The 71,375-nt window shown below is 30.8% G+C and overlaps 11 protein-coding genes across 16 annotated transcripts in view; 4 read left to right on the plus strand and 7 right to left on the minus strand.

Annotated features, from left to right (window-relative positions):
* Nucleotides 1-9,862: 9,862 nt before the first annotated feature.
* Nucleotides 9,863-12,247, minus strand: betaggt-I (geranylgeranyl transferase type-1 subunit beta). The gene is made up of 3 exons (XM_018550299.1): nt 11,323-12,247; nt 10,791-11,160; nt 9,863-10,115 (listed from the first exon to the last, which is right to left on the minus strand). Exons 1-3 carry the CDS (start codon nt 11,956-11,958, stop codon nt 9,994-9,996), a joined length of 1,128 nt encoding a protein of 375 aa, XP_018405801.1. The 5' UTR covers nt 11,959-12,247; the 3' UTR covers nt 9,863-9,993.
* Nucleotides 12,248-14,442: 2,195 nt separating this feature from the next.
* Nucleotides 14,443-16,924, minus strand: LOC108782138 (adenosine kinase). The gene is made up of 5 exons (XM_018550318.1): nt 16,711-16,924; nt 15,742-15,915; nt 15,385-15,655; nt 14,940-15,209; nt 14,443-14,853 (listed from the first exon to the last, which is right to left on the minus strand). The coding sequence occupies exons 1-5, from the start codon at nt 16,908-16,910 to the stop codon at nt 14,653-14,655; spliced, it is 1,116 nt and encodes a 371-aa protein (XP_018405820.1). The 5' UTR covers nt 16,911-16,924; the 3' UTR covers nt 14,443-14,652.
* Nucleotides 16,925-17,778: 854 nt separating this feature from the next.
* Nucleotides 17,779-23,391, plus strand: l(1)G0020 (RNA cytidine acetyltransferase l(1)G0020). The gene is made up of 17 exons (XM_018550183.1): nt 17,779-17,975; nt 18,213-18,476; nt 18,575-18,733; nt 18,856-19,092; nt 19,642-19,846; nt 19,928-20,049; nt 20,213-20,349; nt 20,413-20,700; nt 20,788-20,869; nt 20,963-21,079; nt 21,310-21,486; nt 21,568-21,715; nt 21,856-22,000; nt 22,061-22,269; nt 22,525-22,697; nt 22,798-23,046; nt 23,170-23,391. Exons 1-17 carry the CDS (start codon nt 17,868-17,870, stop codon nt 23,389-23,391), a joined length of 3,042 nt encoding a protein of 1,013 aa, XP_018405685.1. The 5' UTR covers nt 17,779-17,867.
* Nucleotides 23,392-23,662: 271 nt separating this feature from the next.
* On the minus strand, nt 23,663-30,138 carry LOC108782103 (nuclear FMR1 interacting protein 1-like; the record flags this gene model as incomplete). The annotated part of the gene is made up of 6 exons (XM_018550271.1): nt 29,357-30,138; nt 28,839-29,030; nt 25,676-25,974; nt 25,372-25,601; nt 24,223-24,447; nt 23,663-24,036 (listed from the first exon to the last, which is right to left on the minus strand). Coding segments are annotated over exons 1-6 (1,761 nt in total), but the record flags the coding sequence as incomplete, so codon positions are not given.
* Nucleotides 30,139-31,222: 1,084 nt separating this feature from the next.
* LOC108782157 (nardilysin) lies at nt 31,223-37,075 on the minus strand. The gene is made up of 12 exons (XM_018550337.1): nt 37,043-37,075; nt 36,875-36,964; nt 35,874-35,988; nt 35,585-35,799; nt 35,292-35,462; nt 34,167-34,510; nt 33,619-34,059; nt 33,254-33,404; nt 33,041-33,174; nt 32,425-32,806; nt 31,491-31,977; nt 31,223-31,320 (listed from the first exon to the last, which is right to left on the minus strand). Exons 1-12 carry the CDS (start codon nt 37,073-37,075, stop codon nt 31,223-31,225), a joined length of 2,661 nt encoding a protein of 886 aa, XP_018405839.1.
* A 4,530-nt stretch (nt 37,076-41,605) lies between these two features.
* Nucleotides 41,606-45,910, plus strand: CycA (cyclin A). The gene is made up of 6 exons (XM_018550300.1): nt 41,606-42,074; nt 42,538-43,023; nt 44,085-44,308; nt 44,440-44,644; nt 45,077-45,324; nt 45,478-45,910. Exons 1-6 carry the CDS (start codon nt 41,895-41,897, stop codon nt 45,557-45,559), a joined length of 1,425 nt encoding a protein of 474 aa, XP_018405802.1. The 5' UTR covers nt 41,606-41,894; the 3' UTR covers nt 45,560-45,910.
* A 1,354-nt stretch (nt 45,911-47,264) lies between these two features.
* Nap1 (Nucleosome assembly protein 1) lies at nt 47,265-52,139 on the minus strand. Of its 5 annotated transcripts, none has more exons than XM_018550217.1 (9): nt 52,007-52,139; nt 49,835-49,979; nt 49,094-49,383; nt 48,816-48,972; nt 48,606-48,743; nt 48,389-48,536; nt 48,179-48,298; nt 47,826-47,939; nt 47,265-47,596 (listed from the first exon to the last, which is right to left on the minus strand). In XM_018550217.1, exons 2-9 carry the CDS (start codon nt 49,973-49,975, stop codon nt 47,586-47,588), a joined length of 1,119 nt encoding a protein of 372 aa, XP_018405719.1. In that variant the 5' UTR covers nt 49,976-49,979; nt 52,007-52,139; the 3' UTR covers nt 47,265-47,585. The 5 variants fall into 5 exon arrangements, with proteins under 5 accessions (XP_018405719.1, XP_018405718.1, XP_018405716.1 ...); XM_018550216.1 differs by having other exon boundaries at nt 47,796-47,939; XM_018550214.1 differs by having other exon boundaries at nt 47,265-47,939.
* A 1,205-nt stretch (nt 52,140-53,344) lies between these two features.
* LOC108782035 (uncharacterized) lies at nt 53,345-58,904 on the plus strand. The gene is made up of 7 exons (XM_018550184.1): nt 53,345-53,466; nt 54,886-54,974; nt 55,089-55,237; nt 56,097-57,906; nt 58,009-58,215; nt 58,328-58,389; nt 58,643-58,904. The coding sequence occupies exons 1-7, from the start codon at nt 53,345-53,347 to the stop codon at nt 58,832-58,834; spliced, it is 2,631 nt and encodes an 876-aa protein (XP_018405686.1). The 3' UTR covers nt 58,835-58,904.
* A 4,266-nt stretch (nt 58,905-63,170) lies between these two features.
* ktub (Tub domain-containing protein ktub) lies at nt 63,171-66,615 on the minus strand. Its single transcript, XM_018550418.1, has 8 exons — nt 66,574-66,615; nt 65,312-65,447; nt 64,964-65,062; nt 64,586-64,761; nt 64,269-64,436; nt 63,858-64,203; nt 63,411-63,563; nt 63,171-63,304 (listed from the first exon to the last, which is right to left on the minus strand). Exons 1-8 carry the CDS (start codon nt 66,613-66,615, stop codon nt 63,171-63,173), a joined length of 1,254 nt encoding a protein of 417 aa, XP_018405920.1.
* A 630-nt stretch (nt 66,616-67,245) lies between these two features.
* Rpb5 (DNA-directed RNA polymerases I, II, and III subunit Rpb5) lies at nt 67,246-69,907 on the plus strand. Of its 2 annotated transcripts, XM_018550419.1 has the most exons (4): nt 67,246-67,283; nt 67,355-67,675; nt 68,285-68,602; nt 69,556-69,907. In XM_018550419.1, exons 2-4 carry the CDS (start codon nt 67,374-67,376, stop codon nt 69,578-69,580), a joined length of 645 nt encoding a protein of 214 aa, XP_018405921.1. In that variant the 5' UTR covers nt 67,246-67,283; nt 67,355-67,373; the 3' UTR covers nt 69,581-69,907. The 2 variants fall into 2 exon arrangements, with proteins under 2 accessions (XP_018405921.1, XP_018405922.1); XM_018550420.1 differs by lacking the exon at nt 69,556-69,907 and having other exon boundaries at nt 68,285-69,158.
* An 84-nt stretch (nt 69,908-69,991) lies between these two features.
* Nucleotides 69,992-71,375, minus strand: part of drk (growth factor receptor-bound protein 2 drk) — a 4,769-nt gene continuing 3,385 nt past the window's right edge. The window contains exons 5-6 of the mRNA XM_018550421.1: nt 71,347-71,375; nt 69,992-70,700 (exon numbers count right to left, since the gene is read on the minus strand). The exon at nt 71,347-71,375 is cut by the window's right edge and continues 145 nt beyond it. Of these exons, the coding sequence (XP_018405923.1) occupies nt 71,347-71,375 (29 nt within the window). The 3' untranslated portion in view covers nt 69,992-70,700. The remainder of the gene's footprint in view (nt 70,701-71,346) is intronic.

The raw sequence follows: 71,375 nt of genomic DNA on the forward strand, positions 1-71,375 counted from the left end.
TTAATATACTAATTTTCACAAATACTTATCGCGAGTATTTGTGAATATCTATACTTGAATATACACCTTGCGACGTGTAGTTTTGCAAATTATTTTACGGTTTTTATTTTACAGTCCTTTTCATCACGAGTTCACTTGCGTACAAATTGCACCTTTTTGGCTCTCCGAGTCCTTATAGCGCGTCTATCTCGTGAAAAAAGAAGAGATATAAAAAACACATACGAAAGATATAAATTTTCCACCATAACTGCACTCGGTCGACTCAATTCGGACGTGCAAATTCGCTACACGCGCCTCGCGGAATCTCGTCTACGTGCTGCGGTTTAATACGGTCGTTTACATGATCGCCCGCGGGGGAAACGCAACCGTCGGCACGTGTGTTTGCGTATGTGGAATTATGAAAAACCGGTGCATCGCGCGTTCCTCCGTGCCGTAATTGGAGGCGAGCGCGGGCAACGCGCTAACAGCAACCTCATTCATCGTGGCGATTACTCGTTAGCTTCTCCTATTTACGGCACGCCCCGTGCGTGCGATCGCACGCACTCGAGGAACACTCGCTCGCTCTAGATGCGTATACCCTATTAAATTCATAATGTCAAATTATAATGAATAAAAATAACTCAAATTTAGATAGAATTTAACTTATTTTCAATCATTATAATTTCACAGTGTATTTATTTCAACTTATTGTATCTAATTTAAGTTATTTTTAAACATTATAATTTAACATTACTAATTAACAGTGTACTTGTTTCACTTTAACTCAGTGTGCACCAGTTCAGAAAATTTCTCGATATACAACAGGCTTAGTATGTTGTTAATTTAACTGAAACAAAATTGAATTTAACTTAAAAAACTGTTAAAAATTTGACTTATAATTTTATTATTTACACGTTAATACGAACACTTGCTTGAAACTAACCACAGAGATTTATTTACATTTTGACACGCATAGAAAGTAAAAATAACAAAATGTTATTTAACTGAAGTAGATTGCTTCTTTAATATCTAACAGTATACGTCGTAGATAGAACGTATAAATTTCGTGTCGAGAAATCCTTATTAATGACTCTGAGACCGAACGAGAATATTCAGATAATTCTCGAGTTACGAATAAAGAAATAAATTTAATTAGATTCTCTTTATCTCTCGCGTATTAAATACGAGAATGCGAAAAATGATAATTTCGTTGTATACCTACCCAAGTAAGATGAATTATGTAAATGCGAACTCTGTGTTTTCAGAATTTTAACTTAATTAGTTAGATGTTCGATATTGGACATTTAATTGGAATCAATAACGGCGTAACAAAAAATTGTTCTCAAAGAATAATTCGCTGAATTAAAATACTTTAAGTCCGTATATTTAAAAATTGCAAGTCTTCCATACTGTCAGTTTAATTCATTATATTCAGAGTAGCTTAATTAATAAACATGTATATTACATATTTTTATTATCAATGCTGCGTTAGACTAATAGATCAAATTCTAAGGGCCTCTTTCATCAACTTCTGCTTAAATTAATCGACGATCAACTCGTAGAAGTACCAACAGTAGTTTAATCTTAATGCATATCAGAGCGTGTCTTCTCTCTATCTCTCCCTCCCCTCTTCTAAGACAAACTGTGTTTAGTTCTCATGTTGGTAGTCGTGACGATTGAGTGAACCATCAATTTGCGTTAATCAGAATTACTGAAAGAAGCCCTAACATGAGTTCTGCAGCAATGCCAGGAACAATTCATTAAACGAATTCCAAAGGATATGCAATATATATGATTTAATGCTTTGTATTCCGTAAATTAAAACAAACAAAATATTTCGCGCATTCCACATTTTCAATATTTCGCCGATAACACGTGCACGTGTCCGCACCAATGAAATTCATGCACCTTGAACGGATTTCACGCTGTAACGATCATCGATGTACGTGTGACCACCGAGTTTTTTTTTTCAGGCGTTTATCTCTAAATATAAATTATTGCATTATATTGGCGCATACAATTTTATATGTTGATGGTTCTGAAAAAAATACCTAATATCGTAATTAGAGAGATACTCGAAGATATCATCAATATTGTTTATATTTTGTATTGTTATTAATGTTAAGATTAGGATTAATTATAAAAATCAAATAATTCACTCGTGTGAGAGTAAGAACCATTTTTTAACAAAATACACCGAAGTCTTTATGTAACTAAACAAAAGTATTGTTAGTTCTGACCGTTCTAAATGCTTTATAACTGCGAAACAACGCTAAAACTGGAACGCAATTCAAAACTAAACTACAGTACAAGTAGAATGTTTTACGGCTTGACGATTTACGTAACTTTGCCTATAACATAAAATACAGAAAAAAAAGAACAAAACCAAGCTGCAGTCAGGCCTAAGGATCGATTTCCTCGGCCTCGGTCAGCGCTAACTATAGTTAACTAAGCGTGCTTTCTTTTTTTATTATTATCAAGATTCTAATATAGTACTTTATACAAAGGTGGAGAGAAAGAAAGAGAGAACGCGTGTGTAAACTATACACACCCTCGACAGTCTAATAAACAGTTTCAACATTGCTGATGATTAATTATATTTCAATTAGTCGATTCTGTTCTTTTCCAACTACAGAAAACGATAAACAATGCTTTAAATTAACTCCGGTTGATTCAATCGATATCAAAAGTGTTACTGCCAGACGAAAGGCGTTAGTTTTAGCCGTTGAAGCGAACCATGCGCTCTAAATGGCGCAACGTTAAATCACGACGAATAAATGGCGCAATTAAGGTGGCTTCTTACCCTTATTGCGAAACGCATCCGTTTCTCTTCCGCAGCGCGGATTTCCCGCCGCCAGCTTTCTACGATCTAATCTTTTGTTCGATTATTACGTCTTCACGATAATGGCACTATAGATGAATTTCGTGGTAATCGCGACGTCCGAGAAGTTGCTTGCTAAAGAAAGTTCGAACGATGCATCTTTAAAGTGATGCTTACAATAAGATTTTAAGGTGTCAAGCTTAAATTGTAAGTTTTAAGCCGTAAGAAATTGATCGATTATAGTCGATTCTCCTTCACATTTGATTGTAATTGATCAATTACTTACGATTTACGACATAAACTTAATCAATTTTAGAACACATTAAAATCTCATTCCATAGACACTTTTAAATCGGAATTCTCTTTAAAGATCGGATCCCTTTAGTTCGTTTTAAAATGTAGATAAAATTATCATTAATTAGAGCCTGTATTATAAAAGTACTACCTATATAAATTAGAAATTAAGGAATGCGAATTAGAGATTAGAATAAAAATAAAGTTTTATGATTTTTCAAAAATAAACCAAATGTAAGTAAAATGCCTAAGTATATGAGTCATCGCGGTTGTTGGCGCGTAAATTGTGGTTCGCATTCAGAACTTTTATCGATAAATACGCGCTTTATCTGAAATTCTATAATATATGTGAACTATATTCTAAATACGCTAACATCGTAAAAGCGCGTTCTAAATACGAGTCAATATAATAAGATAAGATAACTCACAAACAATCGGAATGTATACTTATCAACAAAATTAACTGCAAACGTTTCAACTTTGAATTTGAACCCTCCTCAGTGCGGAAATCAAATACAAACTACGTACTGAAATCCAGAGTCGAAACCTTTGCAGTTAACTTCGTTGGAAGTACATTCCGATTGTTTGCGAATTATATCTTTTCGCTTGAATTATTTACACACCAATAAATTGCGACTCAAATAGGCATTTTACTTATATTTGGAGATTAAATTCGACCAGTCAGATAATTCCTATATCTTAATCTGTTTTATTCTGATTGACTGAATTCTAATCTCCAATTCGCAATCCTAAAGCGGGGAGCACAGACTTTTGCATAACGCATAAAGCATGTGCATAAGGAATTTCATTGGCCCATTTTCTTATGCATGAGTCAATGGACCAATCAAATTCTTTATGTATATGGTTTATGCGTTATGCAAAAGTCTGTGCTCCCCGCTTAAATCTTCAATGCATAGCTTAACACAGGTTTAACATTATGCTCGTTCGCTAACATAATTTGTATATTATAATTCGATATCGATATCTTCAATGCATAGCGTAACACAGGTTTAACATTATGCTCGTTCGCTAACATAATTTGTATATTATAATTCGATATCGATTGATTTACAGTCTTTAGAAATCAATCAATACTTGCATATTCAATAGTAACGAAAATTCTCCTATATATTGAAATCTTTGATGTAGAAAATGGCTGTTAACATGGAATTTATGTATATCCCAGTATTCCCTAATGATTTATAATCAGATTATTTTCCAATAATGCTTTGATCTGATAATTGCATCGGGATGCATTTCTGCTCGATGCGACTTTCAATTTTCCTCTCTCCACACATGGCTAATCTTGATTCCGTAATTTTTATCACTTTATCATTATCGTTCCACTGATAATTTGCAGCAACATCTCCCAACAATAATTCACGGAGCTATTAATCGCGTGGACAGTTTCATTTATCTTCGTGTCTTTATAAAACTTTTCCATATATTTTAGCTCCCAAAGTAGACAAGTAACAAAGAATATCGCGTATAATGTTCTGCAAATAAAAAATTTGCTGATGTTCTATTTAATATGATAATGCTCTCTTGGATATTAAGGTCGAGCGAAGTAATTAAAATCGTTAAGTAAATAGAGCGTCGTAATGATCATCCGACGGTAAATTTAACAATTATTATAAAATCGTAAAAACTATGACAAATATTTACATAATCATTTACAAAAAATTATTACAATCATTAACATTAATTTTCACTTTAAAAAATTATCACTTATAAAATTAAGAAAATTCGTCTAACAATAAAAATTTGATATTAATAATAATAAATTAGAATTCATTTAAAAAGCGACAGCTATTGGGATTAGCGCTATACGAGGTGCGCAATAAATCATCAAATGTCATCAAAATATAATTATGTATCTAATTTTTAATCAAGAATAATATGTTTCGGCTAATTTTTTAGCATCTTCAGTATATACATATATGACGATTCAGCGAAGAATTAAATGCATTCCAATAGCCATCGCTTTTTAACTGTAAATTGTAATTTATTTATTTCGGGAATTGTGATTGATCATTATTTTATATTATTAATAGTAATCTTATACGTATTTTATATTGCGATGTTATTGAGGAACTAATAATTATTCCATTTCAAATTTAATAAGATATACAGTAAAATAAATTTATGTTTACGTGATATATGTTTATACTAAAGTTAAATGTTATTGAAGTTAGCCACTAAAAAAAAATATAAATAAGATTCGAAGTAAATCACGAAATGGCAATACGGGAAAAAACCGCCAAGGGAAACGAACGCCTTTAATGTCTTCGATTACGACAAGCTGTCGAAACGTCGGAAACCACAAGGGTCTGGAAACCGATGCGGTAAATTCCTGATACTTGATATAAAAGGCAACGTCAACATGTTTCACTTTTAGAGACAGAGGAAAGAAGACCAAAATATTTTCCACATCCAATCCGAATTACTAGACTGTATTCTAACGTAATATTATTGGTGTACTTTATATGGTATTGGTACTTCATGTATGTGTTATTATATACAACACTAACAAGAGAAACGATGAAGGACAGCGTGCCTCTCATGCGATGGTGAAATAACGATGGGAATATTTCAGCAGCCGCTCTCAGCGCGTTTCTTCATAATTCATCTCAAAAGAGCTCGGACTCGAGTCGTTTCCCTAAGCATCAAAGAGATAATCCGCGCGGATGAAATTCGACGCGGTGAATGGGGAAATTTTAATCAAAACGATACCGAAGTACTGAGAAAAGGGACGTACAATGATCTCGATGATTAAAAATCCCGCTGTAATAATACATCAAGCCCCATAACAATCTTTCTCCTGCCGAATGAATTTTTTTTTTATCTTCTCGCTCTTAATCTTTTATCTCAACCCTGTATCTCCCGAGAGACTTTTCCCAAGCAATTTCTCGCGTGTTATATTTATGAATAGACGTACATCCCACCGAGTGCAGTGAGCGTATCCGAGAAATTCGCGTTGACGAATCAACCCGGAAATAGCGGTGCGAGACAAGTGAGTCACTCTAATCATTGTAGTACACTGACGAAAACATCTGGTTGAAAATGGCCGAATCGGAAGAGTCTGGTTATCAATCAGAATGTTATCTTACTCTCTATAAATCTTTTTGAGTAATCTCACTCTGAAGAGTAAAATCTCACTCTTGGAGAATGAAATTAAACTACTCAAGATTGACTCAATTTTCACTTTTTAAAGTGAAATTTTACTCCGAAGAATTTAGGGAGTAATTAGAATAGATTTTACCAAAAAATTCCGATTCGTTCATTTTTAACCAGAATTTTGATTAAACCGATCAGATATTTTTTTTAGTGTATCTAATGCAGCATATGGTAGGTCATTCCAGCAACATAGCAATATTTTAACGTTACAGTAACATTACATAACACCGAGTTGCAACACGTTGCAACGATATTACTGTAAACTTGCTGTATGTATTAATGATTGTTAATTACAATCACTGAGAGATGAATATGATTGCAATTATCATAATTTAATTATAACTTAAATAGCCATTTTTGGAACTAGAATATTTATGATTATTTTAATCATTAAAATATAGTCAATTGTGCTATTAAATATTTTCTTAACATATTTTTTAGTTATTACTAAATAAATAGTTACATTCATTATAATTACAATTGCATTTACTCAATAAAATTTTATTTAAATTACCATTTTATAATGATGTTTTACTATATTAATATTTGAAATTAATAAATTATTATAAATTACAGTACAATTTTTTCACGTTTGAGAGAACACTATACATATGTATAAGATTATTACCATTATATAGCAGTAATAACCATAATTATTTTATACAGTACAATTATAGTTACAAATACTAAATACTTTCCTCTCCGTAGCAAAAGTAATTAATGTCGAAGTTATTTCGCGAAGTCGCGAATTCGGAGTTCATACAAATTATAGGTCTGTTCTTTTCAGCTGAGCTTCTTGCACTTTTTAGCCTTTTTCTTTTTTTCATGTTGAAATAAAAAAAGAGAAAATATGGCAGGTACGAGAAGTCCAACTATAATTTATATGCTTGTTTCTACCATTGTAGCTTATTAACTTTAATCTCGGTTTAATTTACTCCTGATCCTTTTCTAAATCTTTAAAACTAGGAGAAAAAGAAATTAAAAGTTAAACCAAGATTAAAGTTAATCTACATTGGTAGAAATAGAAATGTAAATGTTCTCATGTAAATTCATACATACGCTGCGGCACTTTTGCTTATAAAAACAAGACTGTCGCATATATTCGCTCGTCGAATTTTAATTTCATTTTAATTTCAATACTGCGTCAACGCTTCGCATTTATGCGAAATAATGAAAGGTAAAAACGAGCTATTATTCCGCGCGCGGTCACGTAAGTGGAGAGTGGCCCACTGGGCTGAGAAAAGACGAGCCTCCGGTCGCGCGATTTCGCACGCAATGGCGCGCGACGATCCGGTCAATTTGAATTTGTCGCGCACGTACTAACCTCTGCCGATGCTGTGGGCCGCGGGAGCGCGACCCGACTTGCAAACGGAATGAAATTTCTCCACGGGCGCGAGCTGCCGCGGTCACCGTCGGGCTTCGGCGTCGTTCTCGGGATCGGAGATGCTTCCGTGTTTCACAGGATTTGCGCGGCAACGCGCGCGGTACAGAACGAGAGGAAAGACCACGCACAACCAACACGATTCGCGAGGCGCGGGAGTATATTGCGTCAGTCGCGACAGCGCTCGACAATAGAGAACATCCGTCGCGCTGCACAGCCGAGCAACGTCTGCGAAGTGACACGCGCGAATCTAGTCGCGAACCCGGTTGCCATAGCACCGAGCCGCGCGATTGGTCGATGAGCGTCAAAGACGGTACTAGCGCGAATTGCACCTACTGCACTTCGGCAAAACGAAATTACGACGTCACGAGTATGAGCGACGAAAATGGCGTTTGTCGAAAATAAAAAATTTACGGTTATTAAATTGACGACTTTATGAGATATATCATTTGTCTATGTACATACACGTGTTACTTGTTATTCATAACACTTCGTTTTCCTGCACCCTTTGCACACTTTACTACGCATGAAGTTGTATGTAAATCGGGACATACGAAGCGCGTATTTCGTATCTAAATAGTCATACGTCATGACTAACATATAATAATTCAATTAATTATTAATATCAATCTTGTGTGGTTTTCTTAACAAATTTAACATATTAATTTTTTATACATTAATAATAATGTATCGCTTATAAATACCAATGAAAAGAAAAATTAATAAAAATATTACAAATGCAAAAAGAATATTAAAACACATTATGTATTTATATTATATTTCTCATATAGCAAGTATGTTTCTGTTCATATTCAATTTGACTTTTTCTTATTAAATAAACGTTATTTTCAAATATATATTATACATATTCATTTTAATTATTTATTATATTTAATTTTTAAATGCAACTAATTTTATACAAAGATAATATATCAATTATATCAACTTATGATAAACAATTAAAAAATAAAGGCAATATATGTCATTCCCCTGAGCTGAATAAATATTAATAGGATTATTAATAACACTTAAATATCTAGAATAAGAAAAAACAAATTACAAAGTGTGAGCTAAATTGTTTTTATTAATATTTCTTTTCTATCAATGTAACTATATATATTATATCTACATATATGTTTTAATATATGTACTTTACATATACATATGTACCTATAACAAGCATTCAACAAGCAATCCCAAATAATATAAAACAAAACATTACTGTTCACGTGATGATTATTGTTGCAGTATTAATTGACATTTTTAGAATGCGAATTTTAGCACAGAGAATGCGATGAAATGCGAACGAGACCTGACATAATAAGTACTGTGCATTTCTGATATGATTACTAGTCCCTCGAATGTTTATACACCAAAGTCATTCACTCCGCCACTTTTTATGAATCCGTTGTAGATGCTCGTAAGCTCGTTGAGAAATATTAAGTTCGGGGTTTATCGAACACAAACCAGGCTGTCTTAAAAGACTTAAGCCACACAAACCTGTTGAAGAAGTCGTATATTTGTACTTGCGTTATTATTTAAAATGGACAATTTAGTAAAATTACTTTTTACAAGATAAATATTTGCAAAACAAATATTTTAATATTAACTCTCTGAATTGACACTGAATCTGTAAAAGCTCTTTCTCTTTCTCTCTCTCTATTTAATTTATATTAATTAATTTATATTAAATAAAAACGTTAATTAAGAACTAACAACATTAATTAAGAAATCAAAATTGTATAAAAAAGAATGAATGCTACACATATTCTAAAAAAATTTTAATAATAATTTAAAGTTGCAGATGTAACATAAAAATTAATTTGTTTAACGTTTTGACCTAATTTGTATAAAAAAAAATAATACTAAGACCGAATTTCAACATACACCGTCAGTACTGAAAATTTATAGTGTATATAACATGCATTACATAGATTTTCAGTACTAATTCCCCTGAGCTGAATAAATATTAATAGGATTATTAATAACACTTAAATATCTAGAATAAGAAAAAACAAATTACAAAGTGTGAGCTAAATTGTTTTTATTAATATTTCTTTTCTATCAATGTAACTATATATATTATATCTACATATATGTTTTAATATATGTACTTTACATATACATATGTACCTATAACAAGCATTCAACAAGCAATCCCAAATAATATAAAACAAAACATTACTGTTCACGTGATGATTATTGTTGCAGTATTAATTGACATTTTTAGAATGCGAATTTTAGCACAGAGAATGCGATGAAATGCGAACGAGACCTGACATAATAAGTACTGTGCATTTCTGATATGATTACTAGTCCCTCGAATGTTTATACACCAAAGTCATTCACTCCGCCACTTTTTATGAATCCGTTGTAGATGCTCGTAAGCTCGTTGAGAAATATTAAGTTCGGGGTTTATCGAACACAAACCAGGCTGTCTTAAAAGACTTAAGCCACACAAACCTGTTGAAGAAGTCGTATATTTGTACTTGCGTTATTATTTAAAATGGACAATTTAGTAAAAATACTTTTTACAAGATAAATATTTGCAAAACAAATATTTTAATATTAACTCTCTGAATTGACACTGAATCTGTAAAAGCTCTTTCTCTTTCTCTCTCTCTATTTAATTTATATTAATTAATTTATATTAAATAAAAACGTTAATTAAGAACTAACAACATTAATTAAGAAATCAAAATTGTATAAAAAAGAATGAATGCTACACATATTCTAAAAAAATTTTAATAATAATTTAAAGTTGCAGATGTAACATAAAAATTAATTTGTTTAACGTTTTGACCTAATTTGTATAAAAAAAAATAATACTAAGACCGAATTTCAACATACACCGTCAGTACTGAAAATTTATAGTGTATATAACATGCATTACATAGATTTTCAGTACTGACAGCAAGAATCAGAACGCAGCCTATATATATATATATATATATGTGTGTATTTTAATAATTATAATAATAATTCAATTTGTATAAATAACAAAAAAATTGAATCATTTGATATTTTGAACAAAGAAATTTATAACTGAGTAGGCCTAATAAATTTATTGTCAGTTTCAGAGGGTTAAAGACATATAAATTATATTATGAAATAAGGCATAAATTATTTCACATTTACCTAAATATGTATGTAAAGGATCCGTCCGAGTATTGTCAAATTTGGCCAATCCTCCGACGAGTGTGTCTTGTGTTTTAAGGATAAATGTTTTGTTTTGTTCAGCGTCTGAATAATTGAGGAACTCCAGCAGCTCGAGCGTAGCACCAACCCAGAAACTGTAACATGTATCGGACGGTTTTCCAGGCCTTCCATTAAATCCACCATCCTGTCGCATAAGGCACCAACGCTTTAACCGAGCTAGACGATCCCGTGTCAATATTTCCAATATGTTAATATGTTCTCTCATCAGAAACAAACTCGCCACAGCACAAAACGTGGAGCCTCCATGAGATTCGAGACCTGGTCCTTGTCCAATTCCACCATCGTACGACTGTAATTATTATAATAATTATAAAGCCATCTATTATACATAGCAACTAGCAAAAGGAAAGTAAAGATATATGTATATATATATATATATTAATAAATCAATATTAATGAATAGTAATATAATAATAGATAAAAATAAATAATAATTCGAGTAAATGCTTACAATGCTTCGTAAAATGTAATCAATAGCCCTTGGGATATCTACACCTGACCAATTATCTAAAATTGCAGAAACACACGAGGCACAATACAGGAATCTCATGTCGCTCTCACATCCCGTGACCATGGCCGTGAAAGATCCGTCAGGATTCTGACAGGCTCGGACCCCCTCGATGATAGATTGTTTATCAACTCTACTGAGATCGTCATCAAGAATCAAAAGAGTTACCAAGCTAGTGTAGGTCATCGCTAAATGGCCATATTGATGCTCGGGTACATCCTTCGGTACCGTTGTAGATGTTTGAAAGCCAGAACGCGGGCCAGCTCCTTCAACCTGGAGTCTGTAAATCCAGTCGATCGCCTGAGACTTGGACTGTTCATCGATCTCATCCAGCGAGTTTAACAGATCCAGACCAGAGAATGCGAAGTACGCGATCATTGGTCTGGTACAGTCGAAATCTTTCATGCTGCTGGGCATGATGTGTAGTAACCTTTGGAAATATTTAACGTGCTTCTCCCGCACCAGTTGCGGCGTCATGATGAGATCTCGATGGAGTTTGTGGCGACCCGCCACCAGAGGTCCAAGGAAGAGTCTTGCGCCAATTCTCGCATGTATTCGAGACACGCGAAATCTTTTCATACAGAACCTCGATCTAAGATTCCTCCATGCGTCTGAGGCAGGCTTCCACTACGATCTACGATGCCTTGCTGACAGGTCTAGTGGGGGCCGGGACGAAACGCCGCGGTAGATGATGAACAACATTTCGCATAGGCCCACAGGGCCCTTAAAATTTAAAATATTAAGCCCAAAACATTGGTCCAACAGTTGTATGTTATGCTCATGCTCTATTATGCATTTCATGTGCGATAGGCTTTACTCTAAATCGGCACGCGACGACACGCCTCAAGAAACGCGCGGATAACCTGCCGTTGTGCGTGGTTGTGCGTGTCCACGTTTTAAATGGAATCTTACTGGCGGCTGGCGCCTCTGTATAAAATGTATAACATGGAACTACCGGAATATTTCCGGTGGGTAACATTCACAATCTTTGGTTCTGTTCTGTGCTATGTTCATAAAAAATGTAAATTGCCTCGGTCTATTTTTTTTTCTTAAGAAAATTCTGAAGTAATATACACTGAGTAAAGTTGGAATAAGATAAATAATTTGTCTCACTTATTGCATTAGTGTACATCAATTCAAATTTTTTTTTGGAAAAAGAAGAGGCTCTAAAAATGATTAAAAATTAATATAATGTTATATTATTGATACAATGCAATGGTTTGATTCAGATTTCTTTCTAATCATCTCTAAATTAACTGACAAAATTGGAGCAAAATTTAATTACATAATTCCTAACATAGAATTAATGTAAAATAGAGGCTCTTCAAAAGAATAAATCCAAATATATAAAAAAATGCCAATACGAGCCAACACAGGTTGTTCATGTGAATATCTAATTTTACTCAAAAAATATCCTCTGTATTAGCATTTTTTTTATATATTTGGATAATTCCTGACATATGTCCATTCTTATACCAAGAAATTTTTTTAAATTTAATTTAATCAAATTAATATCATATTCTTGGTTTAACTTGTCTTTTTCAAATTATAAGAATTAAAAAAGATAGCAAATTGAACTCAGATTAAAATTATTTTACATTTTGATAAAAATGGACATTAGAACTTCAACCAACTCCAGTTAACTTAATCAGCACTATTTTAGAAAATAAAACTATGAAATTAACAGAATTATGTTTAATCCTATTAATGTATTAAAAAAAGATTAAAAATTATATAGAAATGTTTATCTTAATATTCTACTGGTCAAGTTAATTGCAGATTAAAGTAAACGGTGTTTGATCAAGGTAAACCTAAGATTGAAAATTGACACAATTGTAAAAGGAATCATACCAATATCTTTTTTTTACAGGAAGGCAATAGGGAATATCATAAAGATAAAAGGTCAAAATAAAATGAATTTGAATACTTTCTATAACATTTCCTTGCATATATTTGTACATATATATCTATATATATACATATATATATATATGTATGACAATCAACATTGACACATCACTCTATACTTTGTAATAAAAAAATAGAAAGAGAAACTTATTATATAAATGTTAATTACAAACTCTGTTACAGATTTATGGACATTGTAACATCCAGATAGATAAACTACAGATCTATAGTGGCAACGATTATCAAGGAAAATCTCTAATATTTTACTCCCTATTACTTTATATCAATAATAATAATAATAATACAATTGCTGCATTTAGAAATATATAGTCTGACGATTCAAGTTCAACGTGACAGATCTTTAATAAATAAAATTTTCTCAAATATTGTATCACTTCGCAACACAACATGCGCGCATCTCTGTTATAAATAAAATCAATATCAAATAAATATCTGAAGCCAGGGACACACAATGCATTTTCTTGCTAAATTGTTAACGTTCTAGTAGATTACTAGAATTACACCACACAGAACACATAATTTCTAGTAATTTACTAAAATGCAGACAATTAAACAAGAAAACATATATTACATACCACTGGCTTAAGGGGATCTTAAACTGGAAGTCGAATTCTGACAACATCGTTTACCGATAAAATGCATATCTTTATATACTACTACATCAATATATACACATACACACAACACAACAAACATATACACAACACACATACACTAATTTTCATAGAACAATATCGTATAGAATTAGATATCTAATGCCCATTTCTATCAATGTAGATTAATTTTATTCTCGGTTTGATTTATTCTTTATCTTTTTCTAAGTCTTAGAACTAGAAGTCTAATTCTAGAAATTCGACATTATTTCTTATGTATACAATCTACAATAATAGTCTGTAACCTTTAAAATAGATAGCAGATCTGTAGCCTCATAAATAGATTGCAGAATTTTTATATCAAGTAAATGTCGTTTCAATAGCTGTAGATGCCATTTGGCATTAAAAATAGATATAAAAAAAGATATAAATTTCAAAGTTGTTATCATTTTCTATATAAATTCCATGCGTATCAATGCATATACTTTAATTCTGGAGCAGAATTTCTATATCTGTAGAAGTAATATGTGATATTGTTCTATGAAAATTATTGCGTTCAGTCAAAAAATTATTGCGGTAAACAGACGATTTTAGGATCCCCTTAATGAAATATGGACGTAACATCGACGAGGAATGCTAGTTATCGTTCTAACAGTCGATAATTCGCTAATAGAACTTTCAGGCAATAAATAACCGTGTGCAATTACGTTATCAGGTAATGAGTCATTAACATCCTAAAGAGATCAAATCGTTATGGCAGAAAGTCGGGCGGCATGTCGCTCGGCAGCGTGACGCCGAGTCTAGTTGTCATGCAAGACGCGACTTTACATCCTAATTCTAGGCAACTTTTCGGATCCCAGTGGGCCAAGACGCCGGCTAGGAAGCCAGCCACCAGAGCATCGCCGGCGCCTGTTGTGTCCACAATAGGTGTCTTAGGCACGATGGGCTGTACCTGAACAAATATACGAAAGAACTGAACTTTCTATTGCCGCCTATCTCTTTCGATTGTCTTTATTTGTTCTCTTGATCGAAACAAACCTGAACGGATTGACCTCTGCTCCATACGATAATTGCTGGCGCGCGTCCACCACGCGTCATGATGAATATACCATCGTCGGCCAACCAGTCCTTACTATTAGCGCTAGAAACGTCCATCGTAATTCTTTTTAAGCTATTCAATAGAAAAGGTATATCAGCAACGTCGTCGTATTTCACGTTCAATGCCTGAGCTAGTGCGATCATTTCCCTCGCGTTGCCAAACACTATCTTAGCGTGACCGACCATTTCGCAAATGGCCGCTTGATGATCCTTCAAAAGTATTAAAAAAACTCAAGTAAACAAATAATGTATTCGTTATTTTAATTCACATAAAAAATAAAAAATTAAATTAATTGATATTATTAATTCATTTGATACATGTCTGATATGATATACTGATTATATTGTTATTTAACGTTATTAATATTTTGTATCTTTCACATACCTGAAATATATAAAAAGAATTGAGATTAAACGCTACAATAATATTCTTCTCCTGTGCCTGTTTGACCACTTCCTTGGCCACATCTAAACTGTGCGTTACAAAATAGCCTTCGATGTAAATTATTTTTATACTATCTAATTGTAGATTGGCCTTTTTTAAATCATCCAATGTATATACACTAGCTGCGCCAAGATTAGCGACGAGACTGCGGGACGTATCGTACACAAGAGAAACGCATAATCCAGTAGGCAATGTTGGATGTACAGTGTATCTAATAAAACAATAATAATATATAATTGTAGATTTATCGTATTTTCTATAAAATACTTAATAATATTTCTTATGCATATTACCAACCTTGCGTCCACTCCTGCAAGTCGAACTAATTTTTCTAAGATCGAACCTCTTTGATCATTTCCGAGACCTCCGCAGTAGATACTGATTTGGGACTCGTGGGTCTCGTCACAAAGCCATTGCAAAATTCTCAATGTATTCTGCGCAGATCCTCCGGGATTAGTATATTGCTCTATCCTATTAGAGTATAAATTTTTTATATTTAATAAAAAATGGATATGTATGCTATATTATACAGGATAGCTACTAAATATTCTAAAAGATTTTATGGCATGATCCTAAGGGATGATTCCTTATACAAATTCAAGACAAAAACCATCATATGTCTGGAGCTTACTTGCAAAGATACAGAGTCAAAATTAAAAAAATTATTTTTAAATTTTGAAAACCATTGGAATTATTTTAATCAAATTTTATATGTTTACAGTTTCATTAAAATAACTCAATTTTCAAATTTTTTTGAAAAAATAAAATTTTTTCTTTAACTTTGAAGGACTGTATCTTTAAAAATAAGACATATAGTCATATGAACTTTTCATCTTAAATTTGTATATAGAGCTACTCCTTAATAAAAAAAATTTCAAAATAATCATAATATATATATATTTTTTTATAATTATAGTATATTATAGTATATAAAAATAAAAGCTTAAAGAAACATTGATGCTTGCACTGTATAAAAACTTTCCAGCAACAAACAAATTAACACAAAAATTATTTTGTTTTTGTCTCTTATCAAATATTGAACAAAGAATGATTTCTATGTTGATGTGTTTATTATTGAAAAATTCTCTCTCTTTCTTTCTCTCTCTCTCTCTCTCTCTCTCTCTCTATATATATATATATATATATATCCTGATTAAATATATGCTGGACACACATGACAACAAATTAAAATTAAAATATTACAAAACATTAAAATTTATATACAGTACAAACATAAACTGTGTTCTAATAAATGTATTTATTAACTCTGGTGGCAAATCCGTGATTAGCTCTTGCAGCTTCTTCTCACACAACTCTGTTTCACCATCTATCTTAAGATTGTACTTCTTAATCAGTTCATCATTCTTCAGTATCACAAGAATATCCAGCAGAGGATTGCCGAAGGCTATGATCGCTGGAAACTCCAATCGAGCGATAGTCTTCCGCAGTGGAATCTTCTCTACCATCTTTCGTATTGAAGAATGAGTTTCAAATGTAGCTTCAAATATAAACATATCAAAATACAAAACATTAATAAGTAATGGACTAATCTTATAAAAATTAAAACATACATGTCAATTCGGAGTAAACTACTTACAAGGTCGACAGAATATTTCGAATCATCCTAATTTGTGAATGAGCTGAATAATTATAGCTACACGGAAATTAGGAAAGCAAACACCGTCACCGCGAAAAATACTGTAATAAATTATCGCCGAATTGAACAAGATACAAAGCGCTAAAGTTATGAACTATAAAAGACAACCGAGTGGACAAGCGCTCCGCCTGAAATATTCTCTCTTCTTCGTGACAATATGTCGAAAAAAGTCGCGCAACTTAAATGTACACGTCGATTTTCTTCCATTCATTTCGTAAGTCACATCACGCCTTGTCCGTCAGTAACTTATTCTACCGCGTATGTCACATTTCTCACCATAACCTAAATTATTCCCGTATCCAGAGAGAAACTTCAGAATGGCCATCCCGGCCTTTTTCATGACACGCTTGAGTTGAGGCCAATCAAGAAGAGAATAAAAGCCGCAGCACACAGTTTTCCATGACGCATAAGTCCGGATCTACAATGGATTTTTAAACCTATGTCATAAGGAATGGTCGAAATGGACGAATTACAGTCGATTATTCTCCTCGTATTTGACTGTAATTGGTCAATTTCTTACGGCTTAAGCCTTAAGACATCTATTGTAAATCCGGACTAATGCATGACGTATGAGAGCATTAACCAATGGCTGGAAGCTGGAATTAACTAGTTTTCTAGGCCTCTAGACCACTGGCTGATTGTGGCATTGTGCTTGGATGGATTGCATATTGCATACTTGATACTTGTACGAGGACCACGAGGACGAGGTTGATCAGCGCGATCTGAACAATTTTGATGTGCATTTAAGCACAATATTTCTGTCAAAATGGTTCGTAAAAAAATAGACAATAGGATACGAGTTTTGATAGAAAATGGTGTTACTGTAGGACATAGGACGCTGTTCGTCATCGTCGGTGAAAAAGCGAGGGACCAAGTAAGCCAAATAACCTTTTCATAAATTTGTTTTGTTCTTAATTTCATTTTATAACAATTAAAATGAATAAGAAATTTTGATTATATATAAACAATATATGAGGAGCAGGCTATCAAAATGCGTTTTGTTCAAAATTTATAATTTTCAGAAAATATCACACTAACGTAAATATTTAAATTCTGAAATCTTAGGAAGCTGTATATTCTTTAAACTATATTAAAATAAATAATCATTTAGGTAATATTGTTACACCATATGTTATCCAAGACTGTTGTCAAAGCTAGGCCTTCTGTGCTATGGTGCTACAAAAAAGACCTAGGCTTTAATAGCCATAGAAAGAAACGAATGAAATCATTGCAGAAAAAAATCAAGTCGGGTAAATTAGGCGTTAATGAAGATAATCCATTTGAATTGTTTGTTATTTCGACTAATATTCGTTACTGTTACTATAACGAGACACACAAAATATTAGGTAATACTTATGGCATGTGTATATTACAGGTATTTATAATTTTATCTTTCCTTTCATATCCATTTTTATGGAACAATTTTATTATAATTATTATAATAAAATGTATTTATGTATAATAATGATTTAGGATTTTGAAGCAATTACACCAAATTTATTGGCACGTACTATTGAAACTGTAGAGGGTGGTGGAATTATTGTATTTTTACTGCAGTCTATGAACTCTTTGAAGCAGTTGTATACAATGAACATGGATGTTCATCAGAGATTTCGTACTGAAGCTCATAAGGTAATAATATAACATTTTTGTTAAATACATTTGAAACATTGTGTTGCGTAAAATTTATATAAATTAATGTATAATTTCCATACATATAAATTAATATTATAATTTCTCATTTATTAATTTAGGATATAGTATGTCGATTTAATGAGAGATTTTTGCTGTCATTGGCTTCATGTACTCGATGTTTGATTGTTGATGACCAACTTAATGTATTGCCTATTTCTTCTCACAATCTAAGAATAGAACCTGTACATAAATCAGACGTTTCAGAAGAACAATCAAGTTTGAATGCTTTAAAGGAGAGTCTGCAGGACACTCAGCCTGTATCTGCATTAATCAATTGCTGTAAAACTATTGACCAGGTAAATTAATATAAAAATGAATTTACACTAGAACAGCTGATGGTGTGTCGCTTTGGCTCTGCTAATTATTTCAATTTTTTTGTATTAGATACATAAACCCATATTCAGAATGTATTCAGAATAATCTATAATATTAAAAATATAAATATAATACAAATAATTTTAATAACATTAATAGATAATAATTCTAATATAAATAATATCAAAATATTTTTTCTAAAATAAGAATGGAAAATTATCAAATTGGCATCATTGACAATCCTAGCAAAATACGTACTATCAGCTGTTTTGATGCCAATTATATATAACAGGATTATTGGACATTTAGTACGCACGATGTAAACGCTGTCGGATTATTTTGGTACGAGCGTATCAAGCAGGAGTATCGTACTAAACTGATACGCGTATCAAATGATACAAATGGCGATGTAAACGCATGAAACACATTTAATACGCGTACCAATTCTTTCACGATGTAAACCAGGCCATTATTAAATGTTTTTTAAACTTTATGTTAAATATTTAAATATATGATTTAAACATTTTTAGGCGAAGGCGGTCCTTAAATTTATTGAATGCATCTCTGAAAAAACTTTGAGGTCCACTGTATCGCTGACTGCAGCTAGAGGACGTGGAAAATCTGCTGCATTGGGACTTGCTATTGCTGGAGCTGTTACTTTTGGATACTCTAATATATACATCTCGAGTCCCAGTCCGGAAAACTTGAACACTCTCTTTGAATTTGTCTTCAAAGGTATGTTTACTAGACTAATCATCAATTTTTTAATATAAAAAATTGTTAATTATATAAAATACAATTTGTATATTTTTGTAGGGTTTGATGCTCTCGGATATCAGGAACATCTCGACTATGGTTTAGTGCAATCCACAAATCCAGAATTCAACAAGGCCACTGTTCGCGTAAATGTATTCCGAGATCATCGCCAAACAATTCAGGTAACAATTCAGTGTGTAATTCTATTTTAAAAAAAGAGCTGTGAATTTTTTTATATACATAAACATTTTTTAAATATATCCATACAATTTATTTTGATTTATAACAGGATATCCAGACTTTTTCACGGTATTATAAATTAATATTTTATTTATTTTTGTACAGTATGTACATCCGACAGATACTCATAAGCTAAATCAAGCAGAATTACTTGTGATTGATGAAGCAGCAGCAATTCCGTTACCCTATGTCAAAGCGATGCTTGGACCTTACCTCATATTTCTCGCATCAACTATAAATGGGTAAAACATTAAAACTTTCCTGGTATCGACAGATTATTAATTTTCATTTGTTAATATTTATAGATATGAAGGTACAGGTCGGTCTTTGTCACTTAAATTGCTACAACAATTGAGAACTCAAACTGCTGGATCAAATAGCCACAATGGAAAAAACGAAAAGGAGCAAAATGAGAAAACTCTTATCGGAAGACAATTGCATGAACTTACTCTCGACGAATCAATACGTTATAAGTCGGGTGATGCTGTAGAACGATGGCTGTGCGATTTACTTTGCCTGAATGTTACAATGCACGCCCCAATTCTTTCTGGCTGTCCTCCTCCTGATATATGTCAGTTGTATTATATAAACAGGTATGTTTTTCAAATATTGATACAAGTAATTTTTGAAATGCTTGTAATTTGAAAAATAACACGTATTTTTCTCTATTTTTTATTCAGAGATACATTATTTTCTTATCACAAAGCTTCTGAACTGTTTCTGCAGAGATTGGTTTCCCTGTATGTTGCATCGCATTATAAAGTATGTATTACTTAAAAAAAAAATTTTGTAATGAAAAAAGTTATATTTTATCAATATTAATGTAATGGATTATTAATATAATATATTTTCTAGAATACCCCTAATGATTTACAAATGATGTCTGACGCACCTGCGCATCATCTATTCTGTCTGTTGGGACCTGTAGATTCCAATAGAAAAACTTTACCTGAAATATTAGTGGTTCTTCAAGTAACTATAATTCTATGAAATCTAAATCTAATTATATCTCAATTAAAATAAATTTCTGACGTTCAGACATTTTAAATTTCATAAGATAAACATTAAATGTTAAAAAAATTACTATTTTTTTAGACTGCATCTTCTAAATTACTTTCAATTATAATAACTTTATTAATTTATCAATTATAACAAATTTATTCAATATAAAGATACTTTTTATAATTTATTTTCTAATATAGATTTGCTTAGAAGGCCAAGTCAGCAAAACTAGCATAAATGATGGTCTCTCACGAGGTCGTAGAGCAGCGGGCGACTTAATACCTTGGACAATCGCTCAGCAATATCAAGATGAAGATTTTCCAGTATTGTCTGGCGCGCGCATTGTTAGAATTGCTACACATCCCGATTACCAAGGAGTACATGTTTTTCCTTTATAACTTGTCGAAACTTTTCGACTTAAAATTATATGAATTTGCTAAAAGAATAATAAATTGCAGATGGGCTACGGTAGTCGTGCATTGCAATTGTTGAAGCAATATTATGAGATGAAAATGCCTGATATCAATGAAAGTGTTATAGAAGAGTCAATGACAGAAATAAAAAATGTCCCCGACGAAGCAGTCGATTTATTACAAGAAACTATCGGTAATATCCATCTATAAACATTTTCTATTTTAAACAGAATTTTTTAACAGATGCTTTTAATAGAATTCCTTTTCAAGTAAAATTAGTGTTTTAAAAAACGATTTATAATATATTAATATTTTCTTTGCAATTGCTTGCAGAACCGCGCAGTTCACTGCCACCGCTTCTATTGAAATTGAGCGAAAGACATCCAGAACATCTGGATTACATTGGAGTATCTTTCGGAGTTACTGAACACTTATTGAAATTTTGGAAGCGATCCAATTTCATTCCCGTGTATTTAAGGTGTGTACCAATGTAATAAAATACAAGATAAACCAATCTCAAATTTATATGATTTTTCAGACAAACAGCAAATGATATAACGGGAGAGCATTCTTGCATAATGCTTTGTAAAATCAACGTAGAACAGGATAATGATAAATGGTTACAAGCTTACTGGAGCGATTTTCTTCGGCGATTTTTAAGTCTGCTCTCATATTCATTCAACACCTATACAGCGTCACTTGCATTAAGCATATTAATTAACAAAACAATATCATTAGAATCTGTCAGTAAGTGTGTTATTAACAGTTATTAATAATTTATTACGTATCAGTGGTAATAGTGTAATAATTAATGGATTTGAGATGAATTACCATTTACTTCGTTAACTAAACAACCTCTTCTAAAATTGAGACATATTTCAACGTAAGTTATACATATTAGACTAATTTCTTTACTCATATTCTCGGTGAAATTAATTTTATTGGAGATCTTTTAATTAATATGTTTATGTATCTAAATTAAATCCTAAATATCTGTTTCAGCATTGAATAAAGAAACAATGAACGTTCACTTTACATCGTACGATTTAAAGCGCTTACAAATGTACAGTAACAATATGGCAGATTATCATTTGATTATGGATTTAGTACCATCGTTAGCACGTCTGTATTTCTTAAATATGATGGGAGACACTCGTTTTTCAGCAGTGCAATCGGTAGGATATCCCGAATATTTGATATATTTATTTCATACTAAAAATGTTTTAATTCAGACTAATATCTTGTTCTTTCAATACAACACTCAACAATTTTTAGGCGATTTTACTTGGCTTAGGCTTACAACATAAAACTGTCGATAAATTGGCAGAGGAATTGAATCTACCATCTTCACAATTGCTTGGTCTATTCAATCGTATAATACGTAAATCGATTCAGTATTTCAACAGAGTCGCGGAAAAATATATCGAAAGCACTATGTTGCCCAAAGAATCGAGTAATGGAGAAATAAAACTGGATCCTTTAGGTGGACAAAATTTACGCGAAGAATTAGAAAGCGCAGCTAAGGTTTGCAATTCATAATTTATTCTCTAAATTTATGTAACGTAGATAAAAATACCATTCTTTGCAGTTCATAATTCATTCTCTAAACTTATGTAACGTAGATAAAAATAACATTCTTTGTTATAGGAATTAAAAATTAAACAAAAAGTAGAATTAGAAAAACTGAAGAAAGAAAATTTGGAGCAGTACGCTATCAAAGGATCGGAAGCAGAATGGACTAGTGCGTTATCGGGCAAGCATAGTAAACATCTTATCTCTATAAAGACTGGTGAAAAACGAGCTACAGGAGATGATAGTATTCAAGAATCTGATAAAAAGCATACCAAAAAGAAAAAGAAACGTACATAAATTATGTATAACATGAAATAAATAAACGATTGACTAGTTTGTAAAAATAGCTCCACAAGTCTTTTGATTCATAATAAATTTATTACATAGTTATTATAAATTATAATTAGAAAAATATATACTTTATAGATTTGATAAACATCACAGACATTTTCTTTATATTTTTAGCATTTTGTATCAAAATATATCAATAGCTAAAACTAGTTTGTATATGTGAAATTGTTTTCGTATTTTTTTTTTGCATAATTCATATTTCATATCAATTTAAATCAAAGAAATTGTTTTCTACAATATATTTTACACACTGGCAAATTAAATTTCTCTCATGTTGTATAGAACGCGAAAGCAATTTTTCTAATAACTGATTATGATATCTACGTAGAAAATATTTCTCATTTTTATTATTAACCATTCGATTTGGCTCGTGGTTTTGCTTATTTTGATTTTTAGCAACTGTATTTTGAAATTTATTATTTGATTCATTATCCGCATCGGTACAAGACTGTATATTAGAAACTTTCACAACCTTGTGTTTCTCTTCACAAACTTGTGTAGAATTTTCCTCATGAATTGTATTTTCCATAATTTTATCTTGCAGATCTTCAGTTTTTCTTATTTTTATCGATACTTCTTCTGGACCATCATCTAAGGACAAAATTGGTATCTTAAATTATTTTGTATGAAAGAATATTTATACTAATCAAAATTTTTTTAATAATTATGTAGATTTCACAAAATATTCTCTTATAATAAAAAATATAGATTATAAAAACCTGATATATGCATATTTGATTATATATTAACAAACATTAAGATTTGTACAGTACTTACCACTGTTTTCACTTTCATAATCTGCTACTAATTTAGGTAAGATAAGTGAACTAATTACAGGTAAATTAGTGGACTCTGCTGCCGTTTGCGATATACATTCTCGTGCCGTAGATGCTTGCGGTATGTCATCCTCATCTGAAATATTATCAATAACTTTTCCATCGAAATCTGTTTGTTTCACCTGTTTATCTAAGCAAACTGCACCAGGTTCTTCTTGCAAATCAGCTAAAAAAGAATCAGTTTTATTTGATATTTTGTGTGTGATAATATAGAATAAAATTTTAAATTATTAAGGAGTGGAAAAAATATATATCGACATTACAGATTAAAAGTATTACAAATTGGCTATACAGATTATAAAATTCTTTTACACAATTAAAATACGCACAAGAAAAATGAGAAACAGTTAATTTCACGAGAAAATAGAAAAAAAAAGTTAAATTATATTTAATATTCCTGCAATTTTTTAACTTTTTTCGATTTTCTCATGTTAAATCGCCGTCCTGCACCGTTTTCGTATTTTAATTGTATAAAAAAATTTTACAATCTGTACACCCAATTCAGGTTTTTTGAAAATTTAACAGAGAATCTAGAGAGAGAGAGAAAGGAGAGAGGGAGGGAGTGCAAATACCATTAACAATCTTTACGAGTTCTTATATTTTATTTGAAAAGTTGCTTATTGTAAAATGTTACTGTATAGAATGTATGAAGAAAAAAGATTTCGCGATTCACTAAATCCCAATCTAACTACTATCCTGACCAAGACAAAATCCTTATTATCTTTATTCTGCAAGATACACTATGACATGACAATTTGTCAAATATCTCATATAAATTAGATCTTACTTCCCTTTATTGTAACTTAAAGATAAAAAACTACAATTTTTATTTTTTTCAATCTGCAATATCGATAATTCTATCATTTAAGAATCTTCTTAATATAAACTTAATTAGATTGTAATTTACATAAGCTAAATTTTATAAATTACATAATTTAATATAGAATTAAAATGTCTCTCTCTCCCTCTCTCTCTCTCTCTCTCTCTCTCTCTCAATAAATTAATACATTTAAGAGATCTCAAATTTTTTTTACTAACATTATAAAGCAAATTATATTCATAACAAATGTATTCCTATAGTACAACTTACTTATTCCAGCAAACGGGCGTACACCTCTATATGTTTCATCTGTGCTGATACAATTGCTGTTAATTTCGCGTGTATGCCGTTTGCGAGGCTTACGTTTTTTCTCACGTGTATTCATTGTTCTATTTGTTTTCGATCGTATATTATAATTCTGTTTGATTACTTCCCCCCTTTGTAATTTTTCTAGCTCTTCTGCCTTACGTAATTTTATGTTGTCTTCAGTGGGATACCTCCTGTTTTTTTTTCATTAAGAAAAAACAGATTTTTGTTACTTGTGCATTTACATTTTGATATTTATCAAACTTACTTTTTTCGTTCCGTTATCCATTTTTCGATATCTTCTGGTGTCGATAAATCCTTCAGTTTTTGGTACAAACCAGTACGATGCTGCATACTAATATGTTTTTCAACCAGTAAGGGATGCGCCGAAAATGTACAGCCATCAATCCCACAAATCATGTGTGTAAATTTGTGATCAGAGAGAGTATCCTCAGATGGGAAATCTCTATCACAAACCTCGCAATAATAGGTCGCGTTATCGTCGTCAGAACTGACATAATTTTCATCTCTCGTATCGTACATTTCATTATCTGGATACAGATGAGCCTAAAAATCGTCACCTTTCTTTTTCACGCGAAGATCTAGGTATAAATTTATTTGCTCGTAACATATGATCAATACGTTGCATAGTTATTTTCTTAATCATATGATTTATAATTTTTTTTTGCACAATTTTTATTATTTATCTTTAGTTATAAGCAAATATAATACCATAATCTTGTACTGTACATCTATTATTAATGATTACCTTCATATCAATAAATAATTATTGTTCATGATATCTGAAGCTATGAGGTATTCAACCGGGGTATTCAGAAATTCTATATACATAAATATATTTACATATGCGAAGCAGCGAGGCACAGATCTTCCATTCACTATTTACTCCTTTTTAGACTATGTCAACAGTTATAAATTTGCACATATTGTGTCGAAGCATTAATTATTTTTCATACAATAATAATATGCATAGCTTGTGTAGTATTTTACTTGCGATATAAAAATCTCGTTGAAATATTTTATATGTAATATATATAAAAATATGTTTATTTTTAATATACATATATTTCTTACATATATATATTATATATACATATATTATAAATATATATATATATACATATATATAAATGTAATATTTTACAATCGCAATTGTATTCTTCTATATATTATAGGCATTAATAAATGTGCGTGTGTGGGTGTGTGTGTATTTCTATTTATACATTTCATATATTAGCATGAAATTTATGTATAATAAGTTTGCATTAATTATTGCTTCATTAATCTCTTTAAATGTAAATTATTAAATTGTAAAAATTAACAAAAGATTATTTTCATATTTCAGAACGATTATTTCAATACGTACCATTTTAATGATTTATAATGATAAAATGATGGGAAACACCAGAGAATTAGAACTTATAGAAATATGATTTATTCTTATAATACTCATTTCAGTTACAAATTCATTTTCTCTTGTCATTGCATTTTGGAAGTCATTTATGAAACGAACAAATACCTTAAATATGATACATATATATAATCATGATCATTTATAAAAGTTATCTTACTAATCTAACAGAGCCACAAGCTATGTCAGACTTTTGTTTACATTAAAATACGCGTTTGAGGTAAATAATCTATAAATTCGTTATCTATTTTAATGTCGTAGATTAGATACTGTAATTCTGTTATACTATTTAATTCTTACACAGTATAGCTTGCGGTACTGTATACTGGCCATGTATACTAGACATGGAAAGGACTTTGAGAAAAATTTATTCACAAACGGCCAGTTTTACATGCCTGTTAAAAAAATTATTACATCTAGTTGTCTATACCTGTCATATTACAAGTACTTATCAATGAACGATATTCGATATTATGTCTGTATGAGTAGATACATATCAATATATAATATATATACATAAAAAGAAATGAAATTATTTTCACAAATGATCTAGATACTCTAAAACTATTTTAACTAGCTACTACTTTTTTAACATTATCTTTATCAGATGTTTTTAAATAGCATACACTTATGATGTAAATAATACAAAAGACATTACGTGATTGTTATGTTGCAATATTATGAAGAAAGAAGTGGAGTGTATCTACATATATCAAGATCCTCTAGAACTTATAACGATGATATGGGTAAAAAAATTTGCTAGATATCAAAACATAAGGAGCAAATCGTTCTGAAGTTTGAAAACAGATGGTTGTATAGCATTTGAATTATATAATTCTTTAATAGGAGGAGTAGCCTCTTAAGCTTAAGACTGTGTCTGTTCGCTGGAAGGCTGCGTCTCCTCCTTTTGCTCCGTTTGTTCTGATTGTTCAGTTGAATTCACAGTTTTCTGAACACCCCTGGATTCATTCGTATTGTTATCATCTGTTTTCTGATTTCCCTGTAAAACCAAAGTAAGCCATCAACGTTGAAGAAAATAGGCCAAATTTTCATCGTACAATGACTACATATGTTTATAAAATATAAGTTTAGAATTTTTTTTTTTAAATGTACGTCTTATAATAATATATTTGCTATTAACTCATTTCCATATCTTTTCTATTAATTTATATTGTACATTTGTCATCAAGGAGAAACAAAATGTACAGTATACAATCTTTATATTCTGTTAAAAAAGCACAATATAAATCTAGGATGCACTGTAAAATCTCGCGACTCTTCAATAAATATACCTGATTTGTTTTGTATTACAGCTCATGTTGTACTGTTATACATTTTATATATTTTATTATCATATATAATATAACTTTAATATTTAAAAAAATATTATACTTAGTAATTAAAAAGGTTGCCTATTTACTAGAAAAATCAATTTGTGCTTTCATTTTTCTAAAATAAAACAAAATTATTGCATTGCCTTTTATTTTTACTTTTAAAAAATAATTAAAGTAAATTTTATTTTTCACATGTACAATGAGATAGCATGCAAAAAAATTACTGTGCAAATTATTTACACCCATATATAATAATAATTTATGCATATATACATATACTTATTAACATAACATGGACGTACACACATCCATTACCACATACATTTTTTAATAATAACATTGAATAATACATAGATAAAGAATAAAAACAGAAAATATTATATAAATAAGCAAATTTGTAAAAATAAAGTAACATTACTGTAATTATAATAATCAAATAAATATGCTAAAAATATATATTAATTTTTTTTCTCTGTAAGGCTAATTCTACAATGTGCTTTTTGTTTCTTGGTCTCTTGCCTTTTTGATCAGGAAGGCAAGAGACAAACGGCAAGAAATAGGAAACAAAAAGCATATTGTAGAATTAGCCTAAAAGTTAAAAAAAACTATAATAAAAAAAACAAAGTATTAAAATAATGTTGTCATAACAGCGACAAAAAAGATACCTGTTCGGGATGCTTTGCAAGGTAATCATTTTTTGCATCTCTTATCATCCTTGTTACTTTGTTTCGAAGATCCTTAAATTCCTCCCATTCTATTGCATCTTTGTTCTTTTTCGCCTTTGCGTACAGTTTGTTTTTTCTTTGAATCTCATTACGAATATCGTCTGTCATCCATGGTTTTTTTAATTCTAATTCCTAAATAATTATATGTTTTCAATAAGATTTAAGTGTCAAAAACTTAATAAAACAAAATTTTTTTTTAATTTAATTATCTATACATTACTAATTATGTACATGTAAAAGAAAAATTTAATCTTATTAAATTAGTTTTCAAATGTAACAAAAATACACAATATTATAAACATTCCAGAAACGCTCTTGTTTATAAATTTGTACTGTCATAAATAGATGTGGTCGAATCGAATAAATCAAGAGTTTATTTATAATATCTTTGTCAACAAGATTAATGTGATTCAAGGATAAAAGCAACTTTACAACAATACGAAGGCCAGAATACGTACTTCGTTCTTGCCTTTCTTTTGGTTACCAATCGCCTTGCCCTTGGCATTCCCATTGCCCACACTGTACCTGGTTCTTATAGGCGGCATCATCGGTAGCGGTGGCATTCGTCGAGGCCACGGCCGCATGGGAGGCCCGCGTGGTAATCCAGAACCGCGGGGTCCCATTGACGGCACGATGAGCGCCATGCCGCGTGCTCTGGGACCGCCCGGGAACCTCGGCAGCATGCCGTTGGGCCGAGACATGCCGCCAGTGGGCCGCGGTGGCGGCAATCTCTGCCGAGGTCCACCCGGACCGTACATCGGATTCAACGGCGGCGGTAACATCCTTGGTGGCATGCCACGCGGTGTTAGTCTACCCGCAAACCTGGGCGGCGGAAGTTGCCGCACGCCGGCCGGCGGCAATCTGGGCGCCATAAGAGGACCTCTGTTCAATGGGCTCATATTCTTCTGCGATTTTTCACCTGTTCTCTGAGCGAAACTTCTGACAAATGCCGCGCAAACTTGACTTCGATATCTTGATGAATTGTTCTCTCTACGGTATACGATCTATAATCTATATCACGAATTCCGTCTTGCCCGTCCAACACGAGGTTATAAAACTACTACTCTGCACGCGACACGCGCGCGAATTGCACCGATGCGAAGTTGCTCGCGTTTCGCGTTCCGTTAGCGTTTACCGTTTTATATATAGTGAGAAATCGGAAAACGTTAACATTAAGAGCAAATACATTACACACGTTTTCTCTTGATTCGAGAAGCAGAAAATGTTGCAAGGAGCAATGTGAAACCCAAAAACCTAATTACCGAACTACGATTGTATACTTGCTATAACTGCCTCCAACCTCCAACTTGCTTCTTATGGGTAGTATAATGTAGATTGTAGATACTAGCAATTTATAACACACGCTCGTGCGTTCATAAACGGACAAATTTTTGATTGATGGATACGGAATGGCAGAAGCCAATCAAAAGTCGTGCTGGTACCGGATGGTAGTACAGAGCGAATTCTGAGATTGGCTTCTGTTTTTCGACTTTCTAGTTTTCTGTTCTGGGTGGATAGACTAGTTGCAAATGTGTCCTATGATTTATGCGTGGTCTACAAAGGCAGTAGCAGTAGTGGATGAGATTGGAGAAGTATGAGATTGACCAATCACAGTCGAATGTGGGAAGAATAATCGATCGTAATTGATCAATTTCTTATAATGTATATGTACCTAATATATAAATTTTGGAATTAAAAATCTGTTTTATAGATATCGATTAAATGCGGCTGTCTCCCTAGCAACGCCTTAATACCATAAAATGTATCGGAGAACTCGTAATAAGATTTTGAGGCATTTTCAACTAATTCCTTTCCAGTAGACTTCGTGCAATTTTAATCAGCACTATAACCGCGTGATGCTTATTGTCTTCTTCTTTATAGCAATTACTCTCAAATAAAAATCAATATGTGACTATATATAGTGTTCTATGTAATATTGTTAAGTAGAAAAGTATCGAAATAATGAGCAAAATCATAGATATATATGTTGTTTATTTATTTGTTCTATATGATTTACAATTGCTGAATAGTGGTTTAATAATTAAGTTATTAAAAAAATTTTACATAAAATTAAAACAATCCATAACAAGATATTTAAATATTAATATTATAAATATTTAAATATTAGTATAAATATTCTGCAATTGGATTTGATTATTATTACAATAAAAAGAATAGTCAAAAGATAAGAAGATTATAGTATTGAATTTAAATATTCAATAAAAAAAAGAACATTATTATCGTAAGAAAGAAGCAAGAGTGGTTTAAAAAATAACATCATTTATTATTTTCTCAATGCAAGAATAAATAAAGGAAACTTTTTTTTATTGTTCTATGTTCGTGATATAATTACTTTTAGTTTCCTGCTGATCGTCAATTATATATTCCAAAACAAAATCTTGTATTTTATTAGAATCCGTTGCAGTATCCACAATCAAGTCTTTTTATTTTAATTGTTTTAATAACGTTTAGCACAATCGCCAACAACAAAAAATGTAAAGTGAAATATAATGTCACAAAATCAAAAACAATTAAATACATGTCGACCAAAATTCGACCAAAACAGTTATCGATACTCACCATTTGCTTTCCTGGTTTTTACTTCCTTTGGATCAGTTCCTACAACATGTAAGCTTAATTTTCTGAAATTACTTTCGTTCAGTACGTTCAATGCAAACCATTTTCGTAACTCATCGAGTTTTATATTATTTATTGCAACTATTTTCTTCTCAAATTTATCAAACATGTATTGCTGCTTCATAATCTCATTCCAGTTTCTATCGACTTCGTTTTCCGGAAACATGATATCGGTTAATTGTTCCCGTTCTTCTTTTATTAGTGATTTCTTGGTAATATTAAAATCATCATGTGAGAACTCTCCTAATACTTTAATAATTTTTTTCAAAAATTCCCCGATTAGCTGGTCCATGTACTTGCTTGTATGTTTATGTGTCTCATCAGTATAAACGGTAATAGAAAATCCTAAAATTTCATTGTCATCTCGACGGACGCAGATGTCGCCATCATCAAACTGTTCTTGAAAGAATGAATCATCATCTAATATGTCTAGCATTATATTCTGAAAATGTACAGAAGAATGTATCTACAAATAAGATCGATCGCGAAAATCGAAGATGTTATTTATATTTCATTAATTTTATTTACTGACTTGCAACATTAAAGGAAAAAACAAGAATTATGAAGCAATAATTTATAGATTTCTAATAATTTTATATTTATAATTTATTTTCTGTAACATTGAGAATGACCCGATCGGCGCCGAAACGTTTGTAATTATTTTTATTTTTATTTTATAAATTAAACGTTCTTTATTACACGACTGGCTCTTTTAGTCCTTCAATTGTTTTATTTTGTTTTATATTTATAGAGCCTTATTATTATTTATTATTATTATATTTAATTTATTTTTAAATTAAAAATAAATAGATATAAATAATGAATGTATACCAAAAATTCCAAGCATCCATAATACGATATAAGAAAAGCGATGTTGTACAATACTTACAATTATCACATCAAGTAATGCAGATAATTCAATCGACTTGATACCGACTTGATAATAATTTGTTATTACTGAATTTACATCAGTTTTGTCGATATTTTTTAATTTGCAATAGGATGTGCCCAAGGGTATCTGAGTGATTTCTGTCTGCGATGTCGCACTAAGGACTAATGGAGAACAATTTATCTCTTTGACATATTGCTTTACAGCATTAATCACAGTATCCCGCAATATGCTGCCTCGCACGAAGCATTGAATGTACAGACAATCGGTGAAAGATTTCACGAATTTTTGGAATTCTTCAAAATTAATATCACGTAGAGCAATGTATGTATCAATATGTGTATAATGGATAGTTTCCTTTAGTATGCATAATTTCACGTTCCTGCGAAAAAGAATAAAAATATATGCATCATTGTAAAATCAGAATTCGATACAATTCATTTTATAATATCATTTCTCATGATTAATATACGTATATCATTAAGTTTTTCTAAAATTTATGTGAGAATTAATAATAATTATTATAATAACATGAATATATAACTGTACAATTTAAGTACAATTTTATAACTTTTGCATAATATTGTAATAATATTCGATAATAAATAGTCAATACTTAATGAGTTTTTCAGGTTTCGTAAATTTATTATAACATATTTCAAGTTGTTTCACTTTAACGGATTCAAATAAGTTCTTCTTAACAACAGTTGAATACTTCGTCATGTATGTTGCAACAATTGACAGAAACTTCTGCAATAGAAATAAAATATTGATATGTATCTCGAAATTATATTTAGAACACCAACACATATTTTTAAAATATACGTACCAACAGTTTTTCGTTAAATCCATTCATTTTTATAATAATACCTTTTTCACTGACAGTGATATCATAGTGAATATCTGACATTATAGCCGGAAATAATTCTGTTTGCAATAATTGTTTAAATACATTGCAATACATTTTCATCAAAGCTGCACTAAAATGTCATTAAATATAATGTAAATATTTTATTAACAAGGTACAAATGATTATATAGAAATCATGATAGGTATATTATATGTATAATTATTAGATAGAAATTATAGTACATAAGATCTACAATACTATATTAACTATATATTATTATTAATATAACTACTACCTAATGTAGAGTATTACTACATTTTCAAGCTTATTATTATATCACGTACGTTTTTGGCGACTGAAATCCCAGAGGGTAAGCAATAAATTGGAAATTTATATAACATTTCGGCCCTATCTTTTGGAGATACCAAATCTCCAATAAACGATTTTCAATTAATTTTATAGGATAATTCCGAGTTATTTTAAATAATGCATCGTCGTTGCTAGTAAGTGATTCATTTAAAAATGGTAAATGAAAATCTGGTAATGGTTCAATAGATCTCCAGCGTTCGATCCAGTTTTCTGGTATTTGATCATGATCAGATTCCGATAAATTTTTGTCGAAAATCATGATATTCACGGTCTCTGGCATCAAATAATACAAACAATTTTGTATAGCTTCTGGGTCGTACTCAAAGTAATTCTGCTTTCCAGTTATATAATCGCGCGGTGGATACAAATGCATATTCTTACACAAACAGTCTACATAATCATTATTACCTAACAATCTGAAAAAACAACTTCCAAGTATAAGTGACGTTCTACAAATATTTATATTATTTTATCGAGTTTTATTTTCTACACGTCTCTATTTATATTCGTTCAACTGATTTACCTAAACTTATTTTCTGTGATCTTATAAATCTCGTCATAAATTCTTTTCTGCGGACCTTTACTTTTTAGTAAATTAATAAATGAAAATATCACATCTAGAATTTTGCTCACATGCTGTAATCCCTCTTGGGTGAGATTTATAGTAAAATTAAATAATGTATATATAGAATTATGTTCAAAATCATCGTCAGGATTATCATGTACAAAACCGAAAGCCCATCGTTTCTTAAGTAGATAACTGATTAAGGAACCTTTTCCCTCATGCTTAATAATCCATAATATATAATTATGTGGTTTACTTTTATATAAATGAAGTAATGAAGGCATAACCCACGTTATTTGTAGCTGTAAAAGATAATTTTTGTTTTATATATTTTTCAGCATGTATATATACGGGTGTTCCAGAACCCGGCACTTACGTATTCCTCATGAAAAAGTGAATCGAAAATGTTAATAGCAAAATCTTGAGGCAACAATAAATTTCAAACGGTGAACATTTGAAAATAACCACAAGGCATGAAATTCGCGTCGTCAGAAGCGGTGCAACTATAATAGCGTTTTCTCTTGGCTGCACCAGTATAGGGTGATTATGCACCAGTTCATCTTTTTTTCCTTTTCCCTTCTCCTGGAGAGAAAAGGAAGAAAGATGAACTAGTGCAAAAGTTCAGCTGAGTGTTGCACTGGTGCAGCTAAGAGAAAACGCTATAAGCGATCGATCGCGCGACGAATCCTTTGACGGACATACCGCTAAACGGCACAGTACCGAACAAGTATTGCAAAAATTCGTGAAATCTTTATATTAATTAACATCTACTGCAGTATTCTTAAATTGAATTCGATTTAACTGATGAGAAGTAATATTAATTGTAAATTCGATATAACGACACATAGTCATGAGAATGACAATGGAATCTACATCGAATTGATGTCGATCTATGTCGAAATCATCTAATCGACGTCGAATTGACATCGATTCGATGGCGATTGATGCCTCAAGATTTTGCTATTAATTTTCACTTTTTCATGAGGAACATGTCGACTCCTGCGCTTACTTCTGGAATACCCTTTATACATATATTGCGTGTGTGTATAGTTCTTTTTGGATTTGTGTGTTCAAATCACGTACATGGCAAATATTTTTGAAAGGTTTAATTTTATATATTTTTCGGAAATTATTAATATTAAGATAATCATTGCTTGTAAATTTGGTAAAGTCATCAGGAGGTAGCCAGTTACTTGGTATATCAATAAAGAACCTTTTAACGTATTTTTCCAATGTATCCAGTGATAATGTCGCCTATAAAAAGATACTACTGTTATGTTATGAATTAAATATACTTAAATAAGAGTATTCAATCATTGATTCTCCTTTTATTATTTAATCAATAATGTTCACTTTGACGAGCGATAAATTTATACTTGTATAACTAGTTTCATTCTGTGAGCGCTGTAATGGCGCTCTCTAAAAGTGTGCAGTGCATCGTACAATTTGTCTATGCTTTCATCATTATCATAATTCATTGTCATTGCATAAAGCAATGGAAATTTATTGACTGGATGTCCAATTGGTGCGAAAGACGATAATAATCGATTTCTTCTGGGCGTATCATATGAAGATGAAGACAACTGCAAGTCTATATAAACATGTTACAATATCAAGACTGCAACTTGCGGCGTACATTATTACGATTACAATTTATATATGTACCTTCTTTTACAATCTCTGTCATCCGTTTGATGACATCTTTTTTCATTAAGGGCTTAATGAAAAAATGAGTAAAGCGATCAAGTGCTGATGACAATTGTTTCTTTTGAATACCACCCTATAATGAAAATTTATCTCTGAACTTTTATACTAATTTGATTATTTGTCAGAAAGAATTAATTAAGTCTACATATATTTTCTTAGAATTTTTCATATATGTGAGTATTCTAAGAGCTCTAAAATTTTTTAATGTGTGTTTCTGAAAAAATAACTTATACTTTTTTATTGACAAAAGGTTGTTTCTGTTATTACTAAAAATTTTATTATTAAATAAATATTAAATAAGTTATTATTAAAAAATCTTATAAATCTAAGATCCGATTTTCATTATCTATTTAACTTATGGTTAGGTTTAACCTGATGTTTTATCTCAACAGGCTTCATCTATGATATGATATCATGGATGAAACCCCATTGGGTGAAATATCTGCAACTTAATATCCCTGCTTAAAATTTTCTATAAAAACCTATAGGAACATATAGAGTTTGTATAGGTATTTATAGTTTTTAATAGTTTCTATAGTAGCGCACGAGAGCGACTATAGAAGCTCTACAGTTATCAATAAGATTCTATGAGTATATCTAATAATAGAAAACTATTGCGGATTGGGATTTACCGATTCAAAACGCTCATTAAAAACTATAGAATTTTCTTAATAGTTTTCTATAGAAAATTTTAAGCAGGGATAAGCTTAATCGCAAATTAATCAGATAATAAAAAGCCAGGTCTAAGAGAGAGAATTTCTAAATCATCCAAATACAAAATTCTAAATAAAAACTTAGACTTTGTCGATATTTCTAAAAAGTATTTCAATTTGTACTTAAAAAATCTGAGAACTTTTCTAAAAAGTAATAATATATTATTGAGAAATTCTATAAAATTCTAATATTTTTATATAAAATTATTGAAAAATTATATGAAAAATTTTGAGAAAAATTTTCACCAATGCAAAGTAAAATGTTGTATGCTCGTAATCTGTTACGCTATTATTACATCCGCTATGCTTACTGATAAATTCAATAAAATCATTTTCCTGCAAGTAAAAAGACATTTAACATTTATAAATACGAATAAATTTTATAATTCGTGCATTATATTGTATTTTAATTACATCTTCATATTTTTCAGATCCTCTAGAAACCATATACTCAACAAAAAGTGCAATGTTTGGAATTTCTTTATCACTGAATCTGCCTACTCCCACGTCTAAACCACATTCTACCTATGTTTAAAAAAATTTTATGTATACACAACATATTTAGGTCCTGCGCACAATGGAGGAAATATTAGGAAGAGGAATAAATATTAATATTTCAACCTATCAGATACCATGCAGTTACACCGGAACATACGATTTCTGATAAGTTGAAATCTTAATATTTATTTCTGTTCCTAATATTTTTTCTATCGTGCGCAGGCCGTTACACATAATATATTGCACATATAATGTTAAGTTGAAAATGAGTACAATTAAAGGGTTGATTTATACTGGCCGTAATCTGTTAACTTATGCGGTAATCTGTAAAGATTGACCAATCACAGTCGAATGAGAGGGGAATAATCGATTATAATTGTTCAATTTTTACAGATTACGGCATAAGTTTATAACAGATTACGGTCAGTATAATCCCAACCCTAAGAGATTCGTAAACAATTTCAACCTGAGAGTCACACATTTAGAAATAAATTTTTTGAAACTTTCTTGCAGTAGATAGTAGAGGAGATCAAGTTTGTCAAACAAAAATTTCTAATAAAACTGATAACATGTGAATTTTAGGTTCTAAGATATAGATACTTTTCATGTGATTATGTAGGTCTTTGTTTGATATTACAATTCTAATAAAATGATAATAATATTAAAGAACTGTAAATAATTTAATAATGCTGATAAATTTATTATTAGATGCTTATATTTAACATCAAATTATTTACAGCTTTTTGAGACGTTTATATTAGAATCAATATCATTAAATTGCTTATCAATTTAATTTTTCCTAGTTTATAGTTTAGGATTGTCTTTTAAAGTTGAAAATAATTTTGATGTGCATTTTGTACACCTGGATACATAAAATATTATTTATAAATATTAATACACTTATTGATTCTGCAGTTTATCAAATAAAATTGTTTTATTGCTTATTGTTAGTTGTGTAATTTATATCTTACGATACTTTGTTATTATATTTTATTCATGTATATATATATACTGTCAATTCATGTTTTTTAATTCGTTTAACTGGAGAACCATCTTCACTGCCTTCGCCACTATCATCATCTTCATTTTCATCACATTCTTTTTTCTCGGATATTAACAAAGCTGTTAACCCATTTCGTAATCTAATAACTCTAAATTTGAAAAATAAAACAAATATAATGAAATAATAAGATATATATCGCACATTATTATATGATATTGATCATATAAGAAAAATTTAATTTTTTGTAATGTTCTCTTACTTATTATATATCAATAAAAATTGTACTTTATAGAAATTTATTACTAGCCAATTAATCATATATATATTTATTTTGAGTATTATAAGTGCTAACTGTTAATAAATATATATATATATATATGTAGTGTATAATGACCATGCAATAAGAGTGTAAAATTTCTATAAGGGTTCTTACTGCAAGTATATACATAATATATATATATACATATATGTTTATATATATATATTTTTTTTAACACAGTATTTGCAATCCAAGTATTTTGTATTTTATATTTTAGCGGAGCACATGAAAGTATTACGTACTTTGTGTTTAAAATCGAAAGATTAAAAGTTTTTTGTATTTTGTAATTCAAATAATAAGATGAATTGTCAATTTTGGTATTTAAAATATAAAATAGTTTTAATCTTTTGTTACTAAAATATAAAATGCAAAATTTAAACTTTACACGCTCCCATAATAAAATACAAAATATAAAATATCCTCTCTCTCTCTTACCCTCCCCATTTCATGTACTCCACTGAAACACAATTTACAAAATACAATTGTCTTACAAATACACTATTTTTCAAATAAAAGTATTTCAAGTGTATGCCCAGCCCTGTTAATATATTACTGCTCTCATCTTACCTATATTTCATCAAATCGTTTTCAGACGTAGTGGGTGTCTCCAGATATTCAACTTGATCACGCTTATCATCTTCGGTTGTATCGATCTTTTCCATCCTCTCCATCTCCAATATTATATCAAATACACAAAAAATTAGTACGAATATTAGATCTATTGATTTAATATCGGATACGATCCGATCGAGAAACTAACAATATTAAGATATTCAATCATTTTCAACTCCCTTTACCAGTAGATGTTAATTGGCACTTTAACCGATACTTCTTTCTTTATATATGGGCCTCATTATATTCGAAATTCGAACAAAGGTCAATATATATACAGAGGCAATATTTTTGTGTACATTGTAAACAGAAGGGCATAGAAATAATAAGCATATAGTCTTTTAGATATGCTTACACAATTGTATTTATATTTATGGCAATTTTAATAGAGGACGCGATTCATTATTATTATATTTGCAAAAACTTCCCATACAGCACAGAAATATGCTACAATATTACTGCAATATTGCAGATTGCAATGTAACAAAATGCAGAGATATTACAAAAATAACAATATGCCTGTGCAAGATATCAGTAATATATCGCTCGTAAAATATCCCAGAAACATTGCAAAACTGTAATTCTTTAATTGTTTTTATAATAATAATATAAAAATATTATAATTTTTTACGATATTTTTGTGTAATAGTCTTTTAGTTTAACAGCCGTTTTTATGATAATTAATATAATCCATTTTTATATTCAAATAAAAAACTGCTTTTCTGCTGAATGCAGCAATAAGAATAAAAATTTTTAACTGTTACAAATCAGTTTATATTGATTGACCGTATAGATCACGAGGGGAAGGTTCCGATTGTCTCATGCACAATTGCACACATTGTTCGTTGATTGATCAATTTAAAAATAATATAACCCCTCATTGGTAAAGCTGTAAAAAGTTACTAGGCACCGGTCAATGTGATGTGCAATCGAGAATGTAGGCAAACGGGATCCTCCTGATCACGAGGATCGTTTTTTTTTTAAATTGTGATTTTATTGTTATTGTCTAATTTAATTATTAATTGGGATGATAAGTGCAGAAAAAAAATTGTACATTTATGACAATATGTAAAATATTATAGAATTACAAGTATACATACTTATTTATGGAGATACTTATTTTATAATAATAATCCTAAAATTTAGTTGATGGAATATAGATTTTGGTTAGGACTGGCAGCCTTATTGGCTGAATTTTAAGATTTTAGGGTTAAGACCCGAAAATAAACTCACCTTTAGTGTCAATTAAATGGTCCACAATTAAGACACTCACCCATATTTCTAAAGTTCTAAAAATCTTATTCTGCAGGCCTGAAAACTAGAGAACAGACTTTTGCATATTGATGAACCCGGATCTACAATAGAGTTTTAAGTTTTAACCATAAGGAATGGACGAATCATAGTCGATTATTCTCCTGGCTTAAAACACATATTGGGTGCTTTCCAATTACTCAACACATCTTGACACATACGTACACAGGAATGCACAAAGTGTAGCGTTGTGCATGACTCAATTGGAACAGCGATTTCGAATAGATCGAGTAAGGTTAATTTTTTAGTACATGCCCGTACCTTGATATTTTGTAATCCGTGGTGGTGCATTTCCGTGTATTTCAACTAGAAGAACAATTTATGAAAAATTAGCATAGCACTCTATAAATTTGTACAAAAATTTGTTTATTATAATGCATATAATCTAAAAATATTTTCGAAAAGATCGACTAAAAGAAGACAAAAGGTATTTTAGATTTTATTTCTTTTAACGTTATGAATATGTAAAACAAAAAAATATAACAAAGAAATAAAAAAATATATATATATATTATTTTGTTAAATATACTTATAACAAAAATTTATTGATACCAAATAATTACTTACTTCAATAATATTTTCATCGTCCCATTTCGTTGTTTTTTCCCGTGTGCACGAAAGTGTCTAGGGATATTGTAATTGGAAAGCACCCATTGATCCGGGGTAAAGCAAAAAAAATCAACCAGTCAAAGTTTTTATTTCTTAGAAAAAAAAAGGAAATGAGAGATTTTGATTGGTCCATTTTCTTACGTATTATGAGTTTGCGTTAGGCCGGAATCAGACTACACATTGAAGATTGGAAGATTGAATTTTGGCTAATTAAAATAATAGGGGTTAAAATTCTTTTATCCTCATTGGTCAAATTTCAATTTTTAACTTTCAATCTCAATTTTCAATAGGAGGTCAAAGTGAAGAGAGTCGCTAGCGTTTTGACGCTGTGCTCCCGTTTTTAAAAGGCCGCAGCACACATTTTGCATGACGTATAAGAGAATCAACAAATCATAATCCTTTTTTTTTTTGCTCCCACTTCACGGAAGAGAAGCATTTTGATTGGTTGATTCTCTTATGCGTCATGCAAGTGTATGCTGCGGCCTAAAGTGGAATACTCGCACAAAAGGACGAGTTTGCGAACGCGCAGTCAAATGAGCAACGCTGCAATTGGTCCGTACGTTTCCCACGCTTGCCATTGGTTGATTTTGTGCAACGTTTTCGATAACGTCCCGCCAGCTGTTGGAGTTAGTTTGTTTGAAATCAAACGGCAACCGTGGCCCGTTGGTTGCCAAGTCCGCCCGAAATTCTGTAATTCCTGTCATGCCTGATCAGTTATAGGAAGATTCGGGGGTATCTACGTTTCGTCGCGGCACGTTGAAGGAACCGGGACGGACACGCGCACGTTGTTATTTATTACAGTCGTTTATCGTCACCCCGGACCCCGTCCCGGCGGCGGAATTCCGCAGTCCCGTACACGACGTTCATTGAATTTCTTCCGTACGTGAGGAATATTATCGCCAGTCACGCTGATAATGGCTGCAATCAGGATACACGAGGATCAGGAGAATCGCATTACCGGCGATTTGCGCGGACGCGGGAAGGAGAGTCTCGCCGCTGCTGCCGTGAACACGCAAACACAGGTGCTGCATCAGGCGAAACGTGCTGTCCTTGGAGTCCTGCACAACAATTGCCCACGAAACGGGACGAAGCCTGTACGTAGAGCCATTTCGTATTCTCATCGCTCTCGTTTTTTCCTTCTCGAAATCGGAATAGACGTCACGTTGCCGTATGACATGTCGTACGGTGCCGTTCGCGCCTTCGCTGAATTCTTGAAAGAATCCATCTCGACGCGGTTATAAATTAAAATTAAAATATTGTAGATTAAAAAGATTTATTAGTTGCAATATTGATAATTATTTTCCTCTGGCAAATTTCTCTACTGCAATTGTAAAAATTAAGTTAGCCTCTTTTTACAGTTTAATATATAAGGCAAATTTTTTAAATTTTGTTCTTTAAAGCTGCAATTGCATGTTAAGTGATGAATTAAGAAACTCGCCTAGATGATTATTCTGCAGTCAAGCATTGCATTAAATATTTATTATTACTAAATGATTGCAACAGAAAGTTAAGTGTTAGAAATTATTTTATAAAATTTTTCTCTTTTTCTTTTAACAGGAAATCTGCAAAGATGAGAAATATATCAAAGCTAAAGCATTTATACCTATGCAATCTGAGTCTTTTAAAATTTATGAAGAAGGCTTTTATAAGAAGGAGGAACCAACCTTCAAAATTTATGAGGATAAATTAGAAGAAGAGACATCTGTTGCTCTTAGAAACTCAAAGGAAAACAAGGAAGTAAAAGAAGCAACAGCAAAGTGTGATAAAGTACAGCCGAGATTAGAAATACAGACTATAGATAGCACTTCTACTTATGTGTTTTATAACAAGATTGAAGAAGTCCAGCAAAATAAGAATGATGACATCTTATCGAAAGATAGCCCTATGTCTCTGGGGATGTCATTGGAGAAATCTCTAACATATAGCAGTTCTTCCAATGAGGAGTATAGACTCAGAAGGGAATGTAATAAGGAATTGAGAATTAATATCTTTGATGTAGATGAATATAGAGCTGATATATACAATTATTTACGAACATCAGAGGTATACGCTTGTTTTTATACTATATTAATTTCTATAAATGAATCTTAAGAGAAGTGTTTATCTGGAAAATCCTGAGAAACTTAAAATTTGTAAATTTGTTTATTCTTTAAAATTAGGGATCTTTATGAAATTTGTCAAGATACAGGGAAAATTTTAGAATTTTACTTTTTAAATTTAAATTCTTTTTTTAAAAAAGTTGTTTAATCATTTTTCTTGACAATGCAAAATGACAGTAGGTAGTAATAAATGGCATACATTCGTATATGTTCACATTACTCAACAGAATAGCTCACTGATATCACATTATAATGTTCTTTCATTATAATAGTCTATAGAGGTATTGCGACTTTAATTGTAGAAAATAATAGATATCTGTGAAACTATTGTAGAATTTCTATGCTCTAATAATTTTCAGTACTTTATTGTATATAGCTTGCATCAATTTTGTAATTTTTGACCCTATTTTATAAAGTTGCATTAAAAAAATTATCTAATCCTATTTGGAATTTTAAAGAAAAATGTTTACAAAAAATTCGAAAATTTTCGAGAATTTTTACAAAATTTCAGTAAATATCCTATTATAATAAATTAAATAAAAGTTGATGTAACAAGTTTTAATTTTTAATACGCACGATTAGGTCACATTTGTATTCTGTATATGTGTTTCTTTCAAAGAATTAAAAATATCAAATTTTAGTTATAACATTTATATACACCTTTTTTAAATATATACAATCTTACAAATTACTTCCTAAAGATGTTAAAATATAATTAATTTAATTTTTACATATTTGTTAAAATTGTGAAAATTAATTTAAAGTATGAATAACCCATTGTGTGTAGTAAAGGATAATAAAAAAATCATTGTGTATATTAAGGGGTAATTAAGATAAATTAATATCAAGTTAATAATGTTTAATTTAAATATATTTTTCATATAAATTTAAATATTTTTATTATGAAAAAAATAACCTTCATTTTATATACATATGTCTAGAGAAAAAAATCTCAAAAACTTTTATTTATTTCAATACTAAAATTTTTATCTAATTATTTTTCAGTCATTACATAGACCAAAGCCTGGTTACATGAAGAAACAACCTGATATTACGTATTCAATGAGATCTATATTGATAGATTGGCTTGTAGAGGTAGCTGAAGAATATCGATTGCAGGACGAGACGCTTTACTTAGCTATTTCATATATTGATCGCTTTTTGTCGTACATGAGTGTTGTAAGATCAAAATTACAACTTGTTGGGACTGCCGCTATGTTTATTGCAGCGTGAGTTTATTTTGAATAATTATGTTACTTTGACAAAATTTGTATATCACAATTTTTATTGAACATAAACTATTTGATATTTTAATTTTTAAGTGAAATTCTTATATAATTATATAATTCATATCTAATAGGAAATACGAGGAGATTTATCCTCCCGATGTAGGAGAATTTGTATATATCACAGATGATACATATACAAAAACACAAGTGATAAAAATGGAAAATTTGATATTGAAAGTTTTATCGTTTGATTTAACTGTACCGACGTATGTCACATTCCTTATGGAATACTGTATCAGCAACAATCTGTCGGACAAAATTAAATGTTTGGCAATGGTAAGTTTTAATAATTATAAACAATTCGAATACTTAAATATCACCTATACTCTGAAATTTCCTAAAAATATTTCAAATATATAGTATTTACAAAAAATAACTGGAATTAAAAATTTATATTTTTTGTACAAAGAACTGTTATACACACATATAAATAGATGCAATATCTCAATATTCATATTTAATAATACAGCTTTATAGTTTAAATAAAATTTTTCTTATTTTTTATCTCAATTGTTTTTTTAAAAACATGTTTACGTATTGAAATAATATTTTATCCAGGTTCTAAATTATTACCAAACTTTTCATATTATTTTCAAATACAATATAGAAAAAAATTGTTTTTCATCATTTTTGCATTTTGTAAAAAAAAAATATGTAACACATCCTTTTTTCTTAGTTTTTAATACATTTCATATTTCTTTATTTCAGTACTTATGTGAGTTGTCAATGCTGGAGGGAGATCCATATTTACAATATTTGCCCAGTCACTTGGCTGCGTCTGCATTAGCACTTGCGCGGCATACATTACATGAAGAAATTTGGCCACACGAATTGGAACTGTCAACTGGATACAATTTGAAAACTCTTAAGGAATGTATTGCATACTTGAGTAGAACCTTCTCCAATGCTCCTAACTTTCAGCAAACGGCAATACAGGAAAAGTATAGAAGCAGCAAGTAAGTAGAAATATTAAAAACATATATATATATATATAACTACTCGTAAATGCTTGTGGACAGTAACATATGCCTTTTATTTGTGTGAGATCTCACAAATGTATGATAGATTACAGAATACTTGAAAATTTTAATGAAATAATATTTCCTTAGATACGGTCATGTATCTATGCTGTTGCCTCGTAGTACCGAGGCGGTATCGTTCGAGGACGAAGATGAAGAGGAAAACGCCTAGTAAAAAATATTGTCAGACAAACACAGAATTAAAATAATTTTTTCTGTGTTTTTAAGTTAATAATTGAATAACGAACCTCCCAAAACAGCTCTACATACACTGGAAATGGAGGAGGGGATCAGGGCAAGATTTGATCTACCATTCTGACAAAATGGAAGAAAAATCGTACGATTTGTTTCTTTCGGCTTGTTGCAGTCCGGTCGGTACGTTTTGCAAGAGCAAATTGGTACCTGACTCTCCTACCTTCATCATACATTATCTTATATTATCATCTTATTAAGTCATGGCCTAATGAAAATTTTCATAATTTAGAGTTTCTTCGTATCAATATGAAGCTCTAAATAGAACGAGAGGGAGAAAAAGAAAGATAATACATTATCTAGAAATTGTATTTTTATAAGTACTTTTTAGAGGATTAAAACAAACGCGATACATGCAAACGGCTAAAAATTCGATTGCAAGTAAACCGTTCCAATAATAAGAATCTTATAAGCAAAGCGATTTTATATTTATTATTATCATCGTTTTACCGTTAGGTGTGCGATCCATTTAACGATAAAAACGACATTCTATTTGAGATAATTCCGCGAAATTAATTTGCAATTAATTATTTCGATCAATTTTTCAGTCCTTGTACAGTAATTTATTTACAACATTCTAGGTACCATAATATCAAATGCATAGTTTGTTTTATTAGAAATAAGATGTATCTTTTATATATATATATATCTCTCTGTATTACTTTATATACAAGAACATTAGATTATACGCTGTGCAAGATTACATTGTCAATTCTTTCTAGTGCAAATCGTTTTTTAAATTTTTCTACAAAAACTGTCATTTTTTTTCCAATTGTTCATAGTGCGTAAAAGTAAATGAATCGCACATTTGCAGTAATTAATATACATCCATTTCGATGGTGCACGTTTCCGACTGTATTGACGTGCAATATTGCACAGCATAATTGCCACATTTTAACATAACGCAAAATACCTAAGTGTTCATCAAATCTAATATGCATGAGAATATGTTCAAACGAGAAATTTAAATACAGATATAAAAAAATGTTATGGAATCATATATCGTTACATGATTACACGTTCAATTCTATATTAATTGTAAATTTTATGGCCTGTTCCACGAAGTTTAATACAGCTGATGTGGCATAAAGACCAAAATTTCTCCAAAGATTACTGTTGAACTAAAAAATATAACTGGCTTCCGAGATGGGCCATACAAAATAAAAAATGTTGCCACTTTTTTACGTCTATCGAAAATTACAAATAACGTAAAAAGTGTTATTTAATTTCAAAAGATATGTTTAATTTGAAAAGTTAAAACTAAATCTCAAAAAGCAATTCCTTTTGGAAAAATTTTTTTAACCAAAATTCTCTTTATCAAGATTTTTCTCTAGTATACTTGAGAGAGTTCAAAACGTGATGTAAATTTTATACTATATCTTCATATATATCTGACGTAGTGCGTTTTATACCACGTTAAATATTATATTCGGAACCGTTTCGACGTAATACAAAATCGTTGTATCAAACGTTTCCGTAGCGAATTTATAGACGAAAGCATGATATTAATATAACAATTGTAAATAATGCCCAAAGATCATTCTTTTTGCGGAAGTCTTGGAAGGACACTTTATGAAGGAATAAAGGCAAAGAATGAAACACTGAATACAGCAATTTTTTCTTCACTTTTGTATTAAAAATGCTTCAACAGTACCCAAAAATTTATTCATAGAGCAACGTGCGTTTCTCGGAAAAGAATTCAAACAACCTCTCTGTCAGCGCATATAAAAACGTAACAAGTAGTATAAAATGAAGCAATTAAAAATTGATAATAATTAGTGTCGAGAGCGAGAGCAATTATTTTATACTTATGATTAAAACCTTATAGCAGAAGTATAATGAGGCGCATATTCTACTCATCATCAACGGCGATATAGGGAAGATTGGTACGTATAATTTCTTTTTTTTAAATGTTTTTTTTTGTATCACTGGTATGTTGAAGAGTTCTATGTTTGATCTGGAATAGGAGATATGATATGATTAGATGATTGATACGAAGAACAGGGATTACATTTGGAGCCACAAGGTGCAGGATTATCTAGGCAGTTATCGGTCAGAGATGTCGTTAGTGTGTTGTTGCATACTGTATAACGCACGAACGATTTTTTTTTCTTTTTTCATTACGGTACAATTAATGTAATTCTACTGTTGTTTACACTCATTGGGATCATCGCCTTGTTTCCCACCTGAAGGCGCATTAACAGGGGAAGATGCCTCCTCTTCCTCATCCTCCTCATCTTCATCATCATCTCCTTCATCTTCATCCTCGTAATCCTCGTCTTCATCATCTAAACCTTCGCCTGAAATTCAATGTCTCATGAGGAAAATATTTGCGAAAATTAACATATAATAATTACAAATATATTTCGAAATTTAAATGGGCGCATTTAGCGGACTCAACTATTGAGTCCGCTGAGCGCACCTAATATGTTCATCAACTTTATGTGCCGCGTGTTAACAACTTTTCATAAAAAAAAAATTATTGCGCTACATCCATTGTATTCACAATAGAAAATTGTAATATAATCATGAACGTTACCTGTATAGTAAAGTACAGCTCTAGGAACTATGCGTTCTCTAATATAATGGCCTAATTCAAAATCGCTGGTTAGTAAAGCTTGAGTATCATCATCCATATCAGCTTCCGAGTCTTCTGGCACTGTAAATGTTTACATCAAAATTAAATTACGAATAAAGTATGTTTTTAGTTCTACACAAAAAACTGAAAGATATATATAATATTAATTACCAATTGGTGGACTAAAGAAATTAAAGAAGGAATCGTTTTGAACAGTTTTTGTCACGGTGCGCATGGATCCTCGAGATTTATGCTTCTGATTTTTTTTGATAGTTTTTATTGTAACATTCTTGCCTTTTTTCCAATCAATTACACAGCCCTACAAAAAATTTATCACATTTAACATCGTAATTATTTGAAAATTAATTAGACCAAATAAAAGCTTTACTTTGCATTTGTATATCTCTGGCCCTTCGAAACTGAATGGATCATTCTTGTCCGGAATACACTTCATGATATATTCTTTAGTGAGTACTGCGTTCAAAAAATATTCGTTGGGTGTAAAATAGAATTCGAGAACAAATCCCTAAAAAAAATATTAATTTAAATCAAACTTCTTGTGTAATTGTTAATTATATCACTCTGTTCCACAACTTACCATTGGATTTGATGGCAGAAATTTTACTTTAATATCATGTAGATGCTTCAAGATTGGTTCGTCGTGTTCCTGAACCATTTCGGATAGCGTACTTACATTTTTAAATATTGTTAACCAGAAATCTGGGATGCCTTTAGTATCATCCTCATTCTCCGTTCTAAAATATATTATACAAATTTTAATATGCAGTAATTGATTCCATGTTTAATAAATCGCGTCTAATTTGCTTCTTAGATATATAAGCAGATAATTAAATATTTAAAACAACAGTAACATACGCTTCCTTTGTTTCTACAGAATCCTGGATTTTTGCCTTCTCTTTCATATAATTATTTAGCGTTTCTTCATCATCGTCGCTATCCCAAACGCATTGTTCATCGGTTGGTTCGTAAGCACCCGATATTATCTCACTCCGCTTTTCATACAAAGGCGCACACATTTTATAGTATTCACATTCCAAGGCATGGACCTCCTCGTAAAATTTAGCTTCAATGTTAGTGGTGACGAGTTGCAGTTGTTTCAATGCTTTAATCCTACGTTTGACGGAAGCAGGAAGAGACTGCATTTGCTAAAAATACAACTGAATTTGTAAAACTTTGCTACAAAGATATTTTGATAACTTTATATTTCATTATAAGCTTTACTAAATATTTTCGTTTCTCTTTAACTCAATAAAATAATGGCAAATTTATTAATAAGATACAGAGCGTCAATGGCGGTAAAAAAACATTTATATGAAATTTTAATTAAATCGGGAAAAATTATGATTGACAATCCACAATTTAACAAGATGCATAATAAATATGTAGGATGTATTTATTCAATTAAAAATTGTCAGTTAAATGGGATGTAAAAACAAACAAGCATCGGGGAAAGCATGCCAATCAGAAAAAGATTTTTGCAATACCGTTATAAAATGATACGCGCACATGTAATAAGTTCAATTTATGTAATTTCAAAGATGTATGTATATTTGTATATAGTTGACCGAATGAAAATTGAACATAATATTGCAATACCTCTAATCCTGGTGCAGTAATACCATCTCGAAGAGCAGCTATCACATCAGGTCTACGTAAAATTTTGCGATGATTATCGTCTTCATCTTCGACGGATTCTGAACCGCTAGCATTGGCGGCGCGTTCCGGATCGGTTGTCATATTACTACAATTCAAATGTGTCGCTATATCAATTCACTTTCTTTAGCCAATTATTTATTATTATAATCTAAGAATTTCTTAAATCTGTAAACTTGATTTTAAAGCCGTAAACTTGATAACGCCAACGTTCTTCAATCTGCTTGAATTTTACGTAGACTTAGAATTACATGTATCTGTACACTACTATACAATACATGGTAACTCCACTTGACTCGATCACTGAAGCAGTGCTAACATTTATGCGAATATATATTGCTAGATATGTATAAATAAAAAGCAAGCGATTAATTTTGCGATCCCTAATAATTTGTTTTTGCAACGTAACTCAAAAATAAGTAGGTAAAGAAGCATGTAAGTAGCTCGATTACTATATACAGTGAGTAGCAGGAGAAATCTATTTCTAGGTAACATAAATTCCTCATAATCAAATGGAGACAACTCAATAAAAATAAAATCTTGATTTAGATTCCTAATAAATATAAATTATCTCATATCGCTTAAGGAACAAAACACTTGGTGAAAGAAAATATTTCTACAATTTGGTTACTATTCTAGGCAATAAGCTTAGGAAATCGGTTAAATTTCTCAGACACAAGAATGTAAATGACGTGATACTTGTGGAATTATATGTTATACTGGGGAGATTTTTGTACAAAGGAAACACATATAATGAGTTTTCTACAATAAATCATTAGTCATCTCATATCATCCTAGTGATAAGTCATCAAATTAAAATTATAAGTCATAAATCTTAGAAAACTATATCTAAAATATATCAAGCATTTTCGGTCCGACCAGATTTGCAGCATCCTAAGTTGAAAAATACTTTGCTATTGATGGACCTTATACACTTTACCAATAGGTGAGTACATCATTAACTCAAGGTTGGTGCGAACCCGATTGGACCTAAAATGCCATGAGATAAGCATACATTTCATATTTGGCAAAAGCGAGAAAGAAAATTTAATACACTCTAGTGCAGGAATAAAAAAAACAGGCCTTAAGTATTAAATCATAAGAAATGGAATTTGGCTACCTCAGGTATGTTTTTATTCCCGCACTAGGACTTTTTTGCTTTCGCCAGTTACCAAACATATGTCTATCTCATTTTAAGTTCCGAAAGTGTACACTCATTCAGCTACTTCTCCACACAGTGAGACGACCAAATTGACTAATTACTAACTTATTATTGTCACATAATGCAGTATTGACTTACTCACAACTCATTCTTGACTTTTAATCTATTACTAATGGCTTATTGTAGAAAGCCCATGAGAAATTACTGAATTTTGATGCAATAATACATAAAATAACGTGCCAAATTCACGGTATACAACGCACGTGAAGGGACGAAAGGAACGTTCAGAGAGCCATAGCCTCAAGTCGATTTTGTGCTAAATATTAATGGCACACAATGCATATTTTCTTAATTCCAATATACGTAGTAAATTATTTGAATTTTATAATTCTAATAATTAACTAGAATTGCACAAAACATATAACTTTTAGTAATTCATTATGCAAACAAGAAAACGTGCTTCGTGTGCAATTGGTTTTATACGCTCGAATTTTTATGAACCTCTCGATGAAGCGAATCGGTCTGCATGCGAACCTGAGAGTCGGATGGAAGATTACTCCAGATTTTCGCTTATAAAATGAGGGCTGATGAGAGCACGAGACGACAGATTGAATGCGCGTGGCGAGAGCGTCGGCGAGGAGCGAGACGACACGTTGAATGACATTGAGAGGACGAGACTAAAGGGGCAACTAAGCGCGCCAAAGATTCGCGCCTCGTGACGCTCTGTTCCACGGGAGAATTCGGCCAGGATGGCTCGGTGGAAACGTGCACGTGGCACGAGGACAACGGGGTCGCAAAACGCCGACGAAAGACGTGGAGAGGAGGACGAAACGTGGGGGACAAAGTGCGCGCGCGAGGAACAACGTCACGGCGAGGTACGTACGTCGCGACGTGGTGGTGCGAATAATTTGCCTTCGCGGCCAGATTCCGTATTCCCTATTATCGGGTCCTACCTTCAAATCACAGAGCCGAGATCCGCGCGTGAAAGGCGAAAACCAAACCTGACGAAATCAGGAAACGAACGACGAACTGCTAACGGACGACAACGAACCGGTTGACGGTCGCTGCCTCTTTAATGACGGTTGGGTCCCGGGTAAATGCGTGTTACAAAGAGGGATGAACGGCGGTTGAGAATCGCGATCAATCGCGATCTTTCGATTCGCAATTCAAGTATCTCAAACTCGAACGCGGGATTCTCAATTCAAATACCTCAAACTCGAATGCGAGAGTCGATATATGTGTTCCATGGTCCCGCAACTGCGTTGCCGTTCATTGCATTCGAAATTGAAATAAGTATGAATTAATAATTAACCTGAATAAAAAATATTTGGAAATACAGAGGGTCCGAAAAATCGAGATCAACACTTTGAGAAGTGACTCGGGAGCCAAAAAGGAGGAAAAAAAGTTATATAAACATAGATTTGGAAATAAGTCGTTTTCAATAAGTTATAAATCACTTTTATGTCAAAAAATTGAAATTTATTTTTCATAATTACAATCATAATTTATTTCAGTGTTTCAACATAAATACCGGAAAATAAAAAATATAAGGTAAAAAAATTTTTAAATAAAACATGTAGTTATTTATGTTGAAACACTATGAAATAAATTATGATTGTAATTATGAAAAATAAATTTCAATTTTCTGATATGTTTATTAGTTTTTTCCTTCGTTTTAGCTTTTGAAGTATTAACCTCAATTTTCCGGACACCCATATATATATATATATATAATATTTATTTTATGCAATTCTCTTTACATTTTCTCGTTAAAATTTTCAAGACAACTTAAAAGATTAAATCATCTAGCGTCGCCATTGGTCCGGAGAAACCGCTGCTCAATGGAAAGGCAACCCAAGGACTCCGAAATTCAAATTCGCCGTCCGGTGCGACGTCTACATCAATCTCGCGTTGGGTGCGTCGTGATCAGCCGTGATGTTGGCACGAAAATAACGCAGTCTCGGCGCAGCGTAGCATTCGTGTGCATTCGCGTCAATTCGTGTTCGCTGTGGTTATGTTTTGCAACGAGATCCGAGACTCAGGTGACCGTTATCATATTATTTTTTTCCCTTCCGGTGCCCAGGAAGAATCGTCACCGTCGGTGTCACGGTCGTTCCTATTCGTCGCAAGTTAAAATCCATTCCCCCTTTCTCTCCGTTTCTTTCCTTCTCTCTTGCTCTTTCCCCGCTGAACTATTTTCACACGCGCGCGTCTTCGGGGGGCGAGTACCCGGGAACGGTGAAATATGTGCCTACGTGTATGTGCGACGCGATAACACTTGGCCGCAAAATATGTCAGCGGGCACCACAAATCCGAACGAGACTGTCACGCGCGTGGAACACGATGGCTACCTCGTCGATGAAGTCGATTACATCGACCCGTCAGACCTGCAGTTCGACGACGACGACGTTTGGTGGGTGTCGTTCGCCTGTCGATAGTCCCTTTAATCGGCCCGCACCTCCTTGGGACACGCTCATCGTGTTTATATTTAATTCCATCCCTACTTCATTTTTCTACTTGGGATTCGAATAAAAATAATAAGAATAATGAGCATAATAAATAACAGTACGTTTGAAATTGACTCTTCTGGAGAGCATGTGTTGTTTGTAGAAGACGTTTCATTTAATTGGTAGATTTTTGCATTTTTCTTTATATGATTTAATATATATATTGCTCTTGAGTCAATTTTAATTATACATTTTTTTAAAATTGTCTGTATAATTAGTCCAGTTGGTTTATTATAGCATGTAAGTTTTTGAAGTAACTTGAATCTGTAGAAGATAAAACTTTTATTAGGATTGTATATTTTAAGATTATGTTTTATATGGAATATTTATGTATTATTTACACTAAATTTACACAAATCTTTTTCATATAGATAGTACAGTAATGTAAATTAATTAACAAATTGGATAATATTATGTGGAAAAGAAAAAATTAGATTTTATATAATTGTTAATATAATCTGACTTCAATATTAGTAAATAAAAATATATAAATGAGAAGATTTATATATAGAAGCTTTATATAGTTCAGTATAACAACAAAGAAGCTTCAATGGTCCATTATTTACATATATTACACGAATGACACATAAAACATACAGTGAATTTAATCTTGCATTATACTAGATTAGAACGTACTAAAAGCTATTTATAGATAATATTAGTAAAGTTGAATGTACAAATAAATATATATATATATATATTAAGTAGGTATTTAACTTTTTAAATATTTATGTGTGTGTGTGTGTATATATATATATATACAAATACTTAAAAAATTAAATACTTAATATTGACACATTAAATTATTTAACAGAAAAGTTATTTATATATACCTTTGCATTTAGATACTTTATAAAGCAGTTTTTAATGTGTACTAATTCAGTGTAGTGCAGATGACTGAATTTTCTCTAATAATTTACATAATTTACACTATATATGTAGATATAGAATATCAGGAGATATAGTAGCCTCGATTATATTTTACACGTAAATTTAACACACAATTCTTTTTATGTTTATTAAATAAAAAAGCAAATAAGCCAAAAGTGTAATTAGTAGGTTACAAATTAGATTTATTTTTATCTAGAAAATATATGAATATGATTATATATTTTTTAAATAAGAATAGACTCAATTTGCATCCTACTAACTATTTGACTCTTGCCTTGTACACTTTTTGCTTAATTTTAAGAATTTTTAGATTAATATATTTTTATTTTCTAATATAATGACATATAAAATATTCTTTTTTATTGCTTTTCAATGAATTAACTTAACTAAATTAATTTCAATTTAATTATTAATTTAAAATTGTTCTTTCTTAGGTTGTATGTACCTCTACAATGCTCAACTGGATCTACAATTCAGGATATATATGCCTGGCTGAAGGCAGAACCGGAATTGGATGTTCGAAGTACAAAACATGATAATATCGCATTAATTTGTCCGCTAAATATTCTCAGCTTTATTTACAATCTCATAATCCAAGTATTGCGTGCTGTTGCTATTAAACTTAATATGTATTTAGATAACAAAAAATGCATCGACACGAGAACATTTACGAGACCTAAGAAACGATCAGCTCGAATGAGCTTTGAATCGATTTTCGAGGGACTACCGCCTTCTACAGCAGATGTAGAGAAGTTGCAAGATATAGATATTACACACATAGAAAATGTAAGTCATTCAATCATTTTATATTTCTATGTAGACCTTTAATATTAAAGTATGATTTTTATATTTAAAACAAATAGGCTTTTACGTATGGTCTAATAATAAAATTCCTGAATTGCAGTAATAAAAAAAGACATTTCAGAAATCGTTATATTTTATCTTCTATCAAAGTTATGTGTATGGATGTGATGGACTACTTTAAATCACATCCATACACACTTCACATATTTTTGATACAAAGTCCTAAACCTTTTTTACAAATCTGTACTTGAAGTGCTATTTAGAGTATTTGTCACATTCTTCTGAATATACTCGATGACTTGAAAATGTTTTTTTTTTTTGTAATATTTTTAAGCTTTTGAAATGGTATAAAATTTGAATAAATGGCAAAAAGCGATTTTTTACGCTTAGCGACATAGTTATATAATTTTTTTAGCCAAGAAAGAGGTTGATATTAATCATGTATCTTATTCATGAGAATTGGCTCTTTCAAATTTTATACTGTTCTTAGAGCTCAAAAACATGAAAGATACACATTTTCAAGATATCGAGAATAGTCAGAGGAATATGACGAGTACTCTAAACAACATTCGAACTACAGACTTTAAAAAATATTGGAAACTTTGTGTCAAAAATATTTAGAAAGTGTATTGATATCATAAGAAATTGCTTTAGAAAATAACATAACATTTTGTTATTTGAGATATTTATGTTTTTTTATCACTGCAGTCTGGGAATTTTATTGTCTATAAAGTTTATAAAATTATGAATATTTTTCTATTATATACAATACCTATTAATTATTAATTAAAATCTATAATGTTATATTAAATGCATAAAATTTTATTGTATTATTACCTAGGTGGAAAAATATTTACCTACAATAATTAGAGATAAAGAATCTGTGCCACCGATCTTAAAGCCGTCTATCAAAACGGCTATAAATATCTTATCCGACGAAATCTCAGTATCATCAGGACAGGAAAGTATGGAAGCTTTCCTAAACATGTCACAATCCAAAGGAATAGATTCGTTTATAAATTTAGGAGAACCCGAGTTCAGCGATATGTTGATGAACGTATCACAGCCTTCTATTTTGAGTACATCTGTTATCTCATCCACAAATGAGTCCATATTTATTAAAAACAACACACCATTAGTAACAAATAAAAATACGGCTCAAAACAGCGACATGGAAAAAAGCTCAAATTCTGATTATATTAATAATGAAACATACGTGATGAAAAACTCTGACAAAACAATTACACAAGACACAATTTATTGCACAAATACTCTAAGCAACAATAGCAAAAAGTTTCTTCAACTTGATAAAGCCTTGAACGAGACGTATAATGCCGAAGCTTTTAGTGGAACGTCAGCAAGATCGAGTCTCGATAAAGAAGAAGCCACTTCGTCTTCCACTTTTGTAGCTGAGCCTAATGCTAATACTACTTTTGTGCAATTACAAAATGAAGCAAGTAATGGCATTGAATTATTAGGTACTACATATCTATCCTCAGCGAAAGGCGCCGAGAGACCAAATTCACCTATATCGATTGTTAACGATACGTATATACCTACAATGCACATAAATAAAGCAGATTTAAATGTAACATGCAATATTCTGCCAGATGAAATCGAATCTGTAACTTCTCTTCTCACACGTGATACACTCGCGAAGGAAAGCGCTTTAGATATATCTTTCAAGGTATCTGCCTATAATCGATCTACGCCGATGAATCCAAATATGCCGAACGCAACATCGAAATTTGCTACGAAACATTTGGACCAACTGCAATCAGCTGTGCATCCCATGTCATTAAGGCGAGAATTGCTAGCAGAGATTCAACGAAGCGGCGAACGTAAGCTGGATTCCACGTACAATCATATCTCTAGCGATCATCTTGATATGAAAAATACTAAGGAAAATGTTCATACAGCCTATAACGAAAACGAGACTGACGGTTCTTCGACGAACAAATACTACACGTACAAAAAGTCAGCGTTTACCAGAACGATCAGTCAGTATTCAAACCAGAATGAAACTACTGTAACCGCTCAAAAGGAATTGCCAATGGACCAACGTAAATTTTATACTTTTACAAAAAAAAATAACCCCATCGAAAGAACTGATAATATCGCTAGTGAGAACGTCGAGACTCATCCAAGCATGGATAACACGTTTTGTAAACCCCATTTTCCGAAAATGCAACAAAAGAGAAACGTAACGAAGACGTTGTCAAAATTGCCACAATTTCTGCAGAAATCCAATCCCAATCTTGTATCGAGTTCGCTAAAAAATGTCAGCGGTATGCCTATTGTTCGTACAGGTATATCCAGTATAGGATACATTAAAGGCTCGCAACCCAATATTAAGCAAAATATCGCGAAAAAGTCGCAGCTACCGAGTAAATTGCATCCGTATGGAAAGATAAAGAGCGGCTCCGAACAACGGCTGCTCGAAGCCAATGTGAATACGAATAATCAGTTTCCAATGGAGAGTGTGATTGCTGGCTCAACAGAGAGCATAGAGAGCACTCACAGCGTTCACAGCGCTCCCGACCTGGATGACAGACTTAGTACATGCTCTGACAGCAGTAATCATAATTCGTACACCAAACAAACAATGAATATCGAGCAATTACATAAATTGGTGCGAATGCAAGAAGAGAGTAAGTGTTATTGTAAATTACTACTTAGAAAATATAAAATTAATTTTATGTGAACATTTTAAAAATATCATTGAGAAATTAATTTTAAATTTGTATCTTCAGGTTTAAAGCAAGATTCATCGGTCAAACCGTACAGGCAAGTTTTAGAGAACACGTGGGTTGAAGCGAAAAAGGATTTGCCTTCCCCAATTTCGAAAAACGGGGTGCAACATAGCGAGATTGACAACCATTCACTAAATAATGATTTAAGTATGAAAAGCAGCTCTCCGATAATGAGTCCTATTGGGTCTAGTCACGCATTAAACGATGGTATAAAAAATTATATAATATTTTAAAAATTAAATTAAAGTGAATAGTTCAGCTTGAAATAAATTAAATAAATAAAAAAAATATATTTATATATGTGTGTACATCTTTTAAGGAAATGCCGAAGGTAACATAGCAAAGACCAAGGATGAAATTGTAGTAATTGAAAAAACAGAGGTATGTGTATTAATTTGTGTAAATACTTACTGCAACATTATCAAAATATTTCATAGTTACAGTTAATTAAATTTATTCATTACTTCTTCAAGTTTGCTACTTATAATTAAAAGAATTAGAGTTAAATTATTACATATTGAATATATGTAACAATTATATAAATATACTATTTGCTACTTGTTTACAAGAATTAGAGAAATAAATTATATATATCGAATATATGTAGCAATTATATAAATCTATTGACTTATAGGATCCGAATCAAGTAGTGCCTAAAATTGAGAATAAAACTCGGTTGAGACAACCGACCAATTGGAGCACCGGAAGCAAGCCAGCTGCTGTGATAAGCGGAATTCCTAGACCCGCCTCGCGTATACCGGCTTTCAGATTTGTTCGGCCGAACGCGAAAACCACTCAAATCGATTTGAGAAAAAGATGCACATGAAATCCCGAATAATAAAAGCAAAGAAATACAATAGCTTACAAATATTTAGTTTAACCACTAATATGGTAATTAGAATAACGGGGATTTTCAGTTCTATTATATAGTAACGATAAAGTTTCTCGAAGCTGATAAAAATTCAGTATTATTGAGCTTCCAAGTTGGATAATAAAAAGGGATTATTATTAATATTTATATGTTATTTGTTTGTATTTAATTTGTAAAATTTGTAATAATATCGTCTCACGTTATTATTCCTATTTATATATATATATATGCATTTTTTTACAATTCGAAGTATAATTGTCTTGCTCTAATATAGGGATTGAAAATATTTATACTTATATAAACTTGTAAAATAGGAGTTTGTCTCTCTTGATTGATTGCTAAATAATATATAAGAAAACGCGATCTAGTTCGCGGATAAAATTTCGTTCAAATCGTAAATTTTATCGTTGCCAAAACCAAGATTTCAAGATATAGATTGTATTGGTGTTGTTTGTAATTTCTATATAATGTAGAAATTTAAAATTTCGTTCGATATGTGAAAAGTCGAAGAAAAAGGGACTCTTTTTTTTTACATAATAGTTAATACAAACAATGACAATAAATCTAAAATCTTTGTACATAAGAATAATATATATATAGCGTTATAGAAAAATTGTTCAAATATTTTCTAATAATAAATGATAGATCGGTTGATAAATTATAGAAAAGGATGCACATGAAAAGACTGCAAGTGTAAGTCACATTTTTGCGAGCAAAATTCAGTTTTCATCCTCTCATCTCCGTCCTGTTGTATCTCTGCTGTTTTTTCCATAAAATTGCTCGTTATGTTTTGTCAAACCACCTGAGACATATCATCATGCTTACATATGATACAAAAAAATTGTAAAAGATCAATACAATTATATATAGATATGTATAAACAAAATTGTTCGATCTGTACGTTCATATCAGATGTTCGGTACCTGTTCAAATATTAAAATATTGAAATATTAAACATCAGTTTAACGCGTTTATAGATAAAAAAAAATAAAAACCATGAAAATATTCTGTGATTTCACATATTGTTGTATCACATACAAATACATATACATTTTGTATAAAAATTTTTTTTATACATTGATAGTACTAAAATCGAAAATATGGAGTTGCACTTCAACTTCTTGTAGATTCCACATTCTGCACAATAAGGATGCAATTAGGTCATACGCTTTGCTTCGTTTATTAAGAAAACTCGCAAACTTTTAATTTAACGTGAATATTCTAAAGAATTGTCAATTACGATTACAGCATATCATACCGCAAAACATAAAAAAATGTTGTTTATTAATATAAATGATATTAAAAATAATAAAATTACAGGAATTTTGATATTCAAATATAATAAAATGAAACAAAGGCAATAAAAGTTAAACAAATTGTTTGACTCTTATTGCCTTTGTTCTATTTTATTATAAATAATATTTTTGTTTATTATAAAAGGTATGTAAGATTTTTTCGAATGAGTTATATTCCTTCTACAATTAAATTGCAGAAAAATGTTTAATTTTACACACACATTATCAATTTTTATTCTCTATAAAAGAATTACACAAATAAGGTTTGATGAAATGATGAGTTAGATATAATTGCAAAGATATTTAATTAAATTCTACGTTATTAATATTTATTTCCTATAGCTGAATAATGCAAATTAATTTTAATCACGAACAAGGATTAAAATAATGTATGCCTATTGTAAATAATAAAACGAATAAGTGTGATCGTCGTATCATAATCTTTATTTATATCGATATGTGCTAGACCTTAAGTGCCTTTATTGTATTAATCGAGATACAAACAGCAGTTTCTTTTATACATGAAAATACAAAAACTAAGAAAATGCGCTCATTAATCTATCAATTTTTACTGTCCAAATAATGAAAATATTTAATGTTATTACCTTCTTTTTATAAATCTTGTAATAATAAATAATATACAATATAAATGTTATTACGTATTTTCATTCGTTTCTATTCTATTAGAACCAAACGCGATGCATTCCTTTTTATAAAACTATAATTTAAATCCTTTGTATATATTTCGTATTTAAAAACATTTTTTAACATTTAATAAACAATATTTAATCCTCAATTACAGTAATTTGGACGATTGTATAATTTTTATACAATTGATACTGAGATTCTAAGTTGTAGGTAAAAAAAATGTTTAAACTATCAATCATCGTAGGATGGAAATTTACTTACAATGTGTTTAAACAGCTTTAAATTTTCATGTAATTTTCATAGCTGTAATTGGGATTAGATATATAAGAATCATTACTTCCTTTTTGATTTCATATACGAATTTATCAAACTAATGCATCGTTTTACACATACTTTAGTATGGTTTTATCATGTTTTTTTTTATGAAAGAAGAATGAATAACTTATCACGCTACATACAATGTACCAAAATTATCATCGGTACGATAAAAGACTAGACATATACTCCTCGATTACACCGATAACTAAACATATATGTATAATCAAATGTTCAAAATGCTTTTTGCTGTTCAACAAATACTTATTTCCGATTAATTACGTAATAGAAATGTATTATAAATAAGAACATTTCTGTAATAGCGACGCAAACATATAAAATACGGACAATACACATCTAATAGTGATAATAAATGTACATTTCGTTGCACACAAATTATAAGATAAAAACTGCATATACTTGAAATATTATTGTGAGAAAATGGAATGTGAAAATATTTTATAATGTAAATAACAAACGAATAATGACGGATATAAACACGATAATTATAGCGACATAATACTAAAAGGTACCTATTTCTTTAATGTTATTGCAATAAATATGTTCTATTATATTAATCGCCAAATGTTATATAAATGCTACCTTAATAATTAATACCCAGATGATTAGGCAGTAATTATGTATAAGGTACTACTTAATCATCTGATGTTTGACAAATATTTAAATAATCGATTTGTTTACAAAAAATTGAGAAAATTTCAGCAAAATGCTTTGGTCGTTTTTTTACACATCTCTATCTAACTTAAATAATACACACAAAATATAAATATGTGAACACATATATATTTAATTAAATTCACATCTTTAATTTTTTTAAAGATATGTTTGTAATTTAGTAATGCATGATTATCACTGATGCATAATGTAAAGTGATGTGAAATAATTAAAATATTAAAATAATTATAAATTAACATTCAATAATTTTCGATATTGATGCAAAATATTCTAGTTTCTCATATTCTGAATAAATTTGTTATCGGAAAAAATTTGATAGAAGATGTGCTCGATATATTTCTGATTAATAGTGTGTGCGTTATGTGCTGTATATATCCAATTTTTTAATAACAGTAAAAATTGCACATCTCTATATGATAAAATAAATGGTTGTATGATTTACATAGTTACTTATATTCTACTACGATATTCTACTATGACGGGATCTGTTAACACAGATTATTATTAAACATCATAAATTAAGAAATATGTATATAATCTTTCGTGAAATATACGTGAAATACGTGTAAATCGAGCTGCGAGTCTTCATGATATTCGTTTTTGATAATTAATATGCACATAAATTATTAACAAAATATTTAAACGTACATTTTAAATATCTTTGTTTAGTGATCTCTTTAATCATTCATTTCCTTCAAATGAAAATAACAGAAAGGACAAATGTAAATATTTTTTTTATAACAGTGTAATTATACCAAGGCACTGTAAAATCAGATCGTACTTATAGCTTATTGTTTATAAACGCCCTGCGTATATATAGATATGAATTATTCATAAAAATATATCAAATATTTAACATGTGCAAATGTATACTGCATTAGTTTTTCTGAATTACTGGCCAAGGAATTCATATCATTTCATTTTTATAAACAGCAATAATTATTCTACATCGTTAATCAACTGCAAATAATGAAAATAGTCAATTACAACGTGCCGTATTTCAAGTACAACGCTATTGAAATTTTTTTATCGCAGACTCAACATCTTTATATCGGTATATCATGAATAATATTGAAGTCGTTTCGCATTATACACATTTAGTATAGAAATAGACTCGTTACGAAGTATGAAAAATGAACACACATTTAGAGCGATTCGATTTTTACGTTTTATCTTATAAAACGCATAATTCGATACGCCGTATTCAACACTATGTGACATCAGATATTTGATAATATACTTGATTGTCCTTTATAAAGTTAACGATTTAGATACAGTAACTCATGGGCAAGTATATACTTAACTGACAGTTCGATCGATGACATTCGATCGCATTGTTATTCGCACGCCAATTTACTGTCGAAACTACTCAGAGCGATGGCGAAGGCCTGGACTGTACAAAGAGGAAATCGGTAATCCATCGTAAAAACATCCTCTGCGACACGTCCAAACTGCATTACGACATAGTCCACTAAAATTAATTAAAATAAACTCTTTAAAATAAATCACAGTAAAATTCTTTAGACATTACACCATATACACTGGATGTAAAAAAATATTCAGTTTCTTTTTCTTACCATCGCTATCATGGACTACTTGGAAATTCTTTACAGATGCCTGAGTTACTCGCCCATGAAAGTTAAGCACATAAGACTGCGTGTCATCGTTCCATACGGGGGTTTTGTTATGTAACTCTATCAGATTATCCATTTGTTTTAATTTCCATCGTTCTAAAAGCACAAGATAGAATTTGTTATAAATATATTATTTAGCGTTCTCTAATATAAATATTAATTTAGTTTGATCAGTTATTGTTACAATTTCAACGGCGTTATTATATAATTGTGTAATTTTTATTAGTAATATATTTTAAGAGTAATTATACAATTATATAATTTAAACTCTAATATATGAAATATATGTTACTTTATTTCACAAAACACTTTTGGCATGTAATTGTAGAATATACATATTTTGGTATTTTATCAATTTATATATTATATTAATATTAAAATTATAATTACCAAGCAAAGTTTCTGATTCGACTCGTGGGCATATCTCCACTCGTTTTTGATCGGGCGTCATACCCGGTATAATAACTGTCATTTTACGAGGGCCTTTAAAACCTAAAACATTTGTATCATACACAACCGCAGCTAATTCCTGCCGTGGATTAAAACGCTCGTCACGTTTGTCATCTTTCATTAACGAGTATCCGTTGTCATAAATTGTGAATTGTGTCCCCAGAAGATTCGATCGTAGTTTGCCGACGTAAGACTCTCCTCCTCGCGAAAGATCTGTGGGATCGGTCGAAATCAAGTAATTGCTCGTTGCGCTTTTTTTCCTTTTTCGGCCAGCCAGTAGAAAAATCTGTAAATACAATCGACATACTTATAGAAAAAACGAACTATAAAAATAAATAAATGTAAATGTACCTTTTTTCCATAATCACGCTCTAAATGTAAGAAATAAGTTGGATAAAGACCACGGTCCATGCCCTTTCGATCGCGTGTTATTCGACACTTGTAATGCATTTTTTTATTTGCGGGTTGTAATACAAACTGTTCGATATTGCCTTCTACATTCCCTTCCAATTCTGGACTCTGCAAAACAATATTATAAAGCAGTTATTATTTTTTAATATTCGTAAATTACAAATAAAGAATTTATAGAATAAAGTTGAATTTTATTCACTTCAACAAAAATAAAACATTTATATAAGAAACACATAATTAGAATATGTGATACGTACGGAAGAATTGTTATCTCTATTAATAAGAGTATTGGCTCCTTCCGACGGAGCCACTCGAAGTGGTGAGGAGCATGGCAGAGATTCTGAAGGCGAATGTAAATCTATGGGTGACGATTCCTCATCGGCACAATCAGTGCTTTGAGAACCTTCATACAAACTTCTATCGTTAACCACTGCTACAAAAATATCAATACTTAAATATTAGCACAATTAATTTTAAACAAATAAAATTATGTGCATAATTGAAACAAAAAAATATCTCGAGTTATTTTTGTACTAATAATACAGTGTTCATAAAACGCTGGAAAACATCATTATTTTTCTAATAATACATATATGTATAGATACATATTTTACTTTTGTAAATAACGAATTTACCATTAATTGTCCCTTCACTATTTTTTCTTACACCTTCTGTATAAGGTCCCATGTCAGCATTTGTTTGAAACATAGCGTATTGCAATGGGCCGTCATATGCTGAAAATAAAATACTTTTATTAAGCACTCTTGTGATTTTATGAATAAATATTATATAAATCACGATCACGTATATAATATAACAAATATTATGTAACTATAGTGTTACAATCGTTACGAGTTACTCCTATATTACAAATCTTATATATCTAACCATGATATATTATAAATTTATGATAATCATGTTTGATTACAGTTGTTTTAGTTATTGGCAATTATAGAATTACTCTATTTGAACACTATAACTACCATGAAGTTCCTTGTTTGGATTCATCCATTTATTCGAATGACTTGTAAGCTGAGCACTAGATACATTGGATGCTTGTACCATTCCACTAGCGCCAGTTTGTCTCTTTTGCTTCATCTTCTGCGCGATTAGTTGCCTCTACATCGATTAATAGACAACATATATTATGATAGTCTCATTTATTAATTCACAACTATAGATAAAGAATTACTTAAGAATTATTTGATTTAAAAAATATTTGTTCAAATAATAAAATAAAGTATTGTAATTCATGATTTACAATAAAATAATATTAAATGCAATAAACTAAATTTCAATTAAACTTTAAGTTTATAAAATATTTCTCATTTATTTTGAATAAGCATCATCTTTTCTAGAGTTTAATTATTATTTTTCATACAAAAAAGAATTAATACTATGATCAGTATTCATGGTCTGTACTTTCAAGTCTATCTTACTAAATTCTTTGGAATAGAATCTTATTTTAAAGAGTGAAAACAATCTTAAATATATATAAGTACTGATTATGGTATACTGACTTGAATATGCTTTAACAAGAATAATTCAAATTTAGACATAACATAAAACAAAACTGACATTTAACAAAGAAATTTACAAATGAGTGGGTCTGAGAGAGAGAGAGAGAGAGAGAAAGAAAATTCTGAAAAATTAAATCTTAAATAAAATAAATACTATACTTGCATAATCTCTATTGATTATTTTATGAATACCAGCCTAAATATACTTTAATAAAAACAATCCAAATATGTAAATATAACATAAAAAAAATATTAAATTGACATTTTTGACATAAAATTTAAAAATAAATGGACCCAATAATAATAATAGACCCATCTTCTGAAGGAATAAATATTACATAATATTTCAGTGCTAATATAATCTCTATTAATACCATAACCTTGCTCCCGAAACCAAGGAAGAATTCAAATACTTAAAGCTATTATTAGCGAATAAATGTCATGTTACAAGCTCAAGTGTTCATTAATTATTCATTCAAACAGTGAAATATAGTATGGATTTCAGTGTTTCTGAGTGTTTACATGTTTAATATAATACATCATTAGAAAATCATTTCATTCGGACAGATTTCTCATAAATTAATATTTTTTGAGGATATTACAAGTGACAATTCCTTAAGTAAAATAAGTCGTCTCAGCGTACGAGAACTACAAGGTTACGTGCTCCGAAGTTGACGTATGAACAATTAAAAGTCTTGACTAATTTACTACATTCAAGATCGCACCTGCTGTTCCAGTTTCTGTTGCCGCAAATCGAGTGATGTCATTTTGCACGAAATCGGTTTATCAAGCGATGATCGACAAAGATGCGCAGCCACTAACCGCTGACAAACAGTTTTGTTTACGCCAAACACACTCGTTCACTTACGGTACCTAGGCAACCGTTCGCCCCGAGCCCCGAGCTTTAGCTTTATAATTTTCATGGCTACTTTTATGGCGGATTCGCAGTCGCAATAGTTGAAGAATGGCGCCCGATTGAAAAGAGTCCCCAATACGCACATCCCTCACGAGGAAATATAACCAATTGACTCCTTCGATTTTAATTTTGGATATCCACAATATGGACATAAATAAGAGAAGGTATGTACAAATTTTCCTTTAAAAAATTAAAAATTTTGAATATCCTCGAAACTGTGCGAGATAGAAAAAATGTTTTAAATAAAAATAGAATGATTTCAAGAGTATTTCAAAAGTACTTATAATAATCATTATAAATAAATTTGTTTGAATAAAAAATTGTTTTATAAAAATAATGGACCTAGCCGTCTATTTTAGCTGCTCCTTTATGAGTAACCAATCACAACTGAGAGCTGTCCAAAATGGCAACCTCCAGTCTAGCAGTCTAGTAGCTCCAGCTAGCTCTTGAGAATTTTTATATCTGAACATCTCTAGGTTTTCAAGAATTTGTTAACCGGTTCAGCGTCTCTCCCTCGTGGTAAGTTTAGGTCTGTTTTTAAAAAAGTAAATATTTAACTCCAAACTTTGTTGATTAATATAAAGCTTTAGCTTGAAGGTTTTCTGAAATATGGATGACGAGGATGAAACATATAAATTGTGGCGCATCAGAAAAACCGTGATGCAGCTGTGCCACGACAGAGGTTATCTTGTTACGCAGGACGAGTTGGATCAGACGTTAGAACTGTTCAAGGAACAGTTTGGAGATAAACCTAGCGAGAAAAGACCGGCCAGAAGTGATCTTATTGTTCTTGTGGCGCATAACGACGATCCTACAGATCAGCTGTTCGTCTTCTTCCCCGATGAACCAAAAATTGGCATCAAAACCATTAAAACATATTGCCAGCGCATGCAAGAAGAGAAGATCCACAGGTTGTTTTTTTATATTACAATATTTTATGTATAACATATATTATATAATTAATATGTTTTATATAATTAAAATATTGATTTCAATTATATAAAAAAATATTTCAACATGAAGTTGATAAAAAATTATCTTATACTTTACTCTATTATCTTTTCGTTTGACTTTGTTTAAAGCTATATGTTCACAATGCTAGAAATCGCTTTGAGATTTCAAATAGAGAAAAAATAAACAAATTATATTTTGAAAAATTCGATCACATAATCAATACGATTGGTCAAAATTCTTTTTTCCTTTGATCTTGGATTGATTTTTAGTATCATAAACACGAAGTTTAAAACTGATTGCATACATGAGAATCGTGTTTGAGACTTGCCAATTACTAGTTAACTGTTTTTGAATAGAGAATAAGCCATAACAATGACTTATATTTTATTTTTATAAAATTTATATTTTAGCACATCTTCAAAAGCAATATTATGGTTCAATATAAATTATTATTATATAAATTTTAGATTTTATTTCAACATTATTAGATGCCAAATAATTTATTTATATTATTTCATTTGTTCTTAATATTTTGAGAGATAAGGTACTATTATTGATTATTACAGAGCAATAATTGTAGTCCAGCAAGGCATGACACCATCGGCTAAACAATCGTTGGTAGATATGGCACCAAAGTATATACTGGAACAATTTCTGGAATCTGAATTACTAATAAACATTACTGAACATGAATTGGTGCCTGAGCACATTGTTTTAACTCCGGATGAGAAAGAGGAACTATTGACAAGATATAAACTTAAAGAAAATCAATTGATGCGAATACAAGCTGGTGATCCAGTGGCACGATATTTTGGTTTGAAGCGTGGACAAGTTGTTAAAATAATCAGACCGTCTGAAACCGCAGGAAGATACATATCCTATAGGTTGGTTTGTTGAAGAGAGAAAGATAAAGAGTAAATAAGAATTAAGACTAAATAGCGAAACTCTTTCATAGACTAAGAAAAGAGTGTACATTATTTATTAAATTTAAAAAGATAATACTTATTAAAATGTAAAAGAGAAGATGCAGTTCAAAATTTGTCATTTATTGCAGCAGCATTTTATAATGGTGCATTATACAGTTTTCACACACAAATACAGATCTCTAAAATGTGTTCTTACCTTTCCATTATTTTAATGCACTATTGGCAATTCTATGCGTAAAATGTATATTTCGTTTGCATAGTTCATTAGCTCACACTTATAATCAATATTAGGATATAGCTTAAGTTTATAAGAAACAACAATCGGTACAAAAAAGACTGCGACTTGCAACGGTCGCTCATAATCTGGTTAGGGCAGACATTATTTCGAGTTATTATTATTATTATACATCGCTTGGTCCAAAAGTATCATTCTATATACGGTATATTCTGACATAAAAGTATATCAGTAGCAGGATTTCCTTTCTTTCAGTGTATCTATAATGTTTTTTATATAATTATTTTAATTAATAAGTGATAGTCGAGTGATTCATCCATTAATAATACACATTTTTTCGAGTCTAATTGCATTTATTAGTAGAATACTTTTTTTATGACTTTTCTTATTACGATATACTGTTTTCTCCTCTTCTTTTTTTCTTGCTTATTAATAAGATTCAATTTGTGCGTGAATTGAATCAGAAGCGTAATTAGCAGTCTATTAACGTAATTAAATAATTGTACACTTCTTAATCGAAGAAATATGATATTGCAATCTGAAACATGCTTAAACTCTGATAACTTAAAGAATAACTTTTGAAAAAGCCTTCCCGAATTCAAATTCTACTACATAATTTCTATTAAATCTTATTCAAATCTAATATTTAATCTTAGCGTTTTGATCCTACTTATAGACGGGAGTCGAACATCGTTTATTAAAGCCGGCGGAATGACATCGATTGTGAGATGTGAATTTCCGCTTTCAGAATTTATCGCGGTCGACTGATAAAGCTAAAAGCGTACGAGCAGGAAGTTTCCCAGATGGCATATTCACTAGGGTATAATGAACAGGCAGACCAACCAATCATTCGTTCTATACTTGTTACAATAAATGAAATTACATGCTATATAAGCGGCAGCGGTCGACTAGCATAAAGACAGCTTGCTACTAGTATAGCACGTTACTTCCAAAGGAATAATCGTTATCGTTGGGCACAAGTAAACAAAGCATACGCGGCCATAATTAATATAATATATTGTTATCAATAAAATGTAACATAACATTAATAGTCATAATATAATAAAAACCATAAAAGATAATAATAATAATTACAGAATAATGCTACGAAGTTCTGTGCTTTACGCAATAAGTAAAGAAGAAGTATAGAATCCTCAAAAAGGTTTACAAAAAAGGAAAACAAAAATATACATATTCGGTTATCCTCGAACACGATTCCCATTGCAGACGGAAACCGCGCGAGAGATCCTTAGATCCTTGGCGATATCCATTGATACTTAGATAACTCTTAGACAAAGGATCATTGTAAATTGTTAGAATTCTATAAATGCTTGAATCCTTAGATCCTTAGGCATCTTTTAGGCATCTTTATATCCCTAAACATTCGCGGAAAAAGCATGAATTCTTGAATCCCCGGATAACATCAGAGATCTTCGGATCCTCGGATATCGTCGAACATCTTTAAATACTCAAGTCGTCCTTAATTTCTAGATGTTGTTATATCCTTGCGCTTGGATGTTTCGATGTGATATCGATGGTGATTTTCTCTTTCTCTTTCTTTTTCATCGATTAAATAAACGCGACGTTTATTTTTCGGTATTCAAGGATTTTGGTGTTGGGATATATTCGATTCATTTTTAGTCGTATTTAGAAGACTTTTCGGCGTGACCACCAGTATACCTTAGTGGCCCATTCGATAGGTGAGGTTTGTAAAATATTATTTATCAAATCCGCGGCAACTCGGATCCTGTAAGTGATAGAGGTGGGATAAGGCGGCCACTGTTCCCAATAACGGCCTCTGTGCGTTCGGCTATATGAGGCCTGAAAAATTATACACACAAGAGTTATATATTAATTATTCTAAATAAAAGATGCATATAATCAAAGATATTCATAATGGAAAATAAGCAAATATAAAAAAATTAAAAATGTATTTTTTATTGTATAATAATGATGTTACGTATGTTAAGCTCATTCTACAATCGCGTAAACGTAGTTGTAAGTGGCTGTTGTAGTTGTAAGAATTGACTAATCACAGTCGAACATTTTTTCGTATTTGATTATGATTGGTTAATTTGTGCAACTATTATCATTTACTTATTACTGTAGAATAGGCTTTACGGGCAGAGTCTGCAAGTGGAAAGTATCGGTATTGCCCGGGCCACGTCAATTTATATGTATACGCAATTGAGTTGGGAAATGTTGACACGATTCGAACAATGCTGACATACAGCAGACAACTCAGACAATGTCAAAACACTGCCCAATATGCGAACTTTGCTCGTAACATATGTTTTTAATATTTTTAATCTTTGTTTTTCATATTTATGATGACGTATATATACATTTTTTACATAATTGTAACAAATTTATTATTAGTCAATAAGATGAAATTCGTATTAAAATTTATAAATAAGTAAAAATAGATATATTTAAGTAAAAAAAATTGCAAGAACAAATTTCTTACCTAGGAGTGGTATGGCGTAACATAGGTGG

Source organism: Cyphomyrmex costatus, unplaced genomic scaffold (genome assembly GCF_001594065.2).
Source record: "Cyphomyrmex costatus isolate MS0001 unplaced genomic scaffold, Ccosl1.0 scaffold97, whole genome shotgun sequence".
Classification (NCBI taxonomy): Eukaryota; Metazoa; Arthropoda; class Insecta; order Hymenoptera; family Formicidae; genus Cyphomyrmex; species Cyphomyrmex costatus.

Coding starts and splice junctions, on each gene's coding strand:
- betaggt-I (XM_018550299.1), bottom strand. CDS start 11,958: ATGAAAAGATTTCGCGTGTCTCGAATACATGCGAGAATTGGCGCAAGA. Junction 11,161..11,322: donor ATTACATTTTACGAAGCATT/GTAAGCATTTAC, acceptor TAATAATTACAG/TCGTACGATGGTGGAATTGG. Junction 10,116..10,790: donor TCCTTTACATACATATTTAG/GTAAATGTGAAA, acceptor CTTCTTCAACAG/GTTTGTGTGGCTTAAGTCTT.
- LOC108782138 (XM_018550318.1), bottom strand. CDS start 16,910: ATGGTAGAGAAGATTCCACTGCGGAAGACTATCGCTCGATTGGAGTTT. Junction 15,656..15,741: donor CTTGCAGGAGTGGACGCAAG/GTTGGTAATATG, acceptor TTGTTTTATTAG/ATACACTGTACATCCAACAT. Junction 15,210..15,384: donor ATTCTTTTTATATATTTCAG/GTATGTGAAAGA, acceptor ATACTTTTGAAG/GATCATCAAGCGGCCATTTG.
- LOC108782157 (XM_018550337.1), bottom strand. CDS start 37,075: ATGGTTTCTAGAGGATCTGAAAAATATGAAGAT. Junction 35,989..36,874: donor CAACATTTTACTTTGCATTG/GTGAAAATTTTT, acceptor TTTTCATTATAG/GGTGGTATTCAAAAGAAACA. Junction 35,800..35,873: donor GACAGAGATTGTAAAAGAAG/GTACATATATAA, acceptor ATGTTTATATAG/ACTTGCAGTTGTCTTCATCT.
- CycA (XM_018550300.1), top strand. CDS start 41,895: ATGGCTGCAATCAGGATACACGAGGATCAGGAGAATCGCATTACCGGC. Junction 43,024..44,084: donor ATTATTTACGAACATCAGAG/GTATACGCTTGT, acceptor ATTATTTTTCAG/TCATTACATAGACCAAAGCC. Junction 45,325..45,477: donor GAAAAGTATAGAAGCAGCAA/GTAAGTAGAAAT, acceptor ATATTTCCTTAG/ATACGGTCATGTATCTATGC.
- Nap1 (XM_018550214.1), bottom strand. CDS start 49,975: ATGACAACCGATCCGGAACGCGCCGCCAATGCTAGCGGTTCAGAATCC. Junction 48,537..48,605: donor CAGAGATATACAAATGCAAA/GTAAAGCTTTTA, acceptor AATTTTTTGTAG/GGCTGTGTAATTGATTGGAA. Junction 47,940..48,178: donor AGCTGTACTTTACTATACAG/GTAACGTTCATG, acceptor ATTGAATTTCAG/GCGAAGGTTTAGATGATGAA.
- LOC108782035 (XM_018550184.1), top strand. CDS start 53,345: ATGTCAGCGGGCACCACAAATCCGAACGAGACTGTCACGCGCGTGGAA. Junction 53,467..54,885: donor TTCGACGACGACGACGTTTG/GTGGGTGTCGTT, acceptor GTTCTTTCTTAG/GTTGTATGTACCTCTACAAT. Junction 58,216..58,327: donor TAGTCACGCATTAAACGATG/GTATAAAAAATT, acceptor ACATCTTTTAAG/GAAATGCCGAAGGTAACATA.
- ktub (XM_018550418.1), bottom strand. CDS start 66,615: ATGACATCACTCGATTTGCGGCAACAGAAACTGGAACAGCAG. Junction 65,063..65,311: donor TCCAAACAAGGAACTTCATG/GTAGTTATAGTG, acceptor TTTTATTTTCAG/CATATGACGGCCCATTGCAA. Junction 63,305..63,410: donor AGTAGTCCATGATAGCGATG/GTAAGAAAAAGA, acceptor AATTAATTTTAG/TGGACTATGTCGTAATGCAG.
- Rpb5 (XM_018550419.1), top strand. CDS start 67,374: ATGGATGACGAGGATGAAACATATAAATTGTGGCGCATCAGAAAAACC. Junction 67,676..68,284: donor CAAGAAGAGAAGATCCACAG/GTTGTTTTTTTA, acceptor TGATTATTACAG/AGCAATAATTGTAGTCCAGC. Junction 68,603..69,555: donor GGAAGATACATATCCTATAG/GTTGGTTTGTTG, acceptor TCCTACTTATAG/ACGGGAGTCGAACATCGTTT.